At 40.4% G+C, this 66,772-nt stretch overlaps 1 long non-coding RNA gene across 1 annotated transcript; it reads left to right on the forward strand.

Moving 5' to 3' along the window:
- Window positions 1–5,657: 5,657 nt before the first annotated feature.
- On the forward strand, window positions 5,658–53,381 carry LOC139073966 (uncharacterized). Its single transcript, XR_011523205.1, has 3 exons — window positions 5,658–5,974; window positions 7,856–8,010; window positions 53,027–53,381. It is a non-coding gene; the product is annotated as an uncharacterized lncRNA (long non-coding RNA).
- The last annotated feature ends 13,391 nt before the right edge of the window (window positions 53,382–66,772 follow it).

The following is a 66,772-nucleotide window of genomic DNA, read 5'->3' on the forward strand; positions in this document are numbered from 1 at the left end:
GCCTTATTGTTAACGTCTTACCTTGCCATAGTACGTTTGTCACCACCAAGAAACCAATGTTGCTACAATACTGTGAACTAGGCTGCAGACTTTATTCAGATTTCACCAGTTTTTCCACGAATGTCCTTTTTCTGCTCCAGGATACCACGTTACGTTTAGTCATGATGGCTCTTCAGTCTCCTCTTGTCTCTGACAATTTCTTAGTCTTTTCTTATTTTTTACGACCTTGATAGTTTTAAGGAGTGCTGGTCAGGTATGTTATAGAATTTCCCTCACTATGGGTTTGTCTATTTTCTTCCTCACAGTTAGACTGGGCTTATGGGCTGTGGAGAAGGACACCAAAGACGTGAGGTGCTCATCGTATCATAGCGGAGGTACATGCTATCGACATGACATTACTGCTGATGTTTACTTTGATCATCTGGCCCCAGGAGTGTCTGCCAGGTTTCTCCACTAGGACATTACATTTCTCACCCCCTTGCATAGCTACTCTTTGGAAGCATGTCACCTCCTGGAGGGGGCAGTATCTACATAAATTATTTGTCATTTTTCCGTATGTAAAGTTTTATGGGTTTTGACAAATGCACAGTGTCATCTATTCACCACTCCAGTACCATATATAATGGTTCCACCTCCTTAAAAGTTCCCCTACGCACCTCCTTTGCAATCAGACACTCCCGTTCCACAGGGTCCTGGCAACCACTGATATAGGGTTTTCCATTCCTGTAGTTTTGCCTTTTCCAGTATGTCATATGAATGGAATCATGCTACTGGTAGCCTTTCAGTCTGACTTGTTTCTCTTAGCACACACCAGAGAGGTAGGCATATTTTTGGATATGCCGTATTTTTATGGCTGAGTGACCCTACAAAGAAACTTTTGTGACAGATGGATAAAGAAAAGACTTAAAAATCATTCTTATATTTGTAAAATGTTTATAATTTTCAAAGTGCTTATTCTCGTTACTACACTATGTGTCATTTGATTCCTACCACCATCCTATGGGTTGGGGAGCCACTTTTCCAATGGAGAATTTCAAGTTTCAGAGAGTTCTAGCGACTTCTCCAAAGTCACACAGTTGGTAAGTGCCTTCTGGTACTTGAATTTCGATTGTTAACGTTCAAGCCTGCATGGTTTGCACTCACTGCTTCTCCAACGTGTCTTCAACCCCGTGGTGCTACAAGTCCTTCTCAGGGGGCCACCAAGTCTTGATCAATGAGTAAAATTCATTTTCAGGACAGAGGATAGGTACTTTATCTACACGAATTCCCCCAAATGAACTTCAGTGGGGTGAAGTCAGGGGAGGGATGCTATAAGAGGAGGGTAGAGAGAGAATGTGAATAATGCAGGTGCATAGCCTACCATGACACTCAGAGAATGCCCACCAAGGAGCTTAAAAATGCGAATGATTTGTCCAACCTGTCCCATAAGTGCCAGCCAATCATGTCATCAGGGGCCCAACAAAAGTAACTGAAGTCTGTTGCAACCCTGGGAGAAACTGGCAGTGCTAGTCATATGTCGAGAGGACAGATGAGTGTTTTACAGGAGGTTTACAAAACTTTTCAAGGCAATTTTGTCTAGGTGAAATTTTTCCTTCCTTGCTGACTGTATACCTTATACCCCGCTTAAAACACAACTCTGTCATTTGCCAGGTAGAAAGAAAAGATGCCCTCCATGTGGAGGCCACAGCACTTACCCAGCAAGGGAGAATGAGGGCGGTGGACACTGCCCTGGGACTGAGCAAGTTACTTCTTAAAACAGTCCTTTTGGTTAAACTCACTTATTAACATGGTATCAATGGCATATTTTCATGTTTGTAAAAGTTGTCAAAGTCAAGATTAAAACCAAGAAACTCAGATTTTTATGACATGGTAGAAAGAGCAACGGGCTATGTCAGAAGACCTACACGCAACTCCTGGCTTTGCAGCTAATTAGGAGGTGACCTTGTCATTCACTTAACCTGAGATTAATAAAAATGGTCTGGTTTACTCACACTCGGTTACAGAAGGATTAAACAAATTAATATACTCTTGGGAAAAAATAACACATGTTAAATACGTGTATAAAGTACAGCTCCTGGCCACAGTGCTCTGAGTGGTTCACGTGAAGCGACTGATTATAGCAGAGAAAACACCTGGATGATTGGGATGTGACTTGTAGGCAAACCGCCACCTCTTGCTCTGTTGTCTTTGCTAGTTCTCTCTCACTTACCGAACAACGGTTAGTCAGTTAGAATAGGAGGAGCTCTCTTCCAGCATTGATATGGTCTGCTTTTCTGGAGCATTCAGGGTAGCTTCTTTCCTGCTCTTTTCTCACTGCTAGGGGTATCTGGCCACAGAGTTCAGATGTCTTGATTTTCCTCCAGTTCGGGTCATTTTTCATGGATTTTGCCGACCATTCTATCTCCTGGGAGTCTCCAACCATCACCTGGCTGTGTGTGCTAAGTATGCAGCTGTGGTCTCAGCTCCAAACCCATCCTTCTTGCTAGCTGACATCGTGTTACGTCCTGCCGATAGGTGGTGCTAGAGAGAGAATGGACTCAGGAGGCGAGAAAAGGAGCGTCTGGCTTTTCCTTGTCAGCGTTGCTCTGGCAGACGCAGCTGGCTGTAGCCATCAGCCTTTTTCAGCACTTCCAGAGCCCTCTTTTGCCTCTTTAGAGGCCATCAGCAATGGCCATGCCTCTTGCTCAGAAATCTGTGCACCAGTTCCTCAGAAACTCACACCTGTTTTTCTTTTGTCACCTCAGCTCAGGAATGGTACCTGCTTCCTCAGTGTTCTTTTGTTTTTTCGGTCTTCCAAGACCTGAGTAACCAATTTCTGTATTAAATCCCATGTGTTTGAAATTCTTAGTGTGGTTTCTGTTTTCCTGACTGGATCCACACTGATAAAGCCACTCTTCCCCAAATCACGCAGTATCTTATTCCAGAAGATGCCTCATTCAGCACTTCACAAGATTCTATATTTTAAGGAAAACCTTCTATGAATTTCATTACATTTATAAAATACTTGCTGCCTGTCATTCAGACCCCACACTTCACCCCACACTTGTAGGCTGAGCGTGTATGCTGCTTCTAGGGGGCAGGTACAAATGGAAGGTGGTTATTTTATTACTCTGAAATGAAGTTTAGCTTTCATTTGATAACCAAACCTTAGTCACGTCCACAAATAAAATCGTATACTATTAAGCAGTACATGATAAATATGCATCATTATAAACTGCCTCAATTTTTCCCCTAAAACATGGCAGAGCATAAGAAAATAAATAGACATAGATTATACATACAGGCAAACATGTGTACATACATTATTTATAAATTCTTGGCTCCATCATTTCTTCTGCCCCATAAATTACATGTATATGTATATATATTTGTATGTGTATGTATAAAATGTGTATAATATAACGAGAGTATTTATATTTCCAGCTATTCCATTTTCTGGTGTGCTTGGGGAATAGGATTCGAAGTTATCACCATTTTATAAATGAGGTTTACAAAACAGGCTCAAAGGAATCAGGATGGTTTACCTGCCTAGAGAGTGACGGATCAGCCTGCTTGACTCTCCATTACAGTACAAACCATTTCCCTGAAGCCTGACCGCCCCTCACCCCCCCTCCTTGCTTCTCAGGTCCCTGAGATATGCAGCATCCTTGAAAGAATGTGGCTGCCCCTGACAGCCTGGAACGGAAAGTTCAGCCCCCGGCTTAGTAACTTCGCGCTCTGACTATGAGTCTTGCTCTCTCTTCTTTGACTCTCCCCTCCCTTAAAGAGGAAAGTTATTTTCAAACCTCCATCTGTTTTGTGTTTAACGTGAAGAAAGGTTGCACATTTTCAGGGACCTTGTTCATAAGCAGTAGATTGTACAACAGTTTATTACACAAGTGGGGGTTTTTATTGCTGGCCTTTGTTGAGTTGCCAACTGGGAGAAAGAACATAACGTGCTTAGCGGTCTCTATCAGGAAAAATGAGAAAGCATTAAATACCAGTCAAATAGTTAAGCATCGAAAAGTGGGTAATCAAATCCAGAAATCCCTGGAGCATGGCTGGCGAGAAGGGTTTTTCTTATTAATAGTGTTTTCATATCCATAATGTTTCTCGAGTCGCTATGTCACAGGCAGTATCCTAAAGTATTATGTGAGATGTGTAACAATAGTGGAGTAAGTTTTTGACCTAGAAAGACTCATATCCACTTCAAAATCTGACCCTGATTGGTGCAGGACATCAAACTGGAACCCCGCAAAGAGCTTGATTTATTTCTAAATCACATCACAATGTTGGGGACATCGGTTTGCGGACAAGTGCTCACTAAGGAATAAGGAACGATAAGCCCCTTTCCTCATCCTGACCTGTATGCTCCGTGCTGCTAGGAAGGACTAAAGTCACAATCCTGTATTTCACTACAGCTTCGCTCCCAGCCATAAGACAGGAGAGGGTAGAAAACTTCCACAAAGCATCCTAAGAAACATGGTATCAGAACCATTCCAACTGCAACAGGCAGATGTCAATGACAATGGGTTACTCCAGCTTCTTCCTGTCCATTTTCCCAAGAGCTCAGACCATCGCAGAAGCTGCTGGATAAAAGTCAGTGGAGACCTCATGAATGCTCCAGTCTTATAGTTCTCAGCCCAGGCTGCACTGTATATTAGAATCTGTGCATTCTGTATATTAGGCTCACTTGGGGAGCCCATCCCGAACTAATAAATAAAATCTCTTGGGGTGGGCTTTGCTTTTAACGTTCTCCAGGTGATTCTAACCCAACAGGTTGGACTGCAAACCACAAATCTAATCCGGCCACCTAATTTTACTGGTGGAGGAAATTGAGCCTGGAGAAGTTAGTGTCCAAAACAACTGACTGACAATACCTGGGTGGCACTCTTTTCCAGCGAGCTTTCTCACTATAACGCTACTTCATGTCCCGAGTCTCATAACCCTTTATTTATAAAGGCAACACATTCAAACCTATCCCTCTCCTCTCTTTCCTTGTACACAAATGGATGTGCTGTAACCTGTACTAGCAGCCAGCAGCACAAGTGTCTCCCAGGACTCCGAAGGAGAGTGTGGGACCACACAATCAGGGTGGTATTATCAGGGCTGCGGGAAAAAGTAGCTAACAGATCCACTTCTTTCTCTAGATGGTGCATGGAGAAGAGAGTCAGGAAGTTAGGAATCTGCCCTTAAACATGAAGGAGCTTCAATCTCACCCTCCGGTGATTAGTCCTTTGTTAGAATCTTTGCCTGTTTGAACAAACAGCCCTCGTTTATGCCTGAGTCCTGGCAGAAACGTGAATGTTCCCCCCAATCACTTCCAAAACTGTTCCAAATTGGACATAAGTGATCTGACCACCCTTCTCTAGATTAGTCCCACCAAAAGTCTCATCCCCTCTTTCATTGACAGGTACTTTTTCAGCCTGAGAATCCCAAGCCTTTTCCCAAACCCACAGCCCACGTTCTAATTGCACCCTGGCTGCAAGTCTGATAAACAATGTACTCAATCTGATAGGCAGCTAATACCCGGGGGGACATTGGTCGGTAGCCTTGGACTTCTCAGCTTAATCGCCCTAGCTTTAATGCCACTTAAATCAGAATGTAAGCACTGAAAGAATTTCAGGAATCCGATGATATAAATTGTATTTTTAGAGCCGTGAATGACTTGAGTGAGTGAAACAGTGCAGAGGCTAAAGATAGTTCTCTTTAGTTTCCCATGATTTATCACAGGCGAGTTCACAGCAGGTTAAAATAATTGAATGCCGTGATAGCATACATATTGGCATGGTTTTACGAGCAGTCATTCATAACATATTTGTCACAAAGCATAATTTCCATGATAGGACTCAGATCCGCATGCGATTTTTTTTGCAGCAACGACACAGTTGAAGTAACTCCTTGGTGGAGGCTGGCTACATTTTCACAATGTCCGGCCCCACGTTAGAACTTCGGGGAAAAGGCTCAAGGAAGTGACTAGTCCACCAAACAAAATGTAAGTATTTCCTGACAAAATGCTCACTTTTATTGGAGGATAAAGAGAAATGTCCTTTATGGGATGGTTGTAACTCAGGGGCTCTGGCTTGCCGACTCTACCCACCTCTTACGCCTTCTTTTCTTTTCCCTTCATTGTTTATTTTCCACTTTTCTCCCGGTGTACTCTTTTCTCTACATTGGCTGTGCCCCCTGGGCAAGTAATGTTTCCACTCTGTAATCAAATGCTATAATATGGGCATAATTAACAAGTGACTCCCTAGGGTCACTGTAGCCGACTAGAGATAATGAATGTGTGGTAGGTACACATGGGCCCAAGTTCGCCTGCGGAATAAATGCAAATTTCTTTTTTTTTTTTTAAAGAAAATTTTCTATAAGCCTACTTAATTTCTATTTTGGGTCCTGATTTGGCTTAGTCATCGAGACATCATCTCAGTCAAATCAGGATGTCCCCATGCAAACCTGAGGAGAACGTAGGACCCATCTGATTTTCCATCTTCGGTCCTGTCTGGCAGCTCCATCCTTGAGTCACACGGGCTACCTGGGGGAAGCTGGGCTGCAGGGCAGGTGGCAGGGTCTCAGGGCTCCTTCCCAGGGACCCCACCATCAGATCACCTTTCTTGTCTTCTCTGGGCTTCCTCCTCCCCAAGTGTGCATAGGCTTAACTGATCTGGAGAAGGAATTTCCCAGTTTTTCATTTAATCTTCCAAATCTTTGGTTTATGCCTAAAGCCTGGGATTTGGGACTCAAAAGCTAAAAATATGACTCCTCTATTATCTACGCTTTGCTGGTTTTCCCTTCCCCGAAGCAGTAAAGACAGAAGGCCTAGCTGCCTAATGGGGAGAAAATGCAGGAAATACCAGGGGAAACAAATGGGCACATATCTTGGAGTAATTTCCCACCGCACAGGTAAAGATCAAGAAGCCTGGGCACACAGCCGTCAGTCAACAAAGGTGACTGCTGTCTGTCTGCGGGACAGATCAGAGAAGCGATTAAGAATACAGGCTCCAGAGCCAGGCTGCAAAATTCAAAGTCTGGCTCCATGCTTTCCCAGCTCTGTGCCCTTGGACAAGTTACCTAAACTTTCCTGCCTCAGTTTCCCCATCTACAAAATGGAGATTATAATAGTACTTACCTTACAAGTCCTATGTATATGAAGTGATCAATGAATTAATTTTGCTGTTATGGTTATTACCACTACTACAAACTTCTGTCCCTTAAAGCCATTAGCCTAACGTCATTGGTGACCATGATTGCATCGACAATGTTGACATACATAATACATCACACACAGAGAAGAAGGCAAACATCCCACACCTAGCGTTTCACAAGGAAAGAAGTAGCTACTGCTTCCAGGTATGAAGCTGGGCTGAGTTTCCTGGAAATGCAACCTTCTGGGTAGAATCAGGACAGGAATGGTCCTAAGCACTGGGTTAAGAAGGAATCAGCTGACCTCAGTCAAGGCAGTTCTGAGGTGCTGGCATAGAGAGGCAGACTCTTGAGCAAGAGTTGGAATTGGAAGACAGATCCATGCTTCCAATCCAGAGACAAGAAAGAGACAGAGGGGGAGGATGAGGAGCAAAGTGAGGGAGAAGCTGGTCAAGTCAGTGTGAGGACCACGCCTGGTTGACCATTGCTGGCAGTTGTTGGAGAACAGAACATACACTGGGCCTCTCCTGAGATGTGAGTCAAGTGTGGGCTTTGGCTGAGGGAGGTACCTCTTCTGTGAGCAGGGACAAGAAGGGGAAACTGAGGGAGAGACAACAGTCCACCAATCCCCATGCTACATGAATCTCATTCTCCAGCCCATCAAACTGATGAGCATTGAGAAGGAGAATATGGGGACCCTGACCCCTGCACCTGCCCACCCCTTCTATCCTAGAGCCAGTTTGGTCAACGTCCCTCTCAACCTACACTCAGCCAAGATGAACCAACCTGCAGGGACAGTGGAAAGAGCATCACATCAGGAGTCAGGAACTAGCCTACGGCCCTGGACATATCCCTTCACCTCCCTGGAATGAGGGCCCTCCTGAGGAGGTAGGAGCTGATGAGAGCATTTATTTGAGCTCTTCATTTGGGAACAGCAATGTGGCATAGTTAGGAGCGTGGGTTTTGGAGCCAGAGGAATGTCAATGTGAATTCTGTCTTTGCCATTTACTAGATGTAAATACAGGGCAAATAATTTATTTAATCTGTCTAAGCTCCACTTCCCTCATGTATAAAAATGGAGAAAATAATAGCACACTTCTCATATGATTATTTTGAAGATTAAATTCGAGAGTGTATGTGGAGTGTTCAGACTGTACTGCTGAAACGCTGTAAGCATTTGATCAATTGTTGCCAATATCATCATAGGGATTACTCAGTGGAACCCTAGGGCTCCATCAGATCCGGGGTGGGAGAACTCAAGATTGTGGGCCCTGCTTCATCCAGAGCATCTTTGTTTTTCTGTTTTACATATCGTTTTGTTAGTAAAAATTAATATTCCACACTAAAAATATAATAATATTATCCTAAGTCACTGGACTAGAACAAGGGTTGGGAAACTTTTTGTAAAAGGGCCAGAGAGTAAGTATCTTAAGCTTTGTGGGCCCCATGTGGTCTCCACTGCATACTCTTTTCTTAGGGTTTGTGTCAGAAGTCAGTTCAGGCTTAGATGGAGAATAAGAGTATTTGTTAGGATAGGGTACCAGTCATGACACAGAACTCTCATCCGTGTATAACTAACATCTCAATGCCGAACACAGTTAAGATTTATTTCTCCTGTCACAGTAAAATGTGAATTGGGGGTTGTGGGGTCTACACCACAAAGTCTTCTGGGGACCAAGAATCCTTCCATCTGTGGCTTCTCCATCCAGCTGGAGACCTCCTCTGTATGGAAGGGAAAGAGAGATGGGCCCATATTCAAGAGCTCTTTAAAAATGCAAAAACCATTCTTAGCTCGGGGGCCGTACTGTGGTAGACCGTGGGCTGATCTTGGCCTGTAGTCCATGGTTGGCCCACTCCTGGATTAGACCATCTCTTACGTTCCTTCTGAAGATGAACCAAGCTTCTCTCTGATGAACCTTATTTTTCTCCATCAAAGTAGCCTAGCTACCCACATATGAGATCTCTCAGACTATCTTTAAGGTGATAATCTTTTCCATAATTACAACAGTTGTCAGATTAAGTGTTTTTGTTCAATTTTATGTGTAATATTACACAGAGTTCTTTTGTGGATAGTTTTCATAGAGATGGTGTATTAGATCCTTAGGGCTGCCTTTCCACAGAACCACAAACCAGGTTGCTTAAAACAGCAGAAATTTATTCTCTCAGAGTTCTGGAGGCCAGAAGTCCAAAATCAGGGTATTAGCAATGTTGATTCCTTCTGACGGCTCTGAGGGAGAATCCGATCCATGCCTTCCTCCCAGCTGCCAGGGATAACCAGGGATCTTTGGTGTTCCTTGACTTCTAGACTCATAACTCCAGTCTCTGCCTCCATCTTCACACAGTGTTCTCCCTGTGTCTCTGTGTCTTCACATGCCCATCTTTTTATTGGACTAAGGCCCACCCTAATGACTTCATCTTAACTTGATTAAATCAGCAAAGACCCTATTTATAAATAAGGTCATGTTCACAAGTACTGGGGGCTAGGAGTTCAACATACCTTTTGGGGGGACGCTAGTCAGCCCATAATAAGTGATAAACAGCACACAGTTGCCTATTCGTATCTAGGAACTGTGAAGCGTTAGAACGCTGAGGACTGTTGGGGCTGCCCTGGGTTGTAACAGAGATGAGTAAGATAGGTGAGGTGCCTAGAGAGCTTAATTTTTACCCTTCATTGTAAATTGCAGAGAGAACAGTACTATTTAGCTGCTACCTTGAAGAATGTAGAATTTTCCTTTTTAAAGTGCTTTTTTATCGACATGGAACAATGAACTAGAAAATGTAGCACATTCTGTACCCTCCTTCTATTTTCATCTTATAAATGCTGTATTCAAAATACCGGAACGGTGTGGCTTGTGGTTACTAACAAAATTAAAAATAAAAGCAAAAAGCCCCATGGCATCCATGTCACCCTATGAGGGAAATGCACCCTGGTGACCTGGACAAGAAATGGACTTTCTGGTGAATGTTCACCCCTTTCTGCAGAGGTCGGGATTTGAAAATCACTACCAGCTGGTTGTAATTCTGTCCTGTTTCGAAACAGATGACTTAGACTGCTAAACCATCACTGGGGCTAAGATTTATTTTCCCCTACTTGGTCTAAGTTACAGAGATCCAATTTGCAAAATAGAGAAGAGAAAAGGGGCAAAATACTTTCTTGGTGACCTTACCCCACCTCTGCCAGAGGAAAACCTACTGATAACACACAACCAGCCCGTGCATATTGGCCCATGCCACACCATCTCTAATATTCCAAAGCAGGACTTGTGTCTGTCTTGCGAACATACACGGCACTTTCTATCTTCGTTCCTCTTCAGCGGCACTTCGACAGTCTGCCATGTTTATGAGACATATCTCTCCTCCTAAAGTGCAAGCTCTTTGAAATCTTGGTCTTCTGGCTCAAGGTGAAGAAGAAGAGGAAGGCAGTGGAGAGAGGGAAATTTGAGTTGCTGGAGAGGAAGGAGAAACTTGGAAGTGAATCCTTCAGGAACCAGGAATGATAGAGCAAAGGGCCAGACAGGAACGGTTTCTGCCCTGCACAAGAACACCAACCAGTGGGAATTTCATTTAAGCTTCCCTGGAAGCCAGCTAACTCCTATTCAGAGCACAACATGAGACCTAGAATTCAAGCAAATGTACCTAAGATAACCCTCTTCACAGCATTAGCATCAGCAATTCACTTAACTTCTCTCTGCTTTAGGCTTCTCATCTGTATGATGGGCTAAGTAACAGTGTTTACCTCATAAAATTGTTTCAGGGGTCCAATGTGATAACGGATGAAAAGCACTTAGCACAAAGCCAGCCTAGCACAGTGTTCCCCAAACTTCTCAAATTTATCCCCCGAGAATTTTGATAGCATAAGTTGGAGCCTGAGAATCTATGTATTTACCAAGCACAGAAATTCTTATTTCCAGGGAAATTTGGGAAGCAATGCTGTGGCAATACCAACAGCTCAATAAAGAGTAGCTATTTTTACTATACTACTTTCATCGTCATCATCACGGGGAATTCTTTTTTCTTTTAAACAAACAAGTTTATATTTATTACACACATATGGAAGCATTAATAAACTTAATCTTTAAGAATGGTTTTGGATTCAAGAGTACATAAATCCTAGATTCTTATTCTGGCTCTACCTGCTAGAGCAGTCTGACCTTCAAAATATTTAATCTCTGTGTGTCAGTTTCTTCATCTGTAAAATAGGTTGTTGTTACTGGTAAGGGTTGTGGTAATGGTTATCTAGGATAATGGATCTAAAGTAGCTGACACACAGTAGGTCATTAAGTTACGACAGATTTTCCTTCTTTTAAACAACTGCTCAAATACTTTTAAAAACAATTATCTAACTCTTTTCCCCAATTAGATCTTACATAGAGGGCCATTACATAAACAGAGAAAACAGAACTGTTGTGGCTCATGGTTGGATGGAGATCTTACCCTTTCCTCACCAGACTCCTCAACTGACCCTTGAGTTACTTCCACGGAGCTTTGTGTAATGTTTATAAAAAATTCTGTCCTAAATAACAGAAATGTCAACTGACCTTTAACACTAGGATTTCTTGAATTTATAAAGCATATCTTTTGGAGAATGTAAAGATGTCTTACATAGTTAGCAACTTATGCCATCTGAAATGTACTCACGTGATGGAGAATTCTGCTTGAAGATAACGTTAAGGGAAAGATTCAGCAATATTGGTGGATTCTGCAGCATAATTGAATCTAGTTATCTTGACTGTGGTCTGATATGGACATGGTTCCACTGTTTGCAGAACTGGGAGGCTTGTAACCAAATCCAAACCACTCCCAGCTTGAAGCTCAAGGACATTCTTTCAATTTTACACTTGTTTAGGTGGGGAGGGACCGTAACTTGGAACAAGCACTTGGATCTCACTCAATATATTCAATGGCTATAAATCTAACCCATGATTCATTGCCACGATTCCCCTGGGTTTGAGAAACAAAAAAGAGTCTATGGAGCGCTAATCACCACATTCTGACTGGGGCATCCTAAAGAAGGGAAGGATCCTGGGGCCACAGCATTAAAGAACAGTGAAAAAATCTCATTGTCCAATGCTTTCGCATAGGGCCTTGTGTCCCTTTTAACTATTCAAACTACTATTTATCCATTCTTCTTAGACACCCAAGGACAAAGCCTTTTATAAATTCCTCTCTGTGTTTGACTGCTTCAATGGTTCTTAAACTCCTTACAATCAGTAACACGTATTTTAGTTATTTTTCTGTTTTCTGTGAAGTAATTTTTTCGGCTTTTCCCAATCCTTACCCAGGGAGAAGAAACAAAATCATATAATTCATTGTGCTTACTTCAGTATCTAGCATAGAAATTTCTAACTAATGTATCATTGAGAAGATTCATGAACCAGTTTTATCCAGTTTAAGGGTGTCTTAATTTAAAGTCCTTTGTTTTGAGCATACCTCTCTAATCATTGACTGCCGCTTGTCTACTTCTCTACATTCTCATTGTTAAAATAATAACAATAGATTTCTATAAGGGCGTGTCATATTAGGATGGCGCCTAGTCTAGGGGGCCTTCACATAACTGAATTCCACCTTGTCCCAGAGGTGTTGTCTGCTAAGGGGAAAGGATGCGTAGGTATCAGCGGGAAGGAAAAACAAAGTGACTATTTTTAGTTGGGTCTCTGGCCCAAAATCTTAATGTAGAACTCCCAGAAGTTGGCTGGACCATGAAGAAGGCTTTGCCAACCCCTAACCACCATCTCTCTTGTCCCCTAGCGCTACTCTGGGATTCAAAACTTATTCTCTAGTTAAGTGAAAATTACATTCTATAACATCAAAGAAAAAGCACCCAGAAAGACCTAGAAGAAGAGTGTCTATTAGTTAGGATAGAGTAGCTTTAAAACACAGACCTCTAATATCTGAACGCCCGAACACAGTTATGATATATTTTTCATGTCACAGTACAAAGTAAGTTGATGGGGGAGAGGAGCCCTACTCCACACAGTCTCTCTGGAATCTGGAATTCTTCCGTCTAATTAATGGCTCCTCCATCTTCTAGGACTCTTGAGGCCTCCTCTCAATGGAAGGAAAAACAGATATTGGAGCAATTTTTGGCTTGAGAATAGCACAGATCACTTGGCCCCACATTTGAGAACCCAGGCAGAGGGCAACACTTAATTGTAAGAGATTCGCTTAGCTGTGCACCCAGAAAAGAAAGAGAAATGGCTTAGTGAACACATAGCCAGACGCTGTTACAGAAAGGAGTAATTGTCCCTAAAACTTGTCCCCAAAACTTAGTGGCTTAGCTAGCCTAAGCCACTTCTTCTAGGCAGTCATGGAAAGTCGGGGTGCACAAAGAGAAAATAAATGGCAATATGTGGAAGAGGACAAAGAAAACTAACTAGTGAAAATCTTAACCTTCTAGTTCCCAGTAAGGCGTCCCATCAATGTCCTGGGATCTGAACGGTTAGCTCAGCCTTCCAGCTTAGAAGAAGGAGAACAGAGCTGGGAGTTGTGGGTACGGGGCAGATAAAGTTCTTTCTGCAGCTAGCAGCTGATTTCTCTCAAAATCTGTATTCTCATCCTAATTTCTCCCTATTTCTTCTTCTATTGCCCATTGAGCACTCAGGCACCGTTCCTAGAAGCAAGAAATACTGCCCATGGCATATTTACTGTCACATTAAAAGTATGGGTTTTCAAGATACGATTTTTGGTTTTGTGATTGTTTTTCTATTGGGACTGTCTTCAATCAGATCATTTATCAGCAGGTGGTAGATAATGCTGATAATTAATGATACCTAACATCTGTCTTTGCTTCGTGTCGAGCTCTAGTCTAAGCACCTTACAAGTGTTACCTATTGAGTTTCTCTAACAACCTGTGAAGCAAGTCTTATTATCCTGCATTTTACGGCTTTGGAAACTGAAACACAAAGAGGTTAGGTAACTTGTCCAAGGTCACACAGCCATAAGCGGGGCCAGAATTCCAACCAAAAAAACAAAGTCTTAACCACTACATTCAACAGCTTTGATGCCAAAAGCTGAACATCCTCTAAGAGTATTTAAGTGAGAAACATAGATAAGCATAATTTTGCACTCAATTATTGTTTTTTTCTATCAAAAATAGAACTTTCAAGTTTATTTAAACAAGCAAAGCATAACACTACTGTTACCATGGCATTACTTTTTAAAAGATTTAGAGCAAGATATAAAAAGATGAGGTCCTAGATACAAGTAAGCACCTTTTCCATTAATTGTAACAACGAGAAATCTTAACCCTTTCCCTCTATACCTTATACCGATTTAACATAAGAGCCTTTTATTTACTTTCTCATCAATGGTGCTTTTTAATCCTTTTGTTCTTTAGACTTTCTTTTATTTCATGGAAACTTACAGTATTACACTTCCGAAAATCTCAGAAGGTTATTTACCTCCTTTATTCCCATCTTCTATCAATATCCTCTTAAATATGGAATACTACCTGTAAAATTTTCCTTTCCCAAGAAAAAAGTATTCAGAGCACATTGGTATGCCTTATATACTTTCATTACTTTTCCTTTCCATTCAGAATAATTTCCTCCAACTGGCCAGTTATCTTTACTTTCATTATGTCTCTGTGTCATTTGGGATGTAAAGCTTTCATGTTTCCTTTTGCTATCTTATATTGCCCAGCTGGGGCATACAGTGTGATGCTGAATAGCAGTGGCGAGGACATCACTTGATTTGCTCCAAATCTGCTAGGGGGAGGCATTAAGTGTTTCACCATTAATTATGATGTTCATCGTAGGAGATTTATTTAGACGTTCTTTACCAGACTGAGGAAGTTCCCTTCCATTCCTGTTTTCTGGGAGTGTAGATCATGATGGATTGTTAATTTTGTCAAATGATTTTCCTGCATCAATTGTTATGATCACGTGGTATTCATTCTATTTTGGAGTGCTGTTTTGGTGGATTACATTGATTTTTGAATATTGAACTAGGCTTACATTCCCAAGATAAACACATAGTTGTGGTACATTCTTCTTTTTATACCTTGTTGGATAAAACTTGCTGTTTTTGCAATTATCATTTAGGATTTTTGCATCTATGTTCATGAGAAATTTTAGTCTATGGTTTTCTTCTTTTTTGTGCTGTTTCTGTCTGGTCATAGAATCAGAATAGCGATGGCTTCATAAATTGAGTTGGGATGTGTTTCCCCTCTTCTACTTTTGAGAAAAGATATTATAGAATTGGTGTTATTTCTTTTAAAAATGTTTCATAAAATTTTCCGGTGAAATCATCTGGGCCTAGAGAATTTTCTTAAAAGGTTTTTGACTACTAATTCCATTTCTTTAAAATGTAGGGCTATTCAAATTGTCTATTACATTTTAAGTGAGTTTAGGTAATTTATGATCTTTTCAATAAATGGTGTTGAAACAATTCAGCATTCGCATACAAGAAAATAAAACTCTATCTAAACCTCACATATTACAAAAAAATTGACATGCATCCTAGATCTAAACGTAAAATATAAACTATAAAACTTTTAGAAGAAAACCTTCATGACCTTTGTTTATGGGAAGAGCTCTTAAATACGACACCAAAGCCATCATCCATAAAACAAATAAACCAGAAGATATATTAGAATTTACCACAATTTAAAATTTTGCTCTGAGAAAGACACTATTTAAGAGAATGAAAAGACAAGATACAAACTTGAATTTTAAATCACATATCTAACAAAGAATTTGTATCCCAACTACATAAAGAACACGCAAAATTTAGTAGTAAGAAAACATATAAGTCAAGTAAAAGATAGTCGAAAAGTTTGAATAGACACTTTAGCAAAGTTGATATACACAAGGGAGAAATAAGAACATGAACAGATGTTTAGCATCACTAGCCATTAGGGAAATGTCAACTTGAAATCAGGTAGTTAGATTCAGATGCTATGCCACATTAGATTTGCACCTATAGAGAAAATCATTATTATTAGCAAGTACTGAAATACTGAACATGGGCGCTCAGAAGAGTTGTTAATTAAAAGGAAGGAGACAAACTCAAAGCTGGCTACTTCAGGAGAGGGCTGGTACTGGCAACTTCTTCTACTCCAGAGGGCAAAGCCCAGAGGGTTGGATTTGGACCCCAGCCAAAACGCTTAACAACTGGGATTCATCATCCAAGCAAGAGGTCTGAATACTAGTCAAGGGGCTTTTCCAACAAAAATAGATTTTATATAAAATGATGCCACCTTCTGAGGCCAAGTTCTCCATCAATGTCTGCCAAGGTCTCAGATGATGGCTGAGTTGAGCTACACATATGGAGGAGCAAATAGACACAGTTGTCTGAAGGAGGTGACTGAGAAATGGAGACCCCAATAAGTTCTGATACATCTCCTGCATGGCTAAACATCAAGGCATAGGAAGTTAAACATGTAAAATTAGGTAAAAGAGAGTTCATGATTTGTAAAGATGTTGTTGGGTAGAGTTTCTATTTTCTCAAGCAACTTCATCAAGAGAGGTGGGAGTTTTGTACTTCCATAAACCACCCGGTAGTCATAAAATTCTTGGACAAGTGATACGAATAATTACCTGTCACAATATATGGATTGTTATGTTTTTGTACTATGCTCTGTTTCAATTGTGTAGTAGTTAATGGTGAATTCTCTGGAGTCAGGTAGTCTTGAATGAAATACCAGCTCTATCACTTCCCAGTTAGGCGAACTTGGGCAAGTTGCTTTACCTCTCATCAGTTTCCTTCATTATAAAATGGAAATAATGATAACTACCTCATGGTTTAATTTTTATAAAGCACTTGGAACAACCCCTAGTACATAGTGAGCATTCAATGAACTTTATCATCGTCATCATCATCATTCTTATAAATTACCAAGAGAGATTTTGCATAGCCATTAGCTGTAATTCATTAACTACATAGAGATATGTTAGCTGAATGGAGGCAGGAATCACTTACAAAATTAATTCTCCTACCTGATTATTTTAAAGGAGAGAGAAAAAAAATGCTTTACTTTTTAAATTATCGTATGTGCTGAAAACCTTTTTACCAGGAGAAATAAAATTCTTCCCTCCTCTTTCCATCTTTTTAAGTCTGAATGAAATTGATTCCATATGCTTATTAAACCTGAAAGGGAAATTTTATGGTTTAAGTACTTCCTGCAATTGAACGTTTTCTTGGATAATTCAGTTGTAATTTACTATAACTCATCTGGCGTGTGGCCATTTAGTTGGACAAGTAGACTCAGCCTAAATGTGTAGGCTGCTGAAGGGCGACACTTCTGAATGTGCCTCACACAAAACCCTCTATTTCTTTTTCAAGGCAATTAAAATATTTGTAATACACATAAAGAATGATTGATAGAAAATAAAAGCAACAATGACATTTATTCCATTATTTTAATTTTTCCTTGTGTTTTGAGGCCTTTGTGGGTAAGAGAATGAAGCTAGGTTTTGGAATCATACAGCTGTAAGTGCAGCTTGTATGATTTGGGCAAGTTACCTAACTCAGGGGACTTTACTTTCAGTATCTTGACATATGTCACATCATAGAGTGTAATAGGCTGAATAATGGCTCCCCCCAAAGACATCCACGCCCTAATCCCTGGACTTTGTGCATGTTACTTTATGTGGCAAAAAAGGACTTTGGAGGTATGATGGGATTAAGGATTTTGAGATGAGGAGATGATCCTGGATTACGTGGTTGGACCGTAAATGCCATCACACACATCCCTGTAAGTGGAAGGCAGAGGAAGACTACACCACAGATGAGAGACCACAGACTGTGAAGACAGAGGCAGAGGTTGGAGTGATGCAGCCACGAGCCAAGGAATACAGCAGCTGCCAGATGCTGGAAGGGCTGAGGAACAGATTATCCCAGGGCCTCTAGAGGGAGCGTGCCCCTGCTGACAGCAAGATTTCAGTTCAGGGACACTGATTTCAGACTTTGGGCTTCCAGAAGTAGAAGAGAATAAAGTCCTGCTTTAAGCCACCAAGTTTGTGGTAATTTGTTACAGCAGCCACAAGGCACTAATACATATATATCATCTACAAAGTATATTACACGCAAATATCCATATACAATAGAATACACACAGGTCTATTGGGGTCTGGCATGAAGGACGTGAACTGCGGGTAGTGTTGCAATCTCTCTGTCATATTTATCTGAAACGTGGCAGTTTGCCTGCTTGGTTGGCTAACTCTAGTTTTCTTTAAAACTTTTTATTCCTAGGGTTTTCTCAGAAGAAAATAAACCATAGACATAACACCACTCCTTTTCTTTATTTACAAGTAGAAATAGCTGTGATACTGTTTTCTGTTTATTACAGTAAAATACCTCCAAAAATCTTCAAATTTACTGTTCAGTATTAGTAAAATATTATCACATGCCAAGGATTTAATATTTCCTACCATATTGCAATATATGGTATATTTACGTCAGTAAAATAATATCCTTTCTCCCTAAAATGATCACACACACACATGCACACAAAAGGAGGCTGATGGAGAGAAAGACACTGAAGAAGTGGCAGGAATGGTACTCTGGAAGTGACTGACTAACAAGCTTTAACGAGAGGAATCACTGTCAGAGACTAGAACCCCAAATTCATGATTACAGAGCTGTGGCAGGATGTGGCCGTGCACGTGGGTGGCTTCAGTGGCCTGAGGATGACAAGGTCACTGAGCAGATTCCGGAATATTGGGTCAGCCCTCCACATGGACGTTGAAATCACCTACAACTTTTCCAGAACTTATATAGTAGGAAGGCTCTAAGCCAGTCTTGAGTGAATCCATGGGGGTGCCCAGGATGTCAGCAGGTAAGGGCAAGGAGAGAGAAGAGGATGCCAATTACCATCAAAAGAGTTGGTGTCACAGGGAAGTGGAGTCACAGTCCAGGAACAGCCATGGCAAGCGGTGAAGACAGAAACCTCACTTGGTATCTTGAGCTATGTGAGGTGTGGGAGAATGAGCAGCTACCTTTTGAAAGGGAAGCTCTCAAATGGAACAGTGAGGGGGAACAGTGTTCTGGAGGGAGATCTGGTCTTACTTAAGGGCAAGGACATGTAGGAATATTACTGAAGAGGGTGGAGGCGTAGAGGAGCTTGTTAGTCAGGAGAAGTATGGTTTTTTTATTGTTCTTTTCCCAGATGACAGAATGAAAAATAATATCTGACCATATTACTTACAGTTTGGGAGAGAGCAGAGAGGTAAGAGGTTGGCTGGAGAAGGGAGGGAGCACAGAGCAATGTAGAAAGGAACTCATAAATGGCTAGCGGGGACCAGTGGCAATGGCTGGACCCTAGGGCCCCAGAGTCCCCTGGACAATACGGCAGGAGGGCCTCAGTCTCCATGAGATGGATGAGCCTGGCTCACTTCTTCTTTGTACCCAGGGAAATAGGCAATGGAAGTAAAGACATCTGATGTCCAAGAGATGGGACCCAAGAGCAGAAGGCCTGCTGGTCCTTTCCAGTGTCTGGCTGAGCTATCACCTGTGTTTACCTAGAACTCTGTAAAGGTCTCCTTAATTCCTCTCTCCATCCTTCCTTGCTCCACCCCTCACACTACCCCCAGAGGGATCTTCCTAATGAGTAAATCATCATATTACTACACCCCTCTGCCCACCTATTCCCCTTCAGGCAGTGGGTCCTAAATCATTCACAGGCATTGGACCAGTTTCTGTGTTCATTTCTCAGGTTGCAGGTTCTTCTCGTTTGACTTTCTGCACAGGTTTTGTAAATTTGGACCTTGCACCTGTAATGATATGTCAGACAGGGCATTTGACTTCTTACAGGAGAATTTTTTTTCCATGCAAGACCTCATACTAAAAGCGAACATTCCCTCCACCTGCCTGGGCCAGCGGGCACAGCCCTCGCCCACTGGCCCTCTGAGAGACGCCGCACTTCATCCGGGCTCCTGATCCTCTCTCTCTTGCCTCCTCAGTGCGGAAAGGGGCACCTCCTTTTCCCAACTGAGTCTTAGAATCCCTGGACCCTAAAATCTGCATGTGGGCCTGGGGGTTTTGGTTATATTTACCACTTGGATTTAAAATTTTTTCCATTTGTTGGCACCTGGAGATTTCCTTTCTTTTTTTTATCAGTTCTTCCATGTATTAAACATTTAAAAAAATATTTTATGCAGCATTTCGGTTGTTTATATTAAAAGAAGGGCCTTCATATCTGTTTGGGCCACTAAGTCACCAGAAGTGCCCCAGACACAGTTTCAGCATCACATTTTTGGTACTTCCCTCCTCAGATTTGTTGTGAGTCAGTCTCCCTTCACAAGCTTCTCTAGGATTGGTCCCAAGCCTTCTTTATCTTTGCATCCTTGGTGCCTAATACACCACACGGAAGGTGCTCACTGAATCGCTGAATGACTGAGAGAGCGAGAGAGGGTTAACTTAATCGCATTAACCTCAAAGAAGTGAACCTGTGTTTTTACTGAGCCACAGAAATGAAAGGGTGTTACTGTTTGTTTAATACGAGAGAGCTCAGTGAACTTCGTGCTCAGGTACGTACAGCTTATACCTGACCATATTACTTATTAAATGCAACAGCTTTAAGAACTGCAAAAAGCAAACAATAACTCCTGCGAGGACTCCGAGGTTTTAAACTTATCTTTGCAGCCGAGGACAGCCACACCTCCTTGGACTGATCCTAAAATAATTCTTTTCTCAAAAAGTCACAGGATCCTGGCACTTAACAGCAACACCAAAGGGCCCCAGCGCGGAGCAGCTGTTTGTTGTGATAGGAGCGGAGTCAACTCTTTTTAATGAACACAAAGCTCTCCACAGGTTCAGGGGTATTATTCAGCTGTTTTCTGAATCTCTCAAAGCTCATCTTATGAAACTTCAGCGAGACCCGACCCTCCCCCTCCCCGGCCTAGACACCCCCTTCATGTTGCTGCTCATCAACTCTGACCTCAGACAGACACACACACAGACAGAGGGGCCTTGCTGACCACAGACGTTCGCTTCTTCCCACTTGCTTTGTACCCTAGCAACAGAGGTGTTCTGGACCTGCACCCGTGCCATGTACTGGAAACAACTCACAACTCTCAAGGCACGGTCCTCTTGATACGACTTGAATTCTAGGCGATAACAGCCGCGGAGGCACGGCAGGGCCTGGAGACCCTCCATGTCTGCTGAAGTGTGGCAGACGTTTAACCACTCCCTCCACTGCAAGAAGGAGCCAGCAGGGGAGGGAAGACAGAAAAGCAGGTGGCTGAAGCCCCCAGAGGACCTCCAGGGTGAGTGGGCCCTGAACCGCACACCAGGCTGGCCCCAGGCCATGACCTCCACACTCAGTCCCGTCCTGGTGACCCTAAAATGCTACTTTGTCAGCTGAGAAGCCTGGTGCGCCAGGCAGGCAGCCGGCAAAGGGGTGCCAAGGCTGTCACTGACAGAAGACTTGAAAAGATGTAACCCATACCTTCTGTTTTCCACCTGGATCAGACACACCCGTGTCCACCCGCCCAAACGCCTGAGCCCATTCGCTCAGCTAAACAGAGATTATAGAGAAGTACAGGAGAGTGGGTTCCTCTCTGGCAGATTTCAATACACAAGATGGGTGATGATAAATATACAAGGAGTGATGAAATTGCTCCTGCCACCTCGGTGCCCTATGTGTCGAATTTTCTAGGCACAAAGTCAAACAATTTAAGAGGTGTAGGTTTTCCTCCAGAATCTCTAGAGCGCTCTGGATATCAAGCTCATCTGGTACTAAGGAACCTCATGCTTCCTTGGTATCCCAAAGCGAGGGACTATTGCTGCCAAAATGCAAGCTGCTCACCCTGGGACCAGTCAAATCCAATGGTTCATGATGATGTTCTGCCCGCCATGGGCTGAGTGAGGTGACGAGCTGTGTCTTACTCACTTTCGTATCCCTGGAGCCTCGTACGGTGTCTATCAAGTAGCGTGTGCTCAACACATGCTTGAAACTAATTCTTCGTAGTTGAGTCTGGAACTCAAATGGGGCCCCCATGGAAGGTGGAGCCCCCAAATGCCACTTTGGGCCCCTCCATCCTGAGGGGGTTCCTCCTTGAGCACTGGGATGGGAGCCTCCTCTCTGCCATGAGCCAACCAGGAATGCTGGAAGGTAAGGCCCGCTGGAGGAACCAGGCCCCCGGGTCAACTGAAGCATGCATTCAACATGCATGCCTCGAGCGCCGAGGCTGAGCTAGGGACTATGCCGGGTTCTGGAGCAGGTGGGGTTGGGGTGGGGGTGCTGCCCATGACAGCCCTGGGCATCTCGTCAGGCTCGCACCTCAGCAGCTGGGCTTGGACTGAAAGACCTACAGCTCTGCCTGGGGGTCGCAGCACAGCCACCTGGGTGAAGAGCTCTTCCAGCAGAAGCAGGAAGGCACGCTGCCCATCTCCAGGGGCTCAAGTCAGCACAGAGCTCCCTCTTACCTGCACCCAGACTTCGGAACCATCTGAGGGACCTGTGTGGTTGCTTGTCTCATTCACCAAGGACCATTAACCACAGCTGCCCTCACTCCAGAAGCAAAACAAAAATTCAGCTGTACCAAGCTCATGAAAATAATCAGACACACATGATGCAAAAGCAAATGAGACACCGAATGAGGCAGGTTTTGAGTGCAACTAGACTAAAAGCCAGAGGCGAGGTTCTAACTCCGCCTCCACTGATTAGGCATAAGCATAGAGCAAGTCCCAAACCTCACTGAGCCTCAGTTTCCTCATCCATGAAATGAGGATGGGGAGAAGAGGGGGATGATAATTCCTGTCCAGGGTTGCCAGATAAAATACAAGACTCCCAGTTGAACTTGAATTTCAAATAAATTTGAATAATGTGTTAAATGTGCCCCATGCAACGTTTGTCCCATGCAGTATTTTTTCTTGCTACATTTGGCAACCCCACTGCAGCAGAAGTTGACGTTCCAAGGGTGGTAACACAGGCGGTCTGTCTAAACAGGGATGGAACTTTGTGCAGGTCTGAAGGCGGTCTCTCCTGCTTGTCGCCCTACCGGAGGCAGGGACTCCACAGTTCCAACGCCCGGCAGATGGGCATGTGGTCAGTGAACAGTATGTTGAACCAGGTGTAATGATTAAATGACATTTAGGTGGCATTTTTTAGTAGAGCAGCTGATGGGGAAGGGGGCTAGAAAGAAGATGTGAAGAACCTGCAGCCACCACCGCCTGAAGGAGCCGCTCCCGGCTGTTCTCTGCCCACAGCAGAAGCGGTCAGCGGGGCCTGCGGGCTGAAAAGGAGTCAGTAAGAGCAGCAAATTTGAGTCCGCCAGTTGTCGGGGCAGAGGTGCGAGGGGAAGTTCATGATAGAGAATTAGAGATTAAGTGACAGTATTACTGATGTGACATTTTCCCCAGATAATGAAATAATTTGTGTGCATTTGAAAATTGAAAAAGATACAGAAAAATATTAAGAAGATTGAATTCATTCATAACCCCACAACCCAGAGATAACCACAAGTAATATTTATTCTATACTCATAGTATTTCTGATTAAAAAAACTATACGTATATATGTTAAATATGTATGTATATATATTTAGAAAATAAAGCCCATATTATACCACATACATAATTTTCTATCCAGCTCTTTTGACTTATTGTATTGTGCGCATTACCTCATGTCCTTACATATTCTTTGAGTACATGATTCTAATGTCTGCCTAGTACCAACTTTTGGATGTGCCATAATCTATTATACCAGTCCCTAGATGTTTGAAATTTCAGTTGTTTTTAATTCCTTGGCACTATAAAGAAAGCTGTTATAATCATTCAATTGCACAAACCTATATCCACATCTCTGATTATTTTCTCAGAGCAGAACTAGTAGATCAAAGATGATGCATGGGAACAGATATTTTAGACAGCATTAACACTTGCTGAGCACTAGCTCCACGCGCTGCCCTGTCTTCTAAGTGCTCGTGGTGTGCTCAATCGTCTTATCCTCGAGGCACTGCAGGGCACTGCCGTTGTTTTCCTCATTTTAAAGAGGAGGAAGCTGCAGCACAGAAAAACTAAGTAACGAGGCACAGTTTCACACGGAGAAAGTGAAAGAGGAGGGTTTTGTCACGACCCAGGTGGTCACCAGTTCGCCTCTAATGGCTCCTCTCTGCTGTTTCATGATTTTCCACTGATAGATTTGAATGCTCATCTCACACACTGGGCCGTACAGAGAAATATTACCTCTTTATCTTTGGTATTTTGATAATTTATAGATTGTTTCATTTATATTGTTGATAACTATGTAGGTTGAATTTTTTCATATTCATTAAAAACATACTTCTTTCTTTTTAGTGAACTGCAATTTTTATGTTAGGGTGATTGTTTTTTACTCTTTGATATAGATGTGTGTATGTGTGTGTGTACAAATACATATATATGTGTGTGTATGTACATATATGTTGAGAATGATAACCCTTCATCTGTCATAAATATTCTGTTATCCCCAATGTGGTGTCGCCATTTAATTTTATAGTGATATTGATGTGCTTAATTTTTATATACCCAAACTAATTTTTTATTGTTTCTTACTTTAAATACTTTTACTTAAGAATTGCTTCTGCCTTTAATACACATATTTTCTTCTAGCTCTGTTATGACTTTTATTTTTTCACTCAAATATATGATCCATTTGGAATTTATTTTATTAGTGTTATTTTGCTATTAGTGATATAACTGATTTTTAAAACTAATAGCCAATTTTCCCAGTATTATTTACTAATTAATATATCGTTTCTCCAATTACTTGAAAGGTTACTTCTATCCTATATATTTTGGTTGCTTTCTATTCTCTTCCCTTGTTCTCTTTATCTAATAATATTACCACATTGGTTTGATTATTGTAACTTTATAAACATTTGAACAATATCTCTGCATTGCTCCTCTTTTGAATAAAATTGTCTATCCTCATTCTTTTGTGTTTTTGAAAATTTTCAGAATCACTTTTTTGCATTACAAAATAATATCATTGTGAAATTTATTGGAAATAACCTTTCCTATTATTTGGGGAACAATTACATTTATAAAATCATGTCTTTCCTTTTGGGAGTAAGATTTATTTCATTTTTGTTCCTTTCTTTAATACATCTTGACCAAGTTTTGTAGTTTGTTTTTTTTTTACATCGACACTGAATATTTCTTTTTTGGTTTATTCCTAGCTATTTTGTATTTTTTTATTCCTTTTGAATAAACCTCTTTATTAAAAAAAAAAGGAAGCTATTTGGTTTTTTGTAATGTCTGAAAGAGTTGAGGCTTTTGTTGTCATGGTGGTTGGTGCTCATTTATTTTGTTTTAGCCAACTCTCTGTGTAACTTATTAGTTTGAATAGATTTTTAGTAGATTCTTTTGATTTTCCAAGGAGAAAAATCATTCCTCACCTGGAAATGACAACTTTGTCTAATTTCTATGCCCTCTCTTTTTTCAGTTGTTTTATTGCTTTGGATAAAACTTCCAAAAAACATTGTGCAACTGTGGTGATGGCAGATGCGTACCTGATTCCAACGACAACTCCTCTGGTGTTTCTCCATTGCATGGAGTCTTCACTGGGTTAAAATACATCCTTTCTTCTTATGTCAAGAATTCCCTTTTTTTCCAATTGATGTTTCACTTTATCTTATACATTTTTATTGTGTTGCTTATATGATTTTTTCCTCTGGCCTGTGTATATAATATATTTTAATTGTAGCTTTCCTAATGTTAACACATCCTTTGACTCTTTAGAAAAAAATGCAACTTGGCCACAGAACATGACTTTTTGACGCAATATCAAATTCAGATTCCCAATATTTTTTCTGACTGTACAATGGGAAAAGAGGCTGTATTTTTCTTCTCTGCGCTGTGGTTGTCAAGTTAGAACCAGGGTTCTGACAGCTTTGTAAAACTAATTAGGAAGCTTTGCATCTTCTTCTCATCCTTTCAAACAGTTTACAGAGTAGGAGAATTATCTGTTCTTCAAAGTAGGAAAAATTTGTTCATGAAAACATCTGAGTCAGAGCCTTTTTTGGAGGGCAGCCTTTGACAACACTTTCAATTGCTTCCCTAGTTATTTGTTCTCTTCAGGTTGTCTGCTTCATCCTGAGTCAGTTTTGGTCATTTATATTTTCCTAGAAAATCATCCATTTCATTGAGATTTTCAAATTTATTAGCGAACAGCAGTATATGGTATTCTTATAATTCTTTTAACATCTCTCTTATCTACAGCATCATTCTTTTATAATTAATTTTTTACATTTGTGTTTTCTCTCTTTCATTTTTAGTTAGACATGTAGAGTTTGTGTATATTATTGGTTCAGTTATGATACTAATAAGGTCTATATATCAGACTTTTAAAATAAATTTGAATTTTTTCCTCTTTCCTAATGAATTTCTGCCTCTTTCTTCATTATTTTCTCCTTTCTGCTTTCCTAAAGCTTATTTTGTTATTCTTTTCACACATCTTAGTTGAATACGTAATTATTTTATATGCATCCTTTCTTGATAACAATGAAAATATTTAAGACTGTGCAATTCCCCCCGAATGTAACTGTGGCAACTACCCATAGGTTTTCATAGACAGCTTTCTGGTCAATATTTTCAAAGTAATTCAGAATTATAGTTTTTCACCTCATAGGTAAAAAAGCAATTTCTATAGTATTTTTTCTTAATTTTATGAGATTGGGTTTGTTTTATATAAACTGGCGCTAGTAATTTATACAGTTGGGGTTTTTTTTAACCATAGTGTGTTTAAATTATGCTGTTATAAAATTTCTGCTTTGAGGAATAGACATTCTAAGATTGATTTTGTAAGTAAATACGTGATCAGTTTGTATTAATGTGTCATGGGCATTTTAAAATGAAGTCCATTTTTCGGATTCCACTTTTAGAGCTCAAATTTGGTATATGTCTATTATATTCCTAGCTTTTGTACTTAAATTTATTATAGTCATAATTATTTATGACTTCTTGCTTCTAGTAAAGACCAAGAATGGCATATTAAAGTATATTATTGTGTTTCTGTTCATTTCCCCTTATATTTTAATTGGTGTCCTTTATGTACTTTGATACAGTGTTTTCAGCGTGTGTGTGAATTATGTTTTCATGGAGGAGTGTGTCTTTTGAAATATAATAGGACAGAATACAATTGGTTTTTTTCTGTGTAAAGTGTTGTGTGTGTCTTTCATTTTACTTCAGCATAGGTATGTGCACTCTTTAAGGATCAATTTTACTTTTTGCTTCTCTGAGTAATTTCAATCAAGATGTGTTATCTTTAAAGAAACAGACTAATAATACTTACCTCTTACAGACTAATAATACCTACTAATAATACCTACATGCTTGTATTTTTAAGTATTAAATGACATAAAACAGTTAAAATGATTAGTGTAGTATTTGGCACCAGAATACACTCAGGTAGCAAATAATAATAGTATTAAACAGCATGAATTGAATTTTAAAACAAAATTACAATTAAAGAATTGTCATTAAGGACTCTTGCCTATTTGCTCTTATGGTCTCATCGTTTGTTTTAGGCATTATTCTTGATGCCTTGGTTCATATTTCTCTTTTTACTTGCCCATCTTTGCTCTTTCCTTGTTCGTTCACTCTACATTCTCATGTGTGGGTCAGTCACTGCGACAAGTCTTGTGGCTGCCATAGTGAGCAAAAGTACACTTGGTTTGACCTCGAGGGGCTTACACTCTAGCAGACAGACTGAGTCAAATCATCACTCAAACACTATGTGCAATTTCACCACGATATGTGCTTTGATGCGCGTAAAGAAAGAAAATTGCAACTACCACCTTGGATTCCTATAAACACTGGCAAAGCCCTTTTCATTTATTATGTCATATGAGAAGAATGATAGTGCTATAAGAGGTGTTTCTCAATAGTATATGATTAAAGGGTGGATGGTTAATTCCCTCAGAATAAACATTTCTTGCATGAAATGTCACAGACAACTCACACAGGAATCTCTCATACTGAAAATACAGAGAAATGCTGAGCTCTGATGGGACATAACATTTTCAGGGGAGAAAATCAACAGAACATTCCATTTCTCAGGTAAAATAGCCAAGTTCCCAGGCTGCAACTCTACGACATTAGAAGGAAAAAATAAAAACCCTACTGAGTCATCAGATATTCAGTTAACACATGTTGTGTCACTTTTCTGTGCCAAGTACTGTGCTAAGCAATACAGGTACGATGAAAACAAGATGTAGTTTCTGCCTCAGGAACTGCCAGCTATGCAAGAAGTGCCACAAGGATGAACACGGATAGCAGATGACCTGGGAAGTGGACATCAGGTTGGGCGCAATTATAGCCTCTCTAAATATTGAAATATAGAAAATCGACAGGATCTTTTTTCAAGTTAGGACTGTCTAAAGATGGAATGAGTTTCTTCCTGAGGAAATATGTTTTCCTCCCACCTGTTCTGTGGACCGGTCCTTCAACTTCTTTATCTCGCCTATTACATCAATTCAAGACGCCCCATGTACATGACTTTTTCAAGTGTTTACTATAGGAATTTTTGAAGATTCAGACGGTACTGAAAATATAATAATTATCCATGTACCCAATACCCAATTTTATTAAACGTTACAATTGTTCAAATGTGCCTTAGATCTTTTTAATTAAGAGGTAAAATTTTAAAGATACAGTTGAAGTTACATTTGTCCCCCTACTGATCCCATATGATCTCCTTCCTCCAACCTCAGAGGTTGCGCTGCAAACATCAACTGAAGTTTCTCTCAGTCCTTCCCATTCGTGTTCTTATATACTTACTGAATACGTATATCTGATTCTTTTTTCTACAACTTTTACCCTAAGCCGCTTTCTTGCTCAAAACTCTTCCGTGGCTCCCTGCGGCCTATCCCAATGGTTCTGAAATTACGTTAACCTTCTGAATCCCCTTGGGAGTTTCAAAATTATATAAAGAGTTTCCAGGGTTGTCCTTGGGGACTTGTAAGTTTACAAGGTTTCTTGACCTGGAAACTGTCGACACTTGGGGCTGCATAATTCTTTGTTGTGGGGGCTGTTCTGTGCGCTGTAGAATGTTTAGCAGCATCGCTGGCCTCTAGTCACTAGATGTCAGTAGCACCCACCCCCTCCCCAATTGTAACTACCAAAAATGTCTCCCGACGTTGCTTTATTAACCATATGTTTTGTTTTCTGTAGTTTTGATGCTTTGACATCTGGAGTCTTTCCCAGGTCTTTCCCCTCCCAGGGCTAGCCAATTGCTAGAGATAGTAAACAGCGCAGCCCCAAGCATGCATTTCAATTACAGACCAACCAATCCAGAACCCACACTCCAACCACCTCCTTTCCAGGGCTGTCACACTCCAGGCCACCATCTGCCTGCCCCATCACTCCAGGGTCAGGTACCAGACAATGAGGAACAACCTCTATGCCCCAGAGTCTGCTGAGATTATTCAAACTGGCCAATCCTAAACCTGCTTGCCCTGCCTCCCTGTTCCTTCCTGCATAAATGACAAGAAAAGCTCATGTTCACAGCTCCCCCTTCTCCTTCTGGCTCCTGACTGACCCTGGTGCTTCCCCATGTTGCCCTCCCTGCATGGCCTACGCTCTCCCCTTGGGAGTTATGAATAATAAACTATCTTTTCTATGGCAGTTGTTTCCTGGTCTGTTGGCCTTATTATACTTCAAATTTTCTATTAATGCACTATGTTTTAAACCAATTGCCAGTGTCTTCTGGTGCAAAATTGCCCCAGGTTGAGAATGACTGTGTTAATCTGAAACTTGGACATTTGTATTTTAAAAAAAATTATCTAGATGATGTGAGATCAATGACTTTGAGGAACCCTAAACTTTAGACTTTATGTACAAAGATTTGAGCCTGGCATTCAAGGCTTTATAATTTGGCCCCATCAAGTACGAGTTCTTTCTCCTCACCTGCATGATGCTTCATTGCTTTAGTCCCCTAGTTCTGCGACCTGATCCTTGGCTCCATGCTGATCCCTCTCACTTCCAAACCTTTGTTCCAAATGAGGACTCAGGCTTTTCCAATGACCTCTCAGACTTCTAATCTCATATATATTTTTTTAAATAATAAATGTTCGTTTATTGAAGAAATTAACTCACCATTTCTTAATCATTACACATCTGAAACTGCTCTAACACCTTACAAACCATCATACAAATATGAGGCAGTAATTACAAATGTACACTCTCATAACACACGTCAAGGCACTTCTCACAGTTTAATTTTATACCTGTCTCCATGGTTATTTGATGCCTGTCTGTCTCCAACACGAGACTGAAGTCTTTATGAGGTCAAAGATCAAGTCTATTTTTACCCATCATACTACCCACATTACTTAACACAATGTCTGGCAACAAACATTTGTTGAATAAATGAAGGAACTGATTAATTAACCAATTAATTAATTACTATTTTATCTTGTCTTCTCAACTTGATTTCAAGCTCCTGCAGATTATTTCTTTGTTTCCATGTTTCTTTCCAACCTTATAAATATAGTTATGTTTAAACAGTACATATTGAAACTGTAAACGATAACTATTATCTGAACTGCATTAGTGTTATCAGTTACGGAGACTGGGCTACAGATGCCAAGCACTCATTTGTTTTATTTTTAAAAATGGGCAAACTCCCTTTGAACAAAAACAACAATTGCATTTGAAAAGAAATGTGATGTTATTTATGGAAATTATGTCATCGCTTATCCAGAAAGGACAGATTTAATTAAAACTGAGCATTGGTTCCTAAAACCAAAAAGCTATCCTCACATTTGACAAATGTCACTGTTGTCAGGGCACTTCCAAAAATTGCATAGAAATAGCAGAAAGTGTTCTCTACCATTTTTATTTTGGTTTCATATACTGAGATGCCCTGCAGCCTGAGGGAAAAAAAACCAAAACATGTCTTCCCTCGTCAATGTTTTCCCACCTCAGCATCTTCATTTCTAACTTAGAGAGGAAAAAAACGCCTCTCAAATGCTACAGTTCTTTTCTTTCTGAGTGATAATTCTGCGCATGCTTAGAAAATGCTGATCACTGTGAGAATTTGTACTCCCAGCAGCCCCCATGCGACAGGTGGGTGGTGGTTCGGGGTTCCTTGCAGACCCTGCACCACTCAGAGGGGGCTTCTGAGGGTTAAGGGCTGAGGTAGTCAACAGGTTTATTCCCAAAAGTCTTCTTGCTGTGCCTTCCACCTCCACTGTTTTAATGCAATTAAAACCTAATTCTTTCCCAAATTTTAGACTTAATTTGTATCTAAAGGGCTTGAACATCTAACATAAAATGCTGAATTACAAAGGAGCCTACAGACATTGTAGAAAGAGTCAGACCTCCTCTCTCAAAGAATGAATATGAAGCACCCTGACAGCTTTTGAGTGTCAAGGGGATTTGTCAACCATAGTTTGTACAATAACTGCCAGCACCGAGATCTCGAAAAAACTCTCTGTTCTTTCTTAGATGTACAAACCTTCGAAGTTCCTTGAGAAAATAAATCTGCACTTCAAAATTTATATTCCAAGGTTGGAAAACAAAAGCATACTTGCTGTTTCTCAAAACAGAAAAGACTTGTTCGAAATGGTTCCAGAGGTGACGGCTATTCCAAGAGCTAAGATAAAAACTGACAACTTCTTCGCCACAACATCTGCAAACAGGAGCAGTTTACTCCAGAGAGCAAGAATCTTTTCAAGTCCACTCAGTGGTCCTTGCTTTCTTTCTCTCCTGCTTCTCGTTCCACTGCCCCTTCCATCCCCACCTCTCCTCCCACTCTCCTTTCCCTTCTCATGCCCTGACGGACGCCGTTCCACTTCTTACCTTGTGTCTCTCTGTCTCTCTCCCTCCCTCGCCCCTTTGCCTTCTCTCTTTCCTTTTTTCTGAGCACTGTAATGATCTCTTTCCTTCTTTCCTCCTTCAGAACTTAGAACTGTCTGTATCCCTGTTTGAAGTTTGGATCCGCCATGGGTCCCAATTAAATTAGATGCGCTAAATCTAGGTGTACCTTGGAGCCAAAGTTAGAGGAATCCAAGAGCTCTTTTTCCATCATGATATTCGAGCCCTCTTCCTTGTTAATCATGGCTGCTTAGGCACCTTAGAATGGATGGACCATATTTGGGACTATTCTGATAATGAAATTTCCCAGGCTCTAGGAATCCAAGATGCAGTCTCCTCATCATCCCACTGCTCTCTGAAGAACCCCTCATGCACTTGCTGCAATGGGAATTGGTTTCTCCAGAGAACGCATAAGGCAAACTGCATGCCTACAAAGAGACTCGTGAGTGGCCAAGACTACGTGCCAGGTTTGGCTTAAGAACCAAAGAGAGACATGGAGAAAGAGTGAAGGGAAAGAGCAAGGAGGGTTGAAGCCCAGGCCTACCCAGCCAAGAGGAAGTGAGTCAGCAGGCAGATGCTCCACCATTGAACCAAGGCCCTGTGCTCCCAAGTCTCTCACATCCACGCGGCACCTTCTGCCTGGCCTCTCGGGACCCTGCGTCAGTAACCCGGTCTGATTTTCTCTGCCACACGACTGTAAGCTGGACAGGCTGATGGCTGTCGTCCTGCTTTGTCCTCATCTCATTAGGACATAGCCCCAATCCTGGAAGCCTCTAGATGTTTTCAAGAGGACAAGAGTCTCAGCACCTTCACTAGCCTGTGTCACTGTCTCTCCCTGCTGACCAGCAGCTGGAGAGACAGGGTCTCTTAAGTCTGGATAAGACTATGGATGCCCACAACACAGGGACAAGTCGGGAATTTCAGAGCCTCCAGAAGGTTTAATCCCATAGATTTCAAAAATGACGGCTCTAGGTCATATCAGAATCTGTAGAGGAATGCTCCATCTTCTCTTCCCTTGCCTCTGTTTTCTTTTGTGTGTTTCATACCCAAATTTATGGGTCAGAGGCATTCTTGTTTCTCCTGGTGGAAAAATGCTACAGAAACCACAGCTCTTCAAAAAGAATCTGACATATTTTTTTAATAAGAAAAACTTACGTCTGTAGATATGTAAGTAGAGGGAGGTAAGTTTATAAATAACATTAACTTTTGCTCCTGAGGAAAAAAAAGGACACGCAGAGATTCCAGCTTGTGTGTGATTCAGAATCACTCAGGTTCACAGGGTGCTGTGCGGGACAGACTTGCCTGTTCTTAGGGGCGTGCATTGCAGCATTTCAAAGATAGCTTACATCCAAAGATCAGTTTATGAAAACCTCAAAAATGAACATATGTGTACATGTGTTTCGATGACAGATTGCTTTTTTAAAAAAACAGCTTTGAGGTATAATTGAAATATAATAAACTGTCCATATTTCAAGTGTATAATTGGATAAGTTTTGACATGTGTATACAATGTAAAACCATCATCACAATGGAGATAATGAAAACATCCATCATCCGTAAAGTTTTTAATTCGTTTTGTTTTTATTTCTTTAGAGACTTTATTTTTTTAGAGCAGTTTTGGGTTCACTACAAAACTGAGCAGACGATACAGAGATTTCCCATACTCTCTGCCCCTACACGTGCACAGCCTCCCCCATTGCCAATATCCCCACCAGAGCGCATTTCTTACAATGGATTAATCTACATCGACACATCATTATCTCCCAAAGACCATAGTTTACCTTAGGGTTCACTCTTGATGTTGTGTGTTTAATGGATTTGGACAAATGTATACTGACATGTGTCCACCACGATAGTATCATACAAAGTCGTTCCACTGCCCTAAACAGCTTCTGTGGATGAATAGATGGAGCACAGATTGCTTTTTTTAAAAACTTTTGTTTTATTTAGATTTGACAAAGTAAGGACCCAATATCATTGGACAGAATGTAAAAATAGAAAAAGGAAGACCTGAATCCAAATCTCTGTTTCCTTCTGAAGGTCACTCACAGTTCATCAGCCTCTCCCTCTCTCTCTCGCTCTCTTAATAAAGTTTTTACTTTCTGATATAACATAAGTTTTTGTTTGTTTGTTTGTTTACTGGAAGCGTACTGCATGTAATGTGGGAGAAATACCGTCATTTTAAAGGTAATCAGTTTTACATATGTGTAGACCATAAGTGACAGTTAAATTACTTTTTGGCAGTATGAATTCAGTCTGATTTCAGGCACCCCAAACCCTGATAACCCAGCAGAAAGTTAATGTCGGTGAAGGACGAGTCCTATCATTGGGTAATAAACTTCCTCTTTTGTTTCTTTTTCCCTCCATCAATTTGTCCCCGCACTGGCCTTCTTCCAGTTCCTTGAACACGTCAGGCATTTTTCTCCTTCAAGGTCTATACCTTCCTTCTTCCCTCAGTTTAGATGTTTTTCCTCCCCATTTTTTGCCTGGATACACTTTTCTTATCTTTTGCATAACAAATTAAATGTAATGTCCTTCTTGTAACCACCCCTGACTAAACTGCCTCCCTCTTGTTCTATCTCAGCACTGTGTTCTTTCCCTCTAGATTTGCGCTGTCCAACAAGTAGCCACTAGCTGCATGTGGGTATTTAAGTTTAAATAAACTAAATTTAAATAAAATTTAAAATTCAGTTTCTCAGCACATTAGCCACATTTAAAGTGCTCAATAACCACATGTAGGTAGTGGCAACTATAGTAAACAATGCAGGTATAGAGCATTTCCATCATCACAGAAGTTTCTCTTGGAGAGTGCTATGTCTAGATCACTTCTTATAATTTCTAATTTAGGTTAATTTGCACAGGAATTTTTGATCGGTCATTTGATGTTTGCCTCCCTCTGGACTGTGTACTTTATGAGCACAAGAATTATAGAATATTGGTCAGTGCTTTGGCGGAAAGTTGGAGCTCAATAAATATGTTTTGGATGAAAGGATGGCATGAGTTAAATCCAAAAATTAGTAGATTGAAAGAATACGCAAGAGAAGAAACAAATGTGCAGATGAAAAGCAGTGTCTTTGTATTTCTACGTCTAGTTGGAAAAAAAATCAAAGTAAACTGGAGGAAAAAAAGTATCCTGATAGAGTAAAAGCACTTCTGTCCCACTTTACTTCCTAAAATCAATTGAAGGCAATAAGAAGAATGAAAAACCACAGAGAAGTCACTGTCTTCAGTGAAACTGGGAAGCATCTGCACCCACAAACCACAACCTGTGAAATATAGCTGCTACACAGTAAAGTTGGATCGAATTAGTGGCAGATATCAAGAGTGAACATCCTCCACTGCGTGGCGCAGAGAAATCCAAGTGTATTTCCATCACCTTAAAAAGACCAGCCAATAGCCCCTTGCTGGAGCGTCTGAGTGTGGGGGAATGTTCGGGCACTGGGAACATCCCCGAGTCCCATTCCGTGATAGAGAGTGGCTGGGGTAGCTGAGGTTGAAACATTCATTACATAGACACGTTATCTTTGTAGAAAGCCAGTGGTCTGTATGGTGAAGTACAGAGGTAGCAATCACCCTCTGCTGAAATGAAATACACACCAAATCTCCTCCCACAGTAATCTCACATACACACACACACACTCACTCATGAAATATGTAACCATTCCTAGTGGGAGGGGGAAAATGAGCCCTTAGCAGAGGCCCCCTCCAGAGGTGGAGGGAAAGTGCCCCATGCCCTGAAAAATATCCTCCTGTACGCCTCATCCAATGTTTTAGCAAACGATTGACCCAGAAAAAAACTGCCCTCATTCAAAGATAAGTAATAATCAGAAAAGAGCCCGTCTGAGAAATAGGCATGGCTATAACTAGATAGAAGGAAGAAAGAAACGTGCCAAACAAAAGCCAGATGGGGAATATGCATCAGAAGAATGACTTTGCAAAGCAGAAGAACAGTACAAACAAACATTTATCCACAGACTCGAAGAATTTTTAATGATGTCTGTGAAACTCAGAGCTCAAAGAAGAGATACGGGGATCAAAGAAGATATGATAAGGCAACAGAAAGAAATAATGTGAGCTGAAAGAGCTCCAGGAAAACGTGCAAGAGAAAAAAAGTCACCTCAAAAAGCTAAAGCACCCTGGAATTGCAAAAATTACAATAAACACTGCTGAGAAAGAGAGATGTGAAGGACAGGCTTAGAAAAAAAGAAATGAGCAAAATATGCGAAAAGGAGTGAAAGAGCTACAGCGAAAATGAGATACAGTGGCTAAACATGCACGTGATTGGTGAACCCCTAAAGGAAACTAAACAAATGAAGTAGATAGAAAATATTCAAATATACAAGAGAGGAATATCTTACAAAACAAAGGAGGATATTTGTCTTATGAGTGAAAGGGCACACTGTGTTCCAAGAAAAGCTGGTGCAGAATGATGAGCCAAAACATATCTATTAAATTTGCTGTGCCTCCATGATTGCAGATAGGATCCTACAACATCCGGCTCCACCTCTATACCTCTCTCCAGCCCTCCCCCACACATGAATAAACAAACAAAAAACAAATCTTTCGAAGCTACCTGGAAGGGGTGACAAGATCAATCTGGCTTCAAAACTCTCTAAAGCAACATATGTCTACAGTTCCTCAGATGTGAGAAATGAGACCAAATGTTTTATACCAAGACAGACATGTTCAAATACGCAAGAACAAAATAAACGTAGACTATACAAACTCTTCTGGAAAGAAAGACAACTGATTGAGATTTCCAAGAGAAGAATAGAGGAGGCACGATAAAAAGATGGAAAGTGTTCTTTAAATCAACCTAAACAAAAACTGAAAATTACTGCCACAGAAAAAAATATAAATTGTCCTTAACGTTAAAAAAGTAGAAAGCATAATAAAATATGCTGCTTGGAGGGTATTCTTTTCCTGAAAAACTCCTTGTAAGGTGAATTATCAAAATAAAACATAATTATAGTTGCAATTGGTGGTATGCAAGCCATGCAGTTATAAATAAAACATAGCCACTGGATGTTTGAGTAATTGAGTCCTTATGTTACAAAATAAGAAATGACAAAGGAAATCAATAAAAACAATGTAAATAATGCATGGGATCATCACTATTATGAAGCAGCAAATCTTGGACATACCAGGAGGAGGAGTTACTGTAACCTGTGCCAATCACACCGTGGAGAGGATGGCTGGAGAGTGGTTCTCGGTACAGATGTGGGTATGAGGAGATGCGTCATGGCAGAATTTCTTGTGTATCAGCATTCCCATAATTCTCATGGAACTATCTCAGAGTTGTTGTTATTGTTGGTGCCATTGAGTCGATTGCAGCTCTTAGCACCCCTGTGCACAACAGAGCAGAGCCCTGCCTGGTCTTTTTGGTGCCATCCTCTCAGCTTCCAGCGCTCTATCAGACAATGCTCTGCTGCTATTCATAGCATTTTCATGGCCAGCTTTTCAGAATTGGGTGGCCAGGTCCTTCTTCCTATTCTGTCTCAGTCTGGAAACTCCTTTGAAACCTGTCCACCACGGGTGACCCTGCTGGTATTTGAAATCCCAGTGACACAGCTTTCAGCATCACAGCAACACGCAGCTGCCACAGTATGACAACTGACAGACAGGTGGTGTGGTTTCCTGACTGAGAAATGAACCCAGGCCGAGGCGGTGAGCATGCCGAAATTTAATCACTAAACCACCAGCTTATGGTATAACTCTGTAACTAACAAAACCGGCTAGAGGTGAGCAGGATAGAAGCTTAAGAAAGTGTCATTCTTTGGTTTCCTCATGGTTCATAGAGAAAATCAATAGCCTCTGCTGCGGGTGACAAAGAAACAGACATTCGTAGGGTTAAGTGATTGCATAAACATTCATATCTGTCATATGGAAAACATACACCACAACGCAAACACATATTGCAAAAGGAGGGAAGAAAGGAAGTATTTGTAATAAAGTGACGTCTTACCAGCAAGGCTTCCCCTGAGTGAGCTCCCTGTATAAACAGCATCACTCCTCCCCATTGCCACGCGCCTCATTCCCACTACTCCAGTTTTCACCACAGCGCTTAGCAGCACCCATCACGTATTCCCCGGGGGCTATTATTATTGTTGTTGTTGTTGCTGTTATTTGTTTCCCCTAATTAGAAGTTAGTTCCATGAGGACTGGAACTCTACTTGGTTCACTGCTGTATCTAAAATTGTACCTGGTATACAGTAAATGCTCAATAAATATTTTTTAAAGAAATGTACAGATGAAAACAGAAAACATAATACAAAATGAAATTACAGAAATGAAGCCAAACATAGATAACATATCAATGTGAATGAAATAAACTCATTTATTAAAATAAAAAAAATCTCAGATTGGGCGAAAAACATAAACCAAATCAAATACAGTGGTTAAAAAGATACAGGCTCTGAACTAAAATGCAAATATGATTTCCAAATCAAGGATTTATCAATTGTCCAGCATGCATAAATTATCCGTCCTCTTTTAAGCTGCGTTTCCGCCTCTTCTCCTAGGATTATTTTGAGGCTGTAAGCAGATAACCCATGCAAACCATGACTTTCAGGAGTGCTCACTGTATGGTGCCAGGTCCCTAAGTGTCAGCAGGAAACAGTAAAAGCAGAAGTGGCCTCGGTTGTCACAGGGTGATGGTAGTGATAATCCCAAAGCAAATGACTCAGAGGGACGGCAGTGAAAAGGATGGGTGTCATGACAGTGTAAAAGACAGGTCCGATGTGGTCTGCAGAGTGAGAGAAATATTCTCTAAGGAAGTGATATTAAGCTGAGACCTGAAGGATAAATAGGAGCTAGTCAGGTAAGGAGCAGGGCAGTGAGCAGAGAAGATGGGAAAACAGTGGTGTGTGTGGTGGGGGAGGGGACGAAGAGCACTCCAGGGGGCAGCAGCCTGTGTGAGCAGAATGCAAAACAGAGAAATGCCAAATAACACAACCTAGGAAAAGAGCATCATCCTGTAACAGACACTTGGGTTAACAGACGCTGGAAAGAGAATTTTTGTTATTAATTCATTCAATTCACTTAACAAATACTTATTTGAGCTCTAACGTGCCAGGTACTGTGTCAGAGGCAAGGCAGAGAGCCGGGTATGCGATGCCTCAGGAAGCGTACAGTACAAGGGGACGTGTTGAAAAAATTAATCCTAAGTACATTGGGTTTTACCATGAAAAAATGGCGGAGTGCTGCAGAAGCATATGAGCCCTGATTCAATCTGAGGTCAGAAAATCTTCCTAGAGGGAGTATCTTTCAGGAGACAACTTGAAAGAAAATTAATTGCCTCTCAGGGCTGTGAGGTGAGCTGGTCAACGCACTTGTGAAGGTATTGAAGTAAAAGCACATGTTGCATTGGAGGATCTGAAAGAAGTTCAGAGTGTCTGAGACAGAGAAACCAGAGACACAGAGAGCAAGAGCGAGCGAGAGAGAGAGTGAGAGAGCGAGAAGTACAAGAGGAGAGGAGCAGCTGGAGAGAAGGACAAGCCATGGCGGCTCTGGGTAAGGATTCGTGATGTCCTCAGTCCATAGGAAATCATTGAAAGGGGGGCGACCAATGTGTTTTATGTGTTTTAAGAGATCATTCTGGTTATTGCGTGGAAAATTGTTTGGAGCAGCCAAAAATGAAGTTAAGGAGACCAAGTGTATTTGTCAGTCTAGGCTTTATCTAACAGTAATAAACAACTCTAAAATCTCAGTGGTTTAAAAAATAAAAATATTTTCTCACACAGCGACACATCTTTCGTGGATTGCCCGGAGATTCTGCTCCACATCGTCCTCACTCGGGGATGCGGGCTGACAAAGTTTCCACCATGGAGGGTGGTTATTTGCCATCACGGGGACAAAGGAACGGGGCAAATCACTCAGCAGCTCTTCACAGAGCAGAGGGTCCCTGTTGTTTCTGCTGACGTATAAACGGCCAGAGGACGTACCTAACTCCAAGGGGCTTGTCCTTGGAGAAGCCCCAAGAAGTGCAATCCCACATTTGTCTGCACGAAGCAGAACCAGATCATCATAAACATCTAACGAACCACACCGATTAAGAAGATGCAACAGCATTCTAAGTAACAGATGACAGATGAGCTGTTAAGAAGGCATTCTAAAATTAGAATTACTAAAATTCATCAATTAATTGGATGTGGGAGTTGAGGGAGACGGAAGTGTCGGGGATCATTCCCTGTGATGGACAGGGGAAATGGATGGATGTGGTGACACATCCCAGCTTGGCAAACATAGAAGGTACATGTTGGAGTGGGAGCAAACATCCAAACGGAGATGTCATTGTCATCCAGATGGTACCTGAAGCCAAAGGAACATATTTGCAGAGCAGGGTAAGCAACTCATCCTATTTTGTCTGTTTTTTCTCAATTTTGGCACTGAAAGTGCCATGTCCTTGGCACCTTCTCAGGCCTGGACAAACTGTGACAGTTGGTCATGCCATGAGAGAAGGTGTGCGAATAGAAGGAACACTTAAGATAGATTCTTGAGGAAGACAACATATACTAGGCAGGTAGAGGAAGGGAAGCTGTCAAATGACATGGAGAAAAATAGTAACGAAGATGGAAAGCCAGTCGGAGGAGGGTGAGAGTCCAGAAACCAAGGGAAGAAAGTGTTTCAGGAGTCGGTGGTCAACAGCGCAAATGAAGCAGATCCAGGAGGACACAGGTGGAAGTGCCCGTTGCTGCGAGATGGGAAAAGAGCTGCAGCTGGAGTCCCTGGCACTCAGGCCAGCGAGCAGAGCGCCGACAGGGAGGGAGGGCTCGCGCAGACACTGGGGGCTCGCGCCTCAGGAAGGGCCCTGGGCTGGTCTCTGGCGTAGTGACCAGGTGGAGCAGATAACAAGGCAACTTCTCACACAGCAGAAAAGAGACGAGGCAATCAAGTATCTTGACCTACAGTTCCCTCCAGACCTCCTCAGGCCACTGGACTGCAGAATTCAAAAAGAACCCGTTTAACACACAAGAGGAATCAAAAAGGATCCTCCTTAATTATGCAAATGCAGCATATAGATAAAACTCTCTCATTCAAAGATGGAAAGAAAATGGCCAATTTGAGACCTATGAAGAGATTCAGAAACATAAATGAACTACAAGAAACATAAAGAAAATTTTAATAAACATCTGATTTTTTTCTCAATAAAACTCAATAAAGCATTGATTATGCAAAAAGGTGACGAATAAAGGAGCCAGAATTTCACTAGCAAGTTTAAAATTTTATTATAAACTCTATTAATTGGTACAGGCTAGCTACTGAAACATGCAAGAAAAACAGTCTCCAAAATTTTAGTGGCTTAACATAATGGAAGTTTGTTGCTTGACTATGAAACAGCATAATGCAGGTATTTGTCAGATGGTCTTCCACACAGTGAAGAACCCAGACCTTTTCCCTCTGGGGGTTACAAGAATCAGAGCTTTCCATTCTCCCTCCAAATAGTCTGTAATTGTAATGCAATACCAATGGAATCTGCTACCATTTTTGGAACTTGGCAACGTAATTCTAATGTTCGTTTCAAAGGAATAAAATCTTGAAAATATTATTTGAAAAAATAACATTAATGATTGGGTACTTGACCTCCAGAAATTAATATAAAGCTGCAATGATTTTCTTCATTTTATTTTTTTAACTTTTTATTTTTCAATAATTATAAATTCACAGGAAGTTGTAAAGACAGCACAGAAAGGTCTTGGGTCCCCTTCACCCAATTTTCCCTAAAGCCCAAACCACGGATTTGACATTGTACAACAGGATGTGTGTGGTGCTACCCCTTTCTATCATGTGTGTGGATTTGTGTAACCACCACAACAATCCAGACACAGAACTTCTTCATCATAACAAAGATCTCCCTCGAGTTCACTTCTTTCCCACCACACTCACCTCCCCCTCCTTGCCCCCATCTCTAATTCCTGGCAACCACTAATGTGTTTTCCATCTATATATAATTTTGTCACTTTGAGAATGTTGAGGAAATTGAATCATGCATTGTGACCTTTTGAGATTGGCTTTTTTCGTTCAGCGTAGCGCCCTTGAAATCCACCCAAGCTGTTGCACTGTACAATAGTTTACTCCTTTTCATTGTTGAGTAGTATTCCACGGTATGGATCTATCAGAGTTTGTTTTACCATTCACCTAGTGAAGGAAATTTGGTTATTTCCAGTTTTTGGTAATTACAAATAAAGCAGTTATGAACAATCATGTACATGCTGTTGTGTGTGTGTATGTGTGTTTGTAAACACAGGTTTTCATTTCTCTGGGATAAATGCCAAAGATGCAATTGCTGGGTAGTACCGTAGTTGGGTGTTTAGATTTTTAGGAAACCCCTAAACTGTTTTCCAGACTGGCTGTACTATTTTACATTCTCACCAGCAATGTATGAGAGATCTAGTTTCTTTGCATTTGGTATTGTCACTATTTTTTATTTTAGCGGTTATATTAGGTATGTAGTGATATCTCATCTTGGTCTTAATTTGCAATTCTTTAGTGGCTAGCGATGACGTTGAAAATACTTTCATGTGCATATACACTTATTTGAGTGTATACCCACTTTGGTGAAATGTTTTTTCATGTCTTTGTCCATTTTCTAATTGGGTTGTTTTCAGTTTTTTCTTTTTACTGTTGAGTTTGAGAGTTATTTATATATTCTAGCTACAAATTCTTCACTGAATACGTGGTTTGCAAATATTTTCTCCCAGTCTGTAGCTTGTCTTTTTATCCTCCAAAATGGGTCTTTTGCCGAGCAAAAGTTTTCAATTTTGATTAAATCCAATTTATCAATTTTTCCTTTCATGAATTGTGCTTTGGGTGTCATGTCTAACAACTCTTCACCAAGCCCTATTCCCAAATATTTTCTCCTATGTTATCCTCCAGAAGTTTTTTAGTTTTATATTTTGCGTGTAGATCTGTGATCCATTTTGAGCTGTTTTTTGTATAAGCTGTGTAGTTTAGGTGGGGAGTCTTTTCCCTTTCTTTGGATTATGGATAGCCACTTGCTCCAGCACCATTTGGTGAGACTACCCTTTCTCCAATGAATTGTTCTTGCCTCTTTATTAAAATCAGTGATATCTGTGCGGGGGTATTTCTGGATTCTCTATTCTGTTCCACGGATCTATATGTCTATCCTTCTGCCAAGAAAACGCAATCTTGATTATTTTACTATATAGTAAGTCTTGAAATTGGATAACGTGATTCCTCTCCACTTATTCCTCTTCAGAATTATTTTAGTGTTCTAGTTTCTTTGCCTTTACATATAAAGTTTAGAATAATTTTTTCTATGTCTATAAACAATTTTGCTGGGATTCTGATAGGAATTACGTTAAAACTTTTATATAAATTTGGTGGAAGTTGACCTCATCACTATGTCGAGTCTTCCAATCTATGAATAGAGAATATCCTTCCATTTATTTAGATCTTTTAAAAATTTATTTCATCAGCATTTTGTTTTTTTCAGCATACAAGTCCTATACATGTTTTGCTAGATTTATCTCTAAGTATTTTTTTAGTTATAAACTCTATTTTTAATTTCAGTTACCATGTGTGTGTGTTACACACACACAAAGTGATTTTTGTATGTTGGTCCTATATCATTTAACCTTGCTGAACTCACTTATTCGTTCTAAGAGGCTTTTTTGTAAATTTCTTGGAATTTTCTATGTGGATCATCATAACATCAGCAAATAGGGACAGCCTTACATCTTCCTTTCCAACTGACTGCTTTTTATTTTATTTTCTTGACTTATTTGATCAGCTAGAATTTCCATTTTCTTACTACGTTCAGTAGCAGTGGTTAGAGTGGGCATCCTCCCCTCGTTCCCAGTCTTAGGGGGGAAATAGTCTTAAACCGTAAAGTTTGATGTTAGCTGTAGGTTTTTTATGGGTGTTCTTTATCAAATTGAGGAAGTTCCTCTCTATTTCTGGTTTCCTGAGAGTTTTTGTCATGAATGGGTTTGGAGTTTGTCAAGCGTTTTTACCGTATCAACCAACATGGTCATATTGCTTCTTTAGCCTTTCAACATGGTGGGTTACATTGATTGATCTTTTAATTTTTTTTAATTTAAAGATTGGCATGTGAGCTAACAACTGTTGCCAATCTTTTTTTTTCTATTCTCCCCAAAGCCCCCCAGTACATAGTTGTATATTCTAGTTGTGAGTGCCTCTGGTTGTGCTATGTGGGACACGGCCTCAGCATGGCTTGATGAGCGGTGCCATGTCCACGCCCAGGATCCAAACCAGCGAAACCCTGGGCCACCAAAGCGGAGCTCGTGAACTTAACCACTCGGCCATGGGGCCGGCCCCTGATTGATTTTTGAGTATTGAACCAGCCTTGCATCCCTGGAGCAAACTCCACTTGGTCATGGTATATAGTTCTTTTTATATGTTGCTGAATTCTATTTGCTAATATTTTGTTAAGAATATTTACATCTATAGTCATGAGGGATGTTTGTCTGTAGTTTTCTTTTTTGTACTGTTATTGTCAGGTTTTGTAAATGAGTTGGGAGGGGTTTTCTCATTTTCTATTTTCTGGAAAAGATTGGGTACGATTAGTGGTAATTCTTCCTTAGATATTTGGTCGACTTCTCCAATGAAATATCTGTCTGAGATTTATTTTTCAGGAGGTTTATAATTACAAATTCAATTTCCTCAATAGTTACAGGCTATTTGAATTATCCATTTAATACTGGGTGAGTGGTGGTAGTTTGTATTTTTCAAGGAGTTGGTGCCTTTCCTCCAAGTTGTCAAATTCACATGTGTAGAGTTGCTCATAGTGCTCTGTTATTGTCTTCTCCATGTCTACAGCGGCTGCAGTGATATCTCCTGTTTCATTCCCAGTGTTAGTAATTTGTGTCTTCTCTTTTTTTTTTCTTTTTGCTGAGGAAGATTCACCCTGGGCTAACATCAGTTGCCAATCTTCCTCTTTTTGCCTGAGGAAGAGTCATCCTGAGCTAAGCTGTGCCAATCGACCTCTATTTTGTATGTGAGTTGTTGCCACAGCATGGCTGATGAGTGGTGTAGGTCCACACCCTGGATCCAAACCTGCGAACCTGGGTTGCTGAAGCGGAATGAACTGAACTTAGCCCCTAGGCCACAGGGCTGGCCCTGTGTCTTCTCTTTGTATGTCTCCTCCAGTCTTGTTGAGGTATGCCAATTTTATTCATCTTATCAAAGAACCAGCTTTTTTATTCTCTATTTTTTTTGTTTCCAATTTCTCTGATTTATGCTTTTTATTATTTTCTTCCTTCTGCTAGCTTTGGGTTTATTTTCCTCTTCTTTTTTAGGTTCTTAAAGTCCAAGCTTAGATTATTGATTTGAGACTTCCTCTTTTCTAATGTGTGCCTTTAGTACTGTAAGTTTCTCTCTCAGCACTGCTTTGGCTGTGTCTCACAAATTTTGTTATAATGTATGTTCATTGTCATTCAGTTCAATGTCACTTTTTAAACTTTCCTTGAGAGCTCTCCTTTGACTCATGGATTATTTAGAAGTGTGTTGGTGATGCTTCAAGCATCGGAGATTTTTCTGGTATCTTTCTATTCTTGATTTCTAATTTGAGTCCATTGTAGCTGGAGAATAGATTCTGAATAATTTCAATTCTTTTAAATTTTTGTGATCTGTATTATGGCCCAGGAGATAGTCTATCTTGGTGTGTGTTCTGTGGGCACTGGGAAAGAACGTGCATTCTGCTGTTTTAGGTGGCGTGTTCTATAAATCTCAACTAGATCCTGCTGGTTGATGGTGCAGTTAAGTTCTTTCACATCATTGTTGATTTTCTGTCTACTTGTTCCATCAGTTTTTGGAAGAAAGGTGTTAAGTCTCCAACTGTACTCATGGATCTGTTTTGTTGTCATTTCAGTTCTCAGTTTTTCCTTTGCGTATTTTCCATTTCTGGCATATGGTGCCTACACATTTAGGATTGCTCGATCTTCCTGGCAGACTGACCCTTTAATCATCACATGATTTTCCTCTCCGTCCCTGGTAATTTCTTCTGCTCTGAAGTCTACTTTATCTGACATTATCGTAGCTCCTCCTGCCTGTCTGGATTAATGCTGAATGATATACCCTTTCCCATCCTTTCACTCTCAACTTGCACATATCATTAGGTTTGAAGTGAGTTTCTTGTAGACAGCATCAAGTTGGGTCATTATTTTCTTTTTGTTTTCAACTGTTCTGTCCTTAATTGTGTATTTAGATCATTTGCTTTTAACATAATTTTAATTATTGATATGTTAAGGATTGAGTATGCTATTTTACTTTTATTTTGTCGTCTGTTTATCTCTTTTTTTTCATTTTTCTGTTTTCTTTTTCCTGCTCTCCTGTGATAGTTGAGCATTTTTTTAGAATTCCATTTGATTTGTCTACAATTTTTTTTTATTTTTGAGGAAGATTAACCTTGAGCTAACTACTGCCGGTCCTCCTCTTTTTTGCTGAGGAAGCCTGGCCCTGAGCTAACACCCATGCCCATTTTTCTCTTCTTTATACGTGGGATGCCTACCACAGCATGGCATGCCAAGCAGTGCCATGTCCGCACCTGGGATCTGAACTGGTGAACTCCGGGCCGTCAAGAAGCGGAACGTGCGAACTTAACCACTGCACCACCGAGCTGACCCCTACAATAGTTTTTAATGTCTCTCTTTATACAGCTTTGATAGTTGTTTCTTTAGTTATTACATTTTATATACATAACTTATACTGTTTACTGTTCATGTTGCCCTTGACCAATTCTGATGAAGTGCAGAAATCTTCTCTCTCCTTACATCCCTTTACTCTCCCCCATTTATAATATAATTTTCTTGAATATTTCCTCTACATACATTGAGAACCATATTAGACAGTGTCACAGCTTTTTGCTTCAACTGTCAAAAAACATAATTTGGAAAACCTAAAAGGAGGAAAAAAATGTATTGTGCTTGCCTATATTTTTGCTTCCGTATGCTTTCTGATATTTTCAGTCTCTCTTTTATTCTTTCCTTTATGTTCAGATAACTTCATTAAGCCGTTGTTTTAGGGTAGATCTGCTGGTGACAAATTCTCTTAGCTCTCTTTCATTTCATAATGTCTTGATTTTCTCTTTATTCCTGAGGAATATTTTCTCTGCATATAGAATTCTGGGTTGACTGTTTTTCCTCTTTCTTTCAATATATGAGAATTATTGTGCCACTTCCTTCTGACCTCTGTGGTTTCTGATGAGAAATCTACCATCATTCAAATTGCTTTTCCCCTATGGCTAATGCGTCATTTCTCCCAGTCTGCTTTTAAAAATGTTTCTGTCTTTAGTTTTTAGAAGTTTGACTATAATGTGTCTTGCAGTGGATTTCTTGCATCTACTCATTTATTCCTTTTTTTTTTTTTTTTTTGCCAATTTGGTAAGTTTTTAGCCATTATGTTTTCAAGTACTTTTGCACTCCCATTCTCTTTCTCGTCTCCTGGGACTTACATCTATTGTTATAGTCCTGCATGTCCCTGAGGCTGTGTCCTTTTTTTTTTTTCCTAAGTCAACTTTCCCGTCCTTTGTTTGGACTGGATATTTCTATTGTCCTATCTTCAAGTTCTCTGATTCTGTCTTCTCTCCTCTCAATTCTGCTGTTGAGCTCATCTGTTCAGTTTTACATTTTGGTTACTGTATATTTTAGTTCTAAAAGTTCCATTTGGTTTTCCTTTATATCTTATATTTCTTTGCTGAGGTATCCTATTGTCTTGTTGTAACTTTCTGTGTTCTGGGTATGATGAGTGATTTTTTAATTGAGACCAGGATATTTGGTATCATGTCATAATACTGTATCTTATTTAAATCCTTCTCCGGCACCATTCTGGTGAGTGAAGGGGGTGCCACCTTATTTTTTCCACATGAGTGGGCTTGGAAGGTCTAGCTTCTCCACTCAGCCTACACTGACATCTGGGGACCAGGGGACGGATTCCTTTTACTGTTGGGTGGGGGTGGGAGTTGAGGCTCCTATTAGATCCCCCCTGACACAGCAAAAAGAGGGTAGAACCCCTCATTAGTACTTCCCATGTGGCCTCCACTCACTTAATGGGGAGGGGGTTGGGTCACCTTGTTACCACTGAGTGGTGATGAAGTCCTGACTCTCTGCTGGGCTTCTTCTGACCCCACCTGGCAGGAGCATTAGGGCATCCTGTTAGAACCTGGCCATGATGAAATTCTGGGTTCTCCACTTGGTCTTTGCTGGAGGATGGCGTGTGTAGCCCCAGGTTTTCTCTGTGGTGTTTGGCTGGAGTGAGTCATTATGTTCTAAAAGTTTTCCATCTTGCAAGATATACCCTTTCCTGGTCCCTGGCTGGAGAGAACAGGCTTTTGTTGGGGTCTTTTTTGTCTGCACCTGTTGGTGTTTCATGGTTACTGATTTCTTCACTTCCAAGTATGGAATATATGAGGAAAATAGAAAACTCAGAGGACTCACCAGCATGTTGTTGCTTGGATCTTGAGACCCCTAGCCAGTCCACCTTCCTTGCATCTTTGAGAGTCTTCTTATGTTTCTTTTGTATACAATATCCAGGATTTTTAGTTGTACTTAGCAGGAGGAATAGGAAGATGTATGTTTACTCCATCTTCTTGGAAGTGGATGTCCAAACTATAATAATTAAACAGCGTAAAATGTGGAAGTGTTAAATATAGCAGGAATAAACAGAGCAGTCAAATAGATAAAAACTACTTTAAAAAACAGAATTCTTTAGCAAGCATTGAGAAATTATCTACCTAACTGGAAAAAGCAGAATTATATCTCTGCACATATAATAATTCAAAATACATTCCAGATAGATTAATTGTAGATTTAATTAATTTTTAAAGTACTGCTATATATGGGAAGAACATAAGCACATTATATAATCAGATAGTAATAAATTTGTAACATTCTACACACAAATGATGGCTGTCTAAAATACAAATAATTCTTATAAATCATTAAGAGAAATATGAGTACTATAGTTAAGAAACAATTACAAAAAGGCTCAAAGAGATCATTTGCATAAAGAACATAGTAGCTAACAAATATGGAAAAATGCTCGCCTTCTCAAGTAATTGGAGAAAGGAAAATGAAACAAATTAATTCCTTTGGGTTTTGGTTTGGTTTAGTTTGGCTCCTTTTGGGCCCTTTAAATAAAATGAAAGTAACAAAACTTCAGGCGGGTGCTCTGAGCTAGGTACTAACTGATAAAACCAATTGTGGTGGGAACCACATTAACACAACCTTCTTGGCAGAAGATTTTCCAATAAGTATCAAAAGTCACAAAGATCATGATTCCTTTTGACCAAATCATTCCATTTTGGAGAATTTATCCCAAGAGAAAGAAGATTAACATAAAGATTCATGGACAAGAGAGCTAATAATGTACGTATTAACAATAGTAAAAAGTAGTATAAGACTAAAGATCCCAACAATGAACAATTGGTTAAATAAATATTGGCATATCCACAGAAAAGAAAACCATATGTTTATTATAAACGATGTTGTACAAGAATATTTAATGCCATGGAAAAAATGCTCATAATTCATCACCAAGTAAAAAACAAAAAGCATATTACAAAGCAGATTAGATACTGATGCTATTTTAATAGGTTAAAATGTTTATAGAAATGGCATATTAAGAAAACACATTGAAATATCAGCACTTGAAATTTAAGTATTGGAACTATGATTAATTTTTATTTTTCATCTTTATATTTTTCTCTTTTCAAAATGTCTTTTTAAAAGCATGCTTTTACATTTAAAATAAAACAATAAGTGGATGTTCGGGATCTCTATTTCTTGGAGACAATTTCCACTGCTTAGTGCTGTCATCTGAGAGGCAAGCTCTTTTTAGCTTTTTATTCTGCCATCCGTAGCATTTTGGTTTTCTTTTTTAAGCTTGTTGCTTCATTGTTACAAGATGGCTGTTGCACCTCGAGGAATCACATCAACACTCCAGGTAGATAGAAGGAGGAAAAGAGTCCATCGATACCCTCTTCTTATCAGGACTCTTTCCCAGAAACCCCCTTCAGCAGACTTGCTTACATCTCACATGGCCAACCTAAACTCAAGGAGAGCCAAGGAATAAGTAAACAAATTTCCAGACCCTAGAGTAGATGATGGCAAGAGAGAAGGGCCTAGAAATGGATGCCGAGTCAGCCAACTGCAGTTTGTACATTGTATTTTTATGTAGAAAATTAAAAGCATATTTTGTAGAGTACAGCAATCGAATGTAGTGACAACCAAAATATGCAAGAATTGTGTTTTGCAGGCCCTGTAGAAAGCATCTGTGACATCTGACCATTAAAAGGAGTTAGGGGATGTACTTTCAAACTATTCAGGCTCTGATCCCTACATTGCAGGGGTGTGACACTATAAATTGTATGTCTTAATACTGAGAAAAGATTAGAAGGTCGATGTCGAGTACACATATCTCTACCATAAACTCTCTCGCAGGCACGTTGTGGATGCGACGGGGAGAGCGCTTTCAAGCTGGGTTTGGTTACATGAAACCTGAGTCAGCCGTGCAACGACTGCAAAAACATCATCAAAAAGCGGGATTGGTTGTACAACTGAAGGTAGCAAGCTGTTGGACAAAGAGCAAAGCCTGGGGTTCTGGAGATCTGAGGGTTCCATCACTCTCTGCTGCTAACAGCTGTGTGCCCGGGGACACATAATTAACGTTGACCAACTTCGGTTTCCTAATCTGTAAGCTCAGGGAGTGTGCAGAAAGGACTTAAGCACTCTGCTTAAGCACTCTGAACACAAGATGACTATATCCTATTATAATTGATATATTCTGAAAATTAACAACTGAACAGGTAATGAATCACACTAAACTTCTTACCGTGAGCTGACAGAAAGGAACACAGAGAGATCCAGAGGAACAGAGATGTGAGGAATCATTGGCTCCATGTCAGCTGCCATCATTCATGGTAGATGGTACAATCCACAGGGGAAATACAGCAGATATAAACCCTGAGAACCCAAGAGAACTCTATTGACATTATTTTTGTTCAGTTGGAGCAAGGGCTTAGCAATGCGATTTATTGAGCCCACTCAACTTAAGATTTGGAGTCCTTATTGATTTCGTTTCACTAACTAAAAAGAAGACACCTCAATAGTGAAACCAACGACAATGGTCAGGAAGCTGTCACTGGTAGGTACTAAAATCCTTCAGTCCAGGAATCAGAGGCCATATAAGGAACCCTACATTGGTACCATCAGATGTATCAACCTTCAGGTTCAGATGAAAGCGATGGCTGTGATGGAGTTGGAATTCTCACTCCATCACTTAGAGCTATGCAATAGTCAGCAAGTTACTTAACCTCTCTGTTCCTCCATCTCTCATCTGTAAATTGGGGGACAATAATTGTACCCAATCCTAGAACTGAGTAAAATTTAAAAATTTTAGTCCAATGCCTAGTCTGTAGATTATTATTATCAGAGAGGTAAGTTTTAATTCTTCAAGTAAGACAATGAAGTTGCAGCTAAGCTTATAAACTGTTACGTACTTAGTAACTTGTGGTGGATTTCTTAATTTGGGGAATAGAGTTTCTCTATGCAGAAATGTACAGAAATGGCAAAAGTAGGAAGTTTCCCATGAAGCTTGGGGAAGTTTTTAATAAAACACATTCAAGAGAATATGTACAATTTGGCAGAGAGTTGTTGCCTGATGCAGCTCAGGTACCTCTGCTCCCTGGAAGACGGCACAGAACAGAAGAGATAGAAGATCTCGACAGAGCAGGGGTAGAAATATGTCTTTGGATTTGGCTTGGACTATGTCTTTCAATAAAAAATGATAATTTAACTGGATATGGTCATGGAAATAGAATTGGAAGGGTTTGTGACTATTGTTGATTCCTACTTCTCTGGTTGGAAGCCTCTCCTGGATCCTTAACAGATGGTCCACTTCCAGTCCCTTAATATGGAGTGTTAAAATAGATCTTCAGATCAGTGGGGAAAGATTGGGTTGTTCATTAAATAGTGTTGAAACAGCTGGCTAACTGTGTGGAAAAACAAAGTTAGAACCCAATTTCAAACCAAAATAAACCACAGATGGGTTAAATATTTAGAGAAATAAAGAAACATGAAAATTTCAGAGGAAAGACAGGTAAATAGCAACAGACCTATATTACGAGAAAAGGCTTTATGACTATAGTACTTACAGCAGAAATTATAATGGGAAACATGACTGTTGCTTGCATTAAAAAACTTAAAATGTCCCTTTATAAAAAATACCATAGACAAAATAAGGAAAACAGTAACTTAAGGAAAATAAGTTCAATATATCAGGTTAAAGGGTTACTATCTTAAATACAGAAAGAGATTTTATAGGTGAATTAGGAAAAAGATGCTGTGTCCCCTTCTTCTCTACCCACCCTAATGTAGTAGTGACTATAAACAGGATATTTTAAAAAGAAGAAAGACATATGGCTAATAGATGTGAAGAAAATTCAGCCCCACATGTAACCAGCTACTTTTCATCTATCAAATTGTCAAGGATGAAAAGCAACAACACTCCCGGTTAGAGAAAGCCTTGGGCAGGAATATGCAGTTGTGTACATGAATGCTGGCGATGTAAATACACAAGAACTTTTTGGAGAGCTGGTGAGCCATGTAGATAATTTTTTAGAGAAAAGTCTTTGACAACTTCTAATAGTTATCCTTAGAAAATTATCGATGCCTAGAGATTTAGATCAAGGATGCCCACTGCAGCATAATTGGCACTCTCAACATAGAAAGTTGAGACATCTGTCATCTGGGGCTGGTTCATAAGGTCACGCGTCACTTAATGACGAGGATATGTTCTGAGAAATGCATTGTTAGGCGATTTCATTGTTTTGAGGACATCACAGGGCGAACTTACACAAACCTAGATGGTATAGCCTGTCACACACCTAGGCTATATGGTACTAATCTTATGGGACCACTGTTGTATATGCTCTGTCATTAACCAAAACGTCATTTTGCGGTGCATAACTGTAATTAAGACTTAGTTTCCATGATGGAATACTATGAAACCTTTTTTTAAAAAGTAATATGTCGATACAGAATGTCATCACAATTTTAAATAAAACACGAGCATAGTATAAGTCATTTATATTAAAATTCTCTATCTTGCTGTGTTTAGTACTTTTAACTTGCATCATGAAAGAATATTAATAAATGGCTGAAAATAAGTATCCCCTCCCCAGGCCAGTACTCCTCAGGACTGTCAAGGTCACGAAAAACAAGAAATGACTAAGAAACTGCTGCAGACCTGAGGAGGCTGGGAAGACTTGACAGCTAAATGCAGCGTGGCGCCCTGTGCTGGATCCTGCGACAGAGGACGTCAACAGAAAACTGATGAAATCCAAATGCACTCTGGAGTTTAGTTAAGAATAATGCACCAACGTCAATTCCTTGGTTTTGACAATGCACCACAATAATGTAAGGTGTGAACAATGGAGGAAACTGGGTAAGGGGCATGTGGGAACTCTCTTTATTGTACTATCCTTGCAGCTGTTATGAAAATCCAAAATTATCCCCAAATAAAAAGTTTACTCAAAATATCGAGACATTTTTTCAAAAGGTATATACCTAAGGAGTTAGATTGGGGTAAGAGACCTAAAGACTTTCAGATTCAATGTGTATAATTGTTTACAAAGACTATTCACATTATACAACGAAGGATAAACTTATTTAAAAGTAAAATGATATTATAGAAGCATATTTATGAAAATTAAATAATAAGAAAAAACAAATTATAACATAGCAATGATCCTATTTAAATATTTTTTAAGTTGGTGATTTGTTTTTTCTTATTTTTATATTCTAATTTTAAAACAAACATGTATTACTTATAGGATAAAAAATAATTAAAGTTTAAAACATTCCTGAAGGAAGGCATTGGTCAGGTGCAATTCTCAGACCTCTGGTGTTGTGAGTTGGAATCAGGGGTTTCTTGGTCGTGTACCTGTGCCTTCAAACATTGGCATCACAGAAACTTTGTCTCTTTCTTCTGTGATACATTTAAATAAATATATCTTTACTTTATCTATGACCCAACATATCTTGTCTCCGCTCAGGTCAGTCCATTCAAGACAGAAAGGTATAGATGAGAATCTTGATAGAAATAAAAAGAAAAAGAGAGAGAGCGAGAGAGAATAATTTAACAGCACGAAACATTATTTCTTGCTGGGTTGGTTATTTATAATACGATTTTCAGAGAAAATGACAGCCAGCTGATAAGAGAAAATACAGAATCACTAAACTTAAACACTGCTGTTGGAAAACTGAAGACAAAATGTAAATAACCATTTTGCCTATTTCATGTTTATCACATAATCATAGCACTACCATATTTGGAATAAATAGCTTAGTATTTGAATGCAGATGTAACTGATATTTATTGTAATATTTTGGACATGTATCCACATAATGCAATCTTTTCATATGCTTGTCTTACCCAGAAATGAATTTGCTGGATGGCTTCCAGGCTGTAATTTGGATCTATAAGAATGTAAATACCACATAATTGAGTTCCCAGCAGCTTTTAAGCTCATGGAGATTAAGCAAAGGCAGATGAAGGCGACTTCAGAGGCCCTAGTGACACAACTGCCCACGTCACTTCCCCCCTCCTCCGCCGAGGGCCTCCCATTCTCTTGGGCCATATTTCAAATTTTATTTCTGTGATTCTCACAGACTTTATGGGTTTCAAGAGCCTTCCTCACAAACATAATGACTTATCCTCTGAGGGTTGCCGACAAGTCATCTGGTAATTATAAAGCAGTGCATAAAGTACTGTAATTGGTGAAAATGTAAGATTTCACAGGATATCAAAAGAGAGGCACCTTGGAACATAGATACCCGGGCACTTGAAAGGCTTGCCAAGCTAGGTGGAACATCTAACGTTAGGCTTGAAGGATGAGCAGTCATTTCTCAGGTGAACTGGAGAGCAGGAAGAAGGAACAGTGTTCCAGGCAAAGGCAACTGCATTTGCAAAAGCCAGGCAGGAGATAGGATAGAGCCTGAAGGAACTGGACAGAGCAATGGAGCATAGAGTGTTAGAGGGAGGGGTGACGGCTGGGCCAGAGCGGGAGGAGTGGCCCCATCATGAAGGGCCTTGAAAGCCGTATTAAGGAGGTTGGATTTTATCCCAAGGGTTTTATGTGCTGAATTGCATCCCCTCCTTCCAAAATTCATACATTGAAGCTCTAATGCTCAGTAGTTCAGAATGCGACTGTATTTGGAGAGAGGGTATGTAAAGAGGTAATTAAGTTAAAATGAAGTCCTTAAAGTCAGCTCTAATCCAACACGGCTGATGTCCTTATAAGAAGAGGAAGAGACACGAGGGCTGGGCACACAGAGGAAAGATCACGGGAAGATGCAAGGAGAAGACAGATGTCTACAAGCCAAGGAGAGAGGCCTCGGAGTGAAACCAAGTCAACCTTGATCTGGGATTTCCAGCCTTCAGAACTGTGAGAAATAAATACTTGTTGTTGAAGTTACTCAGTCTGTGGTACTTTGTTACTGAAGCCCAAGCAAGCTCCTACTAAAGCAGGTAGGAGGAAACTGGTTAGATTTACCATTCTGAAAAATCCTTCAAGCTGATGGACAGAAGAGATAGCTGATGATTGCAGCTGCTGTGGAGGCTGTGCAGACTGTAGTCAGGACACTCACGAAGGGCGACTTCTAAATAGACGACAGTACAAATCTTGTGCCCACAGGTTGTATAACACCCACTTTGCAACCGCACAGCTGCATGAGGCAACCCTGATGACAGCAGATAGGTAAAGGAATCAGGAAGAAGTGAATAGATTTGAGAAAGACTCAATGATTTTTGAAAATTGGTTGAATACTGCTAGTAAGGGAGAGGAAGAGGTAAAGGATGAAGCTGTTTTCAATCTTGGGCAACTGGGTGGGTGGGGACACTTGCCGGTGCATAGGAAACTGAGGACGAAGAAGCACTTAGAGAGGATGATTGGGTCCTTTTTGGCTTCCAGTTTAAGGAATCAAATGAAGGTGTCCAAGTGGAGGTTTTCAATAGGAGATTGGAGACGTGAAGACACAGAATTTTATATGCATCACGATTTAAAGAGTCCGGTATTTTAAACCACAGAGGTTGATAAGAACAGAAAGAGTAATGTGTAAAATAAGAAAACAGCATAAAAGAAGTAAAAATAGGCCCTGCTGGCATCCCAACTCCTAAGTCAGAGGCTCATTATGGGAATGAGGCAGAAAACTAAGAAATATGGCGTCACCCATTCCCTTTCCCTCTTCTACCCACCCACTGGTTTCAGGAACAGTCAGCTCTTCGTGTCTAAACAATTGATGCTTGGCAGTGCCCTGGAAACATGGATAGTACATGCATGGAGTGATTCCCTCATTTGTTCAGCAAATACTAGGTGCCTACAGTATGTCAGATACTGTGCTAAGATTCTGTTAGCCAATAAAAACTGTCATGTTGTTCCCATTCTCAGCACAACCCAGATGCTTGGTCTGTTGCAGGGCCCCCAGAATTGTCATTCTAGAGACAGCATGGAAGAGCAAGGCTAGGTCTCTGCTGAATGCATAGCTGAAGTTGCTTCAAGAAAATATGTAGATTTGGAAAAGGTAGAAACAAGGCCACTGCCCCTCTCCTTTTATCATCACACATAATCAAGCGTTAACTATAACGTAGCTGAAGGTGGTACTTTGCATTTGGCATTATCTGAGCTGAAGTTCAGATAACACTAGTTATTACCTACTCCCCAAGTATCTTTTTTTATTCATTCATATACCTGAGTGCTTTTGTCTAGTTATTGGGGAGGATGCTTTGCAACAGGGCAAGCTAGGACAGAGGAGGCTGCGTGGAAACCACAGCTGACTGCCTGGTTTGTGCATACCTGGGAGGAACCCCTTAGGGACCACCTGAAAGTAATTGATGGCCAAGAGGAGAGGAGGATTTATTCTTGTTTGAGCTCAAAGTATTATAATTTGGGTACAGATATAAATGTAATCCCATTACCAGCCCCAGGCTGGTGAGGCCCAGAAACATTTGGGCAACATGAGATAAGCAAATATATATTCAAATCCTCTGGGAACCAGGGATAAGACCGTCTTGTTTTGTTCTGTTTTGTTTTAAAGAATACTTACAACATGAAATAACCATTAATGTTGATGTTTGACTTAAGATGGCAGTTTATTCAGCTTAGTAGCTCCATCAAGAGCAAAAAATTCATATGCAGGAGATTATAGGAAAGCAGGAAGCTTTAGCCTTTTGGCAGAAGGAAAGAGAAATAGTCAGCCATGACCAGAAGTCAACAATCCTTAAGCGGGTTGTAAAATCCAGACTGGAAACAATGGAGAAAACCATAATTAGCCATCCAGCCATGTCCCTGTGAGAGGATGGTGACACCACAGGAGGATCTGGACTTGAATGAGAGAAAGGTTTACATTTCTCCCAATTCTGGGTCAAATTTGATTCTAAGGCATTCTAAGGGGGCATTTCAAGTGCTTTTGTTGTTTCATTCTTGTTCAATACAATTTCAGCCCAAATGAGGAATCGCCTGGGGCTGGGAACTCTTTGGTTATAGAAATATGAGAAATGTAACAGAATTCTATCCAGTCCATAGAGAAATGAAAAATCTACAAGTAGAAACTAATTCTAGAAAACATACTCTGCATAGATGGATGTGTCTCCACCCAGTGTTCACCTGCCTTTGTTTTCTCATCATGCTGTAACATGGGTGAGCTGCCTAAAAAATAGCCATGGGACTTTATTGAGTTTATTGAGATTCTGATTCAGAAGGTCTGAAGCGGAGCCTCGGATTTTACATTTCCAAATGACACTGATGCTGTTGGTCCAAGTAGCACTTCAGTAAGTTTACTATTCTTATAACATCCCATAGACGGAGAAAAATCTCAGCGCCCTTTCCACCTAGCACTGCAGGAGAAAACTATCAGCTACAGAGCAATAATTTTCCTTGTGTCAGGCAAGGGTTTAATTCTAGGCTGCCTTCACATGATGGATGAGCCCTACAGATAATTACCAATTTAAAGTAAAGAGAGATCAATGTCAACTTTCTTAATCCCTGTTATCTGTTGCAGTTACAAAACACCATGTTCCAAAATACTGAATTTACTCAGAACTCTTCAGTTACTGGCAAACTGTCCATGCTACACATCTAATTTCAAATCTGCTTAGCTGAAAAGCATGGAAACTGTGTTACGGTCACTTCATGGAAGAGAGAGCACTGCGCTGGGATGCAGGAGACGTGAAATAAAGTCCCTGCTTTGTCACTCACTCGCTGTGTGACTTTGGGTAATGCCTTCCCTCCCTCTGTAGCTCAAATGTGAAGCAGATAGGACTGACTAGATGCTCTCTAGGAACACTTTCAGCTCTAGGGTTCCACATGCTATATAACATATTGGAACATAATTTAAGTTCTCACCAATTATTAGGAAGGTGTCTGGGGGGTGGGGTTAGTCATGAGTATTGATCCCCACAGTTTCACATCAGTGAGAACAGAGAGGTGAGCGCATAGTGGTAGGGGGCACTGGCTTTGAAGTCAGACAAATGTGGATTCAAATCCTGCCTCGCTGTGTTACCAGGCTTATGGTATTTCAAAAATGACTTGACTTCTCTGAATTTCAGTTAGATTGTCTATCTATGTTGTCTGATCTGTAAAATGAATAAGAAAATAGACACGTTCATTAGAATATTCTAAGCAGAGTGAACGACTGTTCTGGTTTGCCTGGAATTGAGGGGTTTCCCAGGAGGTGGGAGTTTTAGTGATAAAACCAGGACAGTCCCAGGCAAACCGAGATGGCCAGCCGTTCTCAATTCCCAGGCACCAGCTGTGGTGAGCCTGTCCAGCACACAGAAAATGTTCAATGGGTGTTAGCCATGGTTATTAATAGGACAGAAATAAAGGGGGTTCAGGGTGAATTTATATTCAACCAGAAAGTGATCCAAAATTGCTTTTTTGATTCCTGATATCAACTTCTTCAAGGTTATATGGTTCTCTTTCCTGGAAAAGGGAGAGAATTTGACATAAGTTCCCTGCTCTGTCATTCACTTGCTGGGTGACTTTGAATAACGTTGTCCACATTCCAGAGGCTCAGATGTGAAATGAGTAGTTGCTGTGTAACTGTGACATATGAAGCCACCCAAAATGACTGCCTTTCTGCAAAGTAAAGTTTTGAATCAAAGGACAACAGAGGCTCTCGATGATGAGACCATCACAAGCCTGGTGTGGGGACTCTGATGTGGCTGCAGATGGACAAAGACAGTGCTCAACAGTGCTGGAGGCAGCACCAGCTAGGACGGGGAGCAGTTGCCTTTCTAACCCCGATGTCATATACTGAGGCGATGCCAACATCCTTCTCTTCCATCAAGACGCTCCAGAGCTCATCCCTGTCAGGACGTATACTGATATGTGTCCTAGGATTATTAGCATAAGGCCTGCCTCCCACCACTGGCTCAGGGATTTGAGACTCATCCTGCTAGAAAGTCTCATGTATATAATTCTGCACAGACATTTAATTAAAGAGGATGTGGTAACCAAATTCCCTTCTCACGGCCACTTGGACTCTCTACCAATGCTGCTTTTAGAGCTTTTCTCCTCTTCCCTTCCTTTCTACTCTCTGTCCCTATGGCCCGCCCACTTCTGTGGGCTCTAGGTTCCAATCAGCCAGTCTCAAGGCTCACTCTTCTGGTTGCAAGCTGCCAGCCACACCAGTGCTCACACTTCTGTGGTTTCCATGTGAAAGCACATTGCTCTGTCCAGCTGAAACTTCTTCCACTTCGTTCAAGACCTAGGCTCACCCATACACCCTGATTTGGCCAGGACAGTCCTGGATTACACCTGGTTAACAATTAATTGAACCCCCTTTTACTCTCAAAAATGTCCTGGTTTGGAAGATAAACTATATGATCATGTTATCTAGAGTGATTCTCCAAGGATAAGGAGGACTTTCATCCTCCAAAAAGGGTGAAACATTCATAACAATAGTCAACACCATGGGGCTGGCCCAGTGGCATAGTGGTTAAGTTCGAACTCTCTGCTTTGGCGACCCAGTGTTCACACGTTCAGATCCCGGGCGTGGACCTACACACCACTCATCAAGCCATGCTGTGGCAGCATCCCATATATAAAATAGAGGAAGATTGGCACAGATGTTAACTCAGTGACAATCTTTCTCAAGCAAAAAGAGGAAGATTGGCAACAGATGTTAGCTCAAGGCCAACCTTCCTCACCAAAAAAAAAAGTCAACACTAGATAGGGTTTGAGGAGGAAATTCACCAAAAGAAACGCAGGCAGAAGTCTAACATCATGCTGAGGAATATCTGCTCCCGGGCCAGCCTTCATGGCTTAGGTACAAGAAAACAAACTTGTATTTCATAAGTGAAGCTGTGAGTTGTACTTCTTAAGAAAAAGAAAATACTGTAAAGAGGTTTATCATCAAGTAAACGGATCATCGAAATGAACATCAGTAATTCTACATTGGTAGAAGCTATTGGAGACGTGGCTCCAATAGTAGAAGGTGGGCAGCATGCATGGCCCCACGGAAGGACCCGGGGCTTTGGAATAAATCAGACTGGAATTAGGATTCTGACTTCTCTTCTAAGAGTGTGACCTTGGGCAAATGGCTTAATGTGTCTGAGCCCTAGTTTTACCGCTTATGAAAGGAGAGAGAACTCAGTTAAGCATTGGTTTTCAAACTGCGCTCTGCAAAGCCCAAGGGTGTTGACAGCGTTGCCTTTTAGACACTTGGGGGAAAGGGCAAGCTCGAGATCTCCCACCACTGCTCAAATGGAGTTCCCCTTTCACCTGTTTTACATCACTCAGTGAGCTCTCTTAAGATCTTTTCAATTCGATTTTAAGATTTTGATGAGTTTGAAGAAAAGATTTCGGTAGTAAAATAAAATGCATACACTTATGGATTATAAGGTATCTAGAATTCCTTCCTAATTATAGTATGTATGATTTTAAGGTCTTATGAAATGTCAGTGGTTAGAGAACTTACAGCTGGAGATGGACAGAAGATTCTTCTGATGCCTGCAAAGCTTCTTGCTACTAAGTGCAGACTAAGAGGGCCTGAGGATGTGTGCATTGGTTTATTATGGAGGCTGCCAAAGACCAGGATGTGTATGAGGAACGTGTAGTTACAGACATGGGGATGTGTGGCTTGGAGGTGTCTTAGCTGGAAAGGAACATTCTAGGCCTCTGAAAAGTGGCTAGAGGTGTTCTCAATTACTCATAGAGATCCAGAGATTCTAAACTGGTCCTAGGCGGTTGATTTTAGGTTTTTAGGAGAAAGCCTGGTGTCTGAAAAGTATTGCCAATATGTCCAAAGTTCTTAATAATAATAATAATTAATAAAGTATGGTGTGTTTTAGCACCTTAGGGCATTGGGCAGCATATATAAATTTAAAGAGGAAAGCCTCCTTTCTTCTGGAATGAAAATCTAAGCATTTACATACAACATCTTAATGAGGACAGAGGTGGATCAGGGAACCATGGTCTTTTTCCCGCATGCTACATATTTCAGGAACTAAGAGAAAAAACAACAGATAACGGTGAGTGTGTGGCAGAAGTGCTTACTTTCACTGACCTGAAAGAAAATTCAGATGTTGAATCAGAAGGAAAAGGTTAGCACCACTAAGGGGATTTGTGTCCTAGCTACTTGTGAAGTCAGATGTACCCTTGGCAATCAAAATGTGAACTTGGGAGACCTGTTTCCTTTCCTTCATAAGATCATCAGAGAAGAAGTTAGGCTTGAGACTGCACTTGAACGAAAATCATTTGTGCTCTCATTTTTATCTTAATCAAAAAATGGGATTTCCCACATTTTATATACTCTTAGTCTCATATCTGAAACACTCTTAAATTTTGGAATTTGTTTGTATCTAGCCTTGAGTCTTTTCTTGATTATTCAAGAATGATACAGTTGGTTGCCGTTTCTTATTTCATTGAACTTTTAATCATGTCGCAATACCATTTTTCAGAACATCCCCGGATTTCTACTGCCAAAGAGATAAAGCCCAAAGTCTTCACATCAAAGGCTTTCATTCTGGCACGCTACTTTCTTCTCAATCTCATGTCTTTATGATCCAGAAGCACGGGATTACCCATTTACTGTCAAGCACATCTTCTACCTTCTTCCTACTGCCCATTCATTTACCCTCAACACTACCTTCTCCATGAAGCTTTCCAAATGCTAGAGCCCCAGGTACAACGAATTACCTTCCTCTGCTCCCAGAATCCTGCTCCCACTGTTGGCGCAGCAAGAATCCTGCTGTCCCTCACAAGCCGTGTGTGTGACTCTCTTGCTGTGTAGGCTGTGAGGAGCACGAGAACTGGGACCGTGCCTATCCTTTCGATACTTCTGACATCAAACACAGAGCCTGGCATATGGTAGATACTCAACCAATCTTTATAGAGAAGCCATTGTTTTAAATTAATGAATTCCCAATTCATCTAGGAATTAGGGGACGGACAGACCTTTAATGATGGATGCTTCTTTTGTCTGTTTTATATTTATAAGCTCATTTAACTGGTTGTGAAATGAAGAGCACTGTAAATCTTTTCAAACTAAATCTTTTCAGTTTAGGATGGCTGGTTAAGCACATGTTTTTAATCCCCCACCCACAAAGTCCACTGAACTGCCATTCCCCAACAAAAAAAAACTAGAAAAAAATCTACATCAGCAAAATCAGGAAGGGCATTATCCACACGAAAACAACTTGGAGGAATTTCTGTTAAATATAGTGCAGATGTGAGAAGTTAGATGGAAACCACCCACAGTTTAGGACACGACATTTAGACCCCACCTGAGCAGGAAATGGAACTGCACCCCTGAGATGCTCTCCTCTAAAGCTCCAAGGCTCAAGGCCTTGGTGGACCAATCTCTAAAGGATGCTAAAATACTGCTAGAATAAATGGGAAAGTTGAGGCCAGTTGACAAAGTTGATTAAATCTTTAAAAGATGATTCAAATAAATAAACTGTACACGAAGGAAAAATTCTGAGACAGGGGAATTTGAACACAGACTGGATATTTAATGATTTTAAATAATTACTGTTAGATTTCTTAGATGTAATAATGGGACATGGGACTTTGGTTGTGCTTTTTAGAAAGAGCTATTTTTCAGAGACATACACTGAAATATAGTTGATCCTCATTATTTGTGGATCCCATCTTTGAAGTTTCTTTGTAATCAACACTCATGGTGCTTTCACAGTCATTCGAGTACGTGAGCAGAGTGGCAAGAAATTTTAGTCCTGCATGTTCCCACCTGAGGCTGAATCAATGAATCAACAACAAATGTATATTAAATAAGGTGTTTTTAAACAGAAACACACATAAAACAAGGCTATGTGTTAATTAGTTGACCAAAATGTTGTGACCAGGGGCCCACAGGAACCTGACCCCGTGTTTTCCCAAGAGCGATGATTCGGTATTTGCTATTTCAATGTCCGCAAGACTTTAAAGACCCTCACTACCGTGAGTGACAAGAATCAGCTGTACTCACACCCAAAATGATAGGTGTCTGACATTTGCTTCAAAATAATCTGGAGGACTGGCTGTGGGAATACAAACGAAATAGACTGGCTCTGAGTAAATTGTTGAGGGATGTGACGGGTACATGCGTGTCCATTATACTATTCTCTCGACTTTTGTCTATATTTGAAGTTTCTCATAACAAAAAGATTTTATTTTTAAAAGAAAGAGAATAGCATAGCAGAAGCACCAGTTTGGCTTTTCTTCAGGCACTAAAAAATCGTTTAGTGTATTATACAAAGAAATATAATTACTTAGAAGTACAATGAATTAAATTTCACAGTAAGTATAAATGATCCAGTGCCAGGTAAAGTCAGTATATACAAATTCACAAAAGGGAAAGATAGTGAACGAGTGTGGGCTTCATAAATTGTAATGTAATAGAGAAACTGACATGTCATTTTTAGAAAGTGAAACGAGAAAGGCAAGAGACATCTGAATAAAAGACTACGTTCTGCCATTTAACTATAATAAAGCTCAGTTTCTAACATTCGTTCTCATTTATCCCGTTAATAAACCTGCCTCAGGCCCCTGGGATGGCAGTGCCCAGCTCTGCCCCAGCCAGGTCTCTGAGAGTTCACAGCAGGTCAAGTTCAAGGGCTGACGCCAGACCTCATCCCCACCTGTTTGCCGCAAAATGCCTCTGCTTGCTCTCAAGCTCTCCCACATGGATTCAGCAGTTACTTTTGCCACGCCAAAGCTTCTCTATCATTCTGTTCTTCCTCATCTCCTACAACAGTGTTTTCCAAATATATTCTGAGGGGTCCTAGGGCTCCAGAGAGATTTCTCAGAAGCGCAAGGGGCAGGGTAATCAAATGGCCCAGAGCTGCCACGAAACCACTTTTACCATTTGAGTTTGGCAAAAGTTTTTTCAAGGGAAAAAAAAAAAATTATTGTGCTTCTTAGGGAAAAAATTGAACAGGACAAACTTCTGAGACACATTTTATGATGGGAGCACGTGAGGGCTTGATGAATGCCTATCATAGCTGTTTTGAGGAACCCACCTCGATTACGGGGTAAAGCCTCACTCAGCAGGTGGCCTTCTGTTCTCTTGGAGAAACCAGGCTCTTTTGCAGCCCACATCAACATAGCTTCCTCCGAATTGCTGAGCACTGGCCAGACTGTCTTTTGCACAGAGATAGGTGTTGCTTTAGGGTCTTCAGCTTAAGAAAGATTTGGAGACCCGGAGAGATTTTTGAGTCATGCTCCTCACCGCCGTTCCTCCAGAGCCTTTTTGTATGCACCAGTCACTTTGCATTTATTATTTTATTTACTCCTCTCAATAAACTTGCAAAATACGTGGTAGCATCCTCGTGTATTAGTCGACACTCTTTTACAGGCAAGTGACAGACACTTAGATTTAATTAGCTTACACTGCAGAAGCCAAGTGTGGGAAATGCCCAGTGGAAACTATCTTCAGAAGGACCAAAACCCAGGGCCCAGGGTTCCACTGCCGATAGGATGCCCATTGCCTTCTCTTCCCTAGCCTTCTGTTTTCACCTTCGTTTATACCCTGCAGAGGTGGTCACTTTCTATGCTCTCGATGAAAGCAAGGACCTTGCTCTTTCATTGCGATATTCCCAGCAGACAAAACAATGCCATGCACGTGGAATATACCCAAAATACACCCGAATATCCCAAATACATCCAAAATACATCTGTTGAACGAATGGAGGGGATAAAAGTATGGTGTGGATTTTTCGAAGTCCCATTATTCTATGCTCATGCCAAAGACATGGTGGCATTTCCTGGTGTACAGAGTATCGTTGTGAGCACAGAGCAAGCAGATCTCCATATCTTAGCCTCTCTCCAGCTAGCTTTCAGAATTGCCTCCATTAACAAAGTATTACATCTTATGTCTCACTTTTAGCTGTTATCCTCCAAACAGTTTTTTTTTTTTTTTTTTAACATGGCATGTGTGAAGCTAGAGGTAAAATACGACTGGAGCGCTGTCCTTCCATGAAATACGTGGTCAGGTGTACGCCTAGAGCTGCCCTTGACTTTGGGTTACTGCAGAGGCCATCACGATTTATTTAGGAGCAATCCCTCTTGGTTATAGTCTCCTAATTTCACTGTGCTTCTATAATTTCAATTTGAAACAGAAGCATCCTCCCATAGATTGGGTCCTGAAGAAAGTCAAGTACTCAACCTCAGACCTCCACCATAAAATGAAAGTTTGGACAAAAGGAAGTCAAAGCATCCTCTGGTTCATTCTAAAATTCCTATGACCTATCGCTCACCCACACTTGTGCCTAGCTACTGTCAGTATTTGTTCACTGCTTGGGACCAAATCCAGTATATTTTCCTCCATTTGAGATTTTAAGAAGATGCTTCATTTCTTCTACATCAATCTGAGAAAGGCCATCCAATATTGGTCCTTAAGAAAATATAAGATGTTAGTAGGCCTTCCAGAAAAGGAAACGGACAATAAGCAAGTAATACCTAACATTTATATTGTATAATACAGAATTTATAAGAATATATAATGTCAGGTGGTACAAAGGTAAAGGTATAGAGCAATGCTGTCCAGTAGAAGTTTTTAATTTCTACTAGTCACATTTAAAAAGCAAAAATAAACTAGTGAAATTAATTTTAATAACATATTTTATAAAACCAAATATATCTAAAATAGGGTCAACATGTAATGAACATTACCATTGAGATATTTTACATTTTTTTCACACTAAGTCTTCAAAACCCATTTAGAAAATCTTTGAAACCCAAATGTATTTTATACTTAGAGCATATTTCAGTTTATGTGCTAAATTTTCAATGCTCAGTGTGAAATGTAGTCCCATCAAACAATAAAGTTGTTTAAGAGGAAAAGCTTTTCTACTCCTTCAGCTTTTAAATTTAACTTAAAGTTAAAGAAAATTAAAAATTCAGTGGCACTAGCTACATACCAAGTGCTCAACAGCCACACAAAGCTGGCGGCGACCACAATGGATGGTAAAGTGGAGGGAGTCATGGGCGGGGGCGGAGTCTGTGTAGAGTCAGGAAGATCTTGTGTGAAGATGACACTTGAGCAGAGACATGAATGGAATGAGAGAGGGAGTCTGCCAAGACGTGAGGAAACAGCATTCCAGGAAAAGAAAAAGAAAAACTGCAAAGTTCTGGAAATGGTGTCGTAAATATCCAAACGCATGTATAACCTTCAAAGTTGTGACCTTGGGAGTCTATTTACTTGTCCTAAGGATGCCGTCATGGTACAATATCTTTTTGGTGTTTGGGGCATAAAGTTCCTAAAATATGCATTGCTTCCCCTTTCTGTGGTTCATTAGGACAAAACATGAGATTCATCTCCACTATGAGAAATAAGTAAAAATTGTTGAAGGCTCTGAGTCTGGTCTCAGGACTGAGCCAGTTGTCTCCCTATGGCTTGGTGGTGTGCACCACTAAAGAGAAACTAAA

Source organism: Equus przewalskii, chromosome 10 (assembly GCF_037783145.1).
Source record: "Equus przewalskii isolate Varuska chromosome 10, EquPr2, whole genome shotgun sequence".
NCBI classification, from domain to species: domain Eukaryota; kingdom Metazoa; phylum Chordata; class Mammalia; order Perissodactyla; family Equidae; genus Equus; species Equus przewalskii.